The sequence below is a fragment of the Tenrec ecaudatus genome, chromosome 16 (assembly GCF_050624435.1).
Source record: "Tenrec ecaudatus isolate mTenEca1 chromosome 16, mTenEca1.hap1, whole genome shotgun sequence".
In the NCBI taxonomy this organism is placed as follows: domain Eukaryota; kingdom Metazoa; phylum Chordata; class Mammalia; order Afrosoricida; family Tenrecidae; genus Tenrec; species Tenrec ecaudatus.
The window spans coordinates 4086238-4157349 of NC_134545.1; the positions used below are offsets into that span (position 1 = coordinate 4086238).

Genomic DNA, 71112 nt, shown 5'->3' on the forward strand with positions numbered 1-71112 from the left:
CAGAACCACTAAACCCAAACACTGCCGTTTACTTGAGCCCGGCTCCTAGCGGCCCTGTGTGGAGACTCCGAGGCTTTGTCAGTCTTTCCAGGAGCAGCTTTCTCTTTCTCCTGTGGGGTAAATGGTGGCTTGAACCCCAGACCTTGAGGCTTGCAGTCCTATGTTGACCGAGATAGGTTCAGACCCGCCTGTGGGTTCAAATCCAAGCACTGAGCCATTGCCCCACCAGGGCTCCTTAATTTTATGTGTAAGGCTCAAGATTTTGTAGATGCAAGCAGGTTAAGTTGAAAAATATTCCTACTAAAGTTCCCATTTATATATGCATATGCAAATTAATATGCTGAAACCGGTAATCCTCCCAGTAATGCACTTGTCTTGGTCTTATTAGAGGGCCATCCAAAAAAGGTTCCTTCAAAAAGAGGTGCCAAGGGGATATGTTGGGCCGTTTATAATTAAGGCATAGAGGTTATGGCGGCTGTTGTGAGGGAGATTCCAAAGCGATAATCTCATAGATTTTCTCAAAAGATATAGTGGGACTATATAGGGTTTATGAGAAAGACGTTTTTGAAAAATGGAAAAGTACGCTGGTGAGAAAAAGGCCAGGAAAGTTGTTTATTCAATTTATTTTATTACAAAAACGTACCTGCTCACTCTTGGAAAGTGGTTGAGGTAGTTTATTGTGCCAACCTGGCCGATAAACACATGTGGGATTAATTGAAAGGTGGAAAGATAAATGGCTCGGTGACCCTCGCCTTTCTTGTCTCTTGCTCTTTGATCATCAGACCAGTGTGCGGCTGTCTTGCTTGTTCTGTGAATCAATTTGCAAGCTATGCTACCTGTGGGACACCTAACCTGTGGACTGTGTCACTGTAATTTGAGGTTCCTTCAAGACCTGATTCGCCACACAATTGGAATTTACATCTCTTGAGCTGGGGACTGTCGGACCCTGTCATCTGGCTGACTGTTGGGGACCTGCCTTGCTGTTTGCTGCCTGTACCCAGATAGCCTGAATTGCTCTACAGCGGACCACCGGGCGGCCCTCAAGACTTAAAGGACTGCCAGTATCTCACAGCTGTCTCACAGGAGTGAGTTGCACTGAGCCATTTGTACTGCTTTACAATTTAATTAACTGTTTATTTCTTATGTTATATATCTAGCTATCTGTATAAATATATATATATATATATATATATATATATATATCATTAGTAGTATTCTGGTTTTGTTTCTCTATAGAACCCTGTCTAACACTGGTAAAGGCTGTCCTACGAGAGTATCTTTGGGAAACCTTATACCATTCCATCTTTTTTTTCACAATAGAATATTTTTCATTCTTAATAAGAACTGCAGTTCTGATACATGCTGCAACATGAATGAACCTTGATAACATTGTGTTGACCATTCCATCTTACAGCCCTGATCTTGCCCTTCCAGGCTTCCTTTGTTCCCCAAACTCAAAGGACATTGAAAAGGAATAAGATTTGAGTCCCTTAAGAAGGCCAAAACTACCTCTGAGACGTAGTGCCGAATCAAAAAACATAGAAGTCTTTGGGTGGGGGAGGGCCAGAGGGTTGGAAACACCCCCTTCAGAAGGGTGTAGAGCTAGCTGAAGGCTATGTCCACAAATAATAACTTCTCACTTTGATACTTTTGTTTAATGAAAGGATGCCATGATTTCTGTAGCAATACTTCCCAACCAACCCTCATCTCTAAATCAAGTAACCAACACTTGGAATAAGATCTGTGGTGTTTCCTGCACCCCCCAAAAGACCAGCTCATGGGCATCAGTGTGCTGGGAAGTCCGCTGTGGGGCTAGGGTGGAGGCCCAGGCCCTAACCTTTTGTGGCGCTCTCTCTGGGAAGGCTGGCTAACTGCCAACCTAAAAATAGACCGTGGGTCTGAAGATGGAATATTAACAATCACATTGCCACCTTGACAGAGTGGCTAATAGCACCAGGCAGGCAAGAACCTATCCATCACGGATGGCTGGCCTTCTGTTGAGAGCGAAGAAGGTGCCAACACGAACTTCAGAGGAGTGCAGCTCGGGGCACTTCAAGCAAATGTCCTGCTGGGCAGACCCATACCCAAAAATCACAGCCTGCCCTTTCCTAGACCTCTCCCCAAACTGGGAGCGTGGAAGTCAGCAGCCAGGCAGAAGGGCTAACCTCTCAGAATTCAATTTGCAAGGTCAATCATGCAAGAGCCAGAGCCTAATAGAATTGTCACATCTGCGTCCCGGCCATTTACAACACACTTTCGCCGAGTCTGAACATGAAAGCAATTATGTGATACATACTTTGGCAAGGACCCGAGGTTCTCACCAAGGGGGAAAGAGACACTGCCGAATCTGGTTAATTTTTTAAAGGAGGGAGGAAAAAGCCACAGAAACACATTCATTATGAAAATTTGAAAATTTCCAATTCCTTAGAAATTGCATATGAAGACTTTAGAGTCAAAATCCTTTTGAAAGCTCCATTGTCTTAACGAATATAAATAGCATCTTTTCAAAAGCCCAGGATTTCAATCAAGCTAAGAAGAATGGGAAGTACCATTCACAGAACATACTCTTTTACAATTCCATGACACATGAATTGATTCTCACTCCAAACCTAATCAGAGGCTCTGGCATAGGGGAAGGTTTGTGCCGGGGTCACTGTGACTTGGAAAAGGTACATGGCAATTGATCTTTTCCACTATTTGTGTGATTCTTTTTTTTTTTTTCCTTTTAATTGATCTTGACATTCAGGAATTTACCCAAAAAGGATCACCAAGCAAAATTTAGCCAAATAGGATTCTCCACTCTTCTCGATAGCTCTGGCCATCCGGTTGTCTTATATGGTCGCTGCAGGAATCGACCCGGTGGCTATCATTGTCATGTGGCTAAGCCCTGTGCCCACCAATGTGCCCGCATGCAGCTTCTGATGCCACAGCCCTCAACCTCCAAAGCAGCCTGGGGGAGAGGAGCCTGTTGGCCTCGGCAACAGGCACCCATGCATGCTGTCAGTGCACCTAGGGTATTGGGCAGTTATTATAAACCCTGCTTTCTGTGTGTGCCCTCCACCAGTACCCACAGCCCAAGCTGGGTAGGAATGAGCACCCAGAACCATTCTTCCCACAGGGGCTCTCTAGCACTGCTGGGGGCAGGCTGAGGTGGTAGCTCAGACCACTTGGGGCTTCATTCCTACCTGGGGCCACCCAGGAAATGGCTGAGAGAGCGGCTACCGGTGAGGCCAGAGGTGGCATTGCATCCTGCTCAGGAACCTGGCTGTGCACACAGTGCACGCTTCCGGGGTCCACCGCCTACCCACAGGATGATGTCAGGCACATTTCTGCACCTGGAGTGCTGCGAAAACAGAAAACAAAAGCCACTTGTTGCTGGGAGAGTGGCTCAGTGGGTCAGTGCTGCTCCCCAGCTCCCTGTCCCATGGGGGTCTGAACACTGGTGTGAGCGGGCAGTCCAATGAGGTGGAAAAGTGACTTTCTGGGCTCTCGCCGCACAGGGGCTCATTTTAAACAAGACCAAATTCACAGACTTGGTTTCCTCGTGGCTGGGAATCCTCAGGAGCATACACCGAGAACCAAGGCCACTGCCATTGAGTCAATTCTGACCTAGAGTGACCCCCATATAGGGTTCTCGAGACTGTTCATTTTATGGGATCAAACAGCCTCCATTGTCTCCTGAGGAGTGGCTAGTGGGTTTGAACCACTGACCTTGCAAGGTTCACAGCCCAGCACTTAGCCCACAGCGCTGCCAGAGCTCCTAGAGATGAGTTGAAGGGCTGCATCAATGAGTGAAGTCCTGAGCAGCTGGTGGAACAGCAGCAGAGGATCCTCTATTTGGAGGGTAAGGGTCAGGGATTGAGGGTCAGGGGTTGAGCTCTTTCGTCTGGTTCATAGCCCTCTCTGTTCATCATTTGTTTCATTTTACAGATGGGAAAGTGGGGGCCCAGGTGCTTCTGAAACTTGCATGGTATGACCCAGATGATTGAGACAGCACTTGAAGCCAGACTGTTGTCTCCAGAGTCAGTGCCTCCCACTAAAGGCCCCCAACCACCTTGAGCCCAAGCAGTCCCCTACAGGTCCCAACTTTCCATTGGCCGCTCCCCACCTTCCCCTTGTATTTTCCTCACCAGCTTGAAAGCAGCCCTGTTCTAACTCCCCTTGATATATAACTACCCACAGACGCGCAGACTGCAAAAGCCTTTTACCATCTCTTGCGGGTTCGGTGGGCCGGGAATTCAGGCAGGCTGCCACCGAGAGGTTCTTCTGTTCCATGTGGTGTCTGCTGAGGTCTCACAGTGACACTTGGCAGATGGCTGGTCTGGAGGGTCAAAGATGGCTTTTCCTGTAAGCCTCGGCTCTGCTGGAGCTTGGGATCAGAATCACTCCCCGTGACACAGGGCAGACCTCAGCGATATCAACGGATGGCTGCCCGCCGACTGCAATCACGTGCGTATCCCAGTGAAGGGGCCACGGGACTCTTGGTTTCGCAGTGCCTAGAAAAGTAATGTTGACCCTTGAGCTGTGCAAGATGAAAATGTCTGAAAAGTCGGGAGAACCACCCCATGGAACACTGGGACACAAAGCCAGCACCCGCTGCTGGAGGAGGGGCACCCAGAGACCTGCTGGTCACAAGGCTGCCCCTGCCAGTTTGTATAAAAAGCGCCCAAGAGTGACGTGTGGTTAAACGGGGTGTGTTACAGTTTCGTCTCTTAAAAGGGGGCTGACTTTCACAGAAAGGCGCCCCCCTCCCCATCTCCAAGCTGCAGGCTTCAGAGGCAAGGGGGGAGGAGGTACAGACCAACAGCACCATCCCCCATTGGGGTTAAAACAGGGCTGCCGTGTCGGGGGGAAGGGGAGCTGATACCAATGATGACTGTATAATCCCACTTGAGGGGAGCAGATACCAGAATTGTAGGTGAATGGAGATAATGGATGGTGTACGACACGGGAAATAATAACAATATATAACAACAATAAGGGTTCCTGGGGGGGAGGACAGGGGAAGGAGGGGACAAAGGGAAGCTGATATCAAGGAGTTCAAAAAGCAAGAAAATGTTTTGAACCTGATGGCGGCAGCAATTGTATATCGCTGCTTGATCTCATTGAATTTTGAATCGTTGCAACACCTGTAGGAGCTCCTAATGGAATTATTAATTTTTTAAAGGCGCAGCCATCTTTTTAGCCGCCACACCCCGAGGCCCAGAGCTGGCATTTTCCTAAGAAGGATTGAGCCCCGTGTGGTGTCATTTCTCCCTACTTGGTGGCCGGCCTCCCTTGACATCAGCCAAGTCTCAAAACCCAATTCTTGTGTTGACTGGTTGTGCCTACGAGTCTCGTTTTTTTCCTGACACTCGAATATTCCAGAGTAAAAAGATAGATATAGATATATTCTTATATATATTCTTTTATTATATTTTTTTAAGCAAAAGGGAAGAAATTTATTGGAGCCCATACAGGAAACCCTAGGGGGGCCCAGCATAACCTACTGTGTAGGCATGCCCAGCAGAGTCATACCATTCACTGTACCCCCATGTCCCAAAGGGACTCCCCTTGAGCCAAGCCCCAAAGCCCCAGGACTGGCTGGGGGTGGGGACATTTTTTTTTATATTCTTATATATATTCTTTTTTTATATCCATATATAGCTATTCTTAAATGGACATCTTTTTTTACTTCGGAATATTTTAATCTACTTACGTCTATATATGGATTTATATGCATAAAGGAAGATATCTATACCTCCAGACTTCTCTTCAGGAGCGCGCCGTTCAAGGCTGGAGCGGCCTTTAATTCTCTTGAGCCCAGTCGGGTGAGGTGGTGAAGCTGAGCACGAGGCTCAAACTCCAGCGGCCGGTTTTCTGCGGCATCCTCGGCCCTTTTCAGTCACTGGGCCGGTGGAACTGGTGTCCGTGCGGCATCCAGCTCCCCGCCGAGCGTCAACACCCCAATTCTCCTGCGTCAACACCCCAATTCTCCTCAGCAGCTCCTCGCGGCGCGGCGAGGCTCGGCAGCTGTGGTCAGCAGACGCCACATTCCAAAGGCGGGATAGCCACGTGACCCCGGCGTGCCCAATCAGAACACGCCTCTACCCGCTGGGGCGCTGATTGGCTCAGAGGAGGGCACATGACTCAAGTTGGGCCAATGAGATTTTCCCCAGGCCTTTTAAGCATTCCGCAGCCAATTGCAACTTAAACCCGCCTGCAACGCTCGGAGGGAGTCCATTTGCTGATCGAATGGGGACTTTTATGCCCTGAGGAACTTGAAGCGTCAGCAGCTCCAGGGCTGAAGAGCGAAACTGGCCATGGAGTGGAATGGAGTCTGGTCCGAGCGAGGGGCAGGCCATGTGAAGTGAGGAGTTGATAAGCCATGACTTCAGAGGGAGGGGAAACTGGGGTCAAGCCTGGCGTGGATTCCCATCTCCAGGAGACCCTGGGCAGCCTCCCGGACATCCAGTCCGCTTGCGAGTTAGCCAAGACTGAGGAAGAAAGACGTGCGCGGGAAAACAGGGAGGGTGCCACAAGATGGAAAAGCTTGGAGATGTTCCAGGGCATAATGAATTGACTCACAACTGCTACTCCCCTGGACGCCGGCTAATGAAGCGATTAGGCCTGCCACTGACTGTCGGGTGGCCGAGAGCGCTTCCCAGCATGATGAACCACGACAGCCGAGCGAGAGCTGTATTCCAAGCGTTCCCCATAACGGGGCCTGACTTATTTGCTCTCGGCAGTCTTGAGCCTTTTAGAATTCGTTTCCGTTAATGTGAAAAGCAGTCGTGGCTCAGGGAGAGAGGTCCGCAGTCCATCACAGCCAACCCTAATCAGAAGGCCCCCTAATCCTCTTTGCTGTATGTTCAACACCTATTTGCTTGATGGACCGGAACCACCTTGTATTTTCTGCACAAACGGTGCTTGGGGTTACAGTGAGAGGAGAGAGAAGGGAGGGAGGATGGTGGGAAGCTGGCATCAATGGCGTCTTCCACCCTCCCAAGGACCCCATTGCTGCTGCCCCTAGAAGCAACCCTTGGAGTACGACCCTCAGAGGACAGTCCAGTGCTCCCTGCTACACTGCACCTGCCTCTCCCAAGCTGCTCTCCTTCCAGGAGCCTTTGCTCTGGCTCTTTCCCCTGCCCGGCTACTTGGCTGCTTCTCATGGAGTATCTCACCTGTTAGGCTATGCCTTCAGGGTCACCTCTTGGCTTTCATGGCCACCCATCTGTATTCATTTCCTGTGGCAGCAAATCCGGGGGCTTAAAACAACAGACAGGTTCATTCACTGTCTGGAAGCCAGAAGTCTGAGTGCATGGTGTTGGCGGGGCCCACTCTCTCAAAATGTTCTTGGAGCCCAACTTCCCTTGCCTCTAGCTCCTTCCTCAGCCTGTGGCAGCATCATGTGGCCCTGCCTCCATCTTCATGCTTCATGTGGCCATTTCTCTGTGTGTGTGTGTGTGTGTGTGTGTGTGTGTGTGTGTGTAGGACACTAGTCATACTGGACCAGTGTTGTGTGTGTGTGTGTATACACTAGTCATACTGGACCAGTATCCTACTCGCATATGCCTTACACTAATTCCATTTATTTTCAAATAAGGTCACCTTCACCGGTGTGTGGAGGGGGGGGAGGCTACCTCATCAGTATGTTTGGAGGGACTGTTCAACCCATTGTTATTCACTGTGAACTCTAATTTGTGGCAACCTTTATATCAAGGAAGGAAACGTTGCCTGGTCCTGCTCCCTCTTCACCGTCCCTGTGCTGTCGTGTCAGTCCACCTCCTTGAAGATTTCGCTCTCTTCTGCTGACCCCTCCACTTTCCCAAGGAGCAAAACATCATAATCATTTCCCCTGAATACATTATCTCCTCAGGTTCTTGTTGACCACCAGTCTTTACACACCAATACCTGCTGTGATGCCCTCTGGTCCTAGGGGACAGGATCAGTGTGTGTGTGTCCCTTGAGTGAATGAGTTAGACTGATTCCCTAACTCTTCTGACACCTAAGAAAACCACTTGGTGTGATCACACAGAGAGCTGTCTCCCACCCCAGGGAAACGGTCAGGGGTACAGTTGGAGTGGGTTTGTTGAGTCAGGGCAATAGCCCTGTGGGTGGTGCACGGTGGGCAGAGGGACCTGGTCACGAGAGGTGGCCGGATCCCTGAACCTTTGGGTGGGTTGGAGCCACCAACATTTAGCTAGGAGCCAAGCTCTCCACTACCCGTGCCACACCTGGTGACTCCTATACCAGTGACAGGAATGATGGGGGGGGGGGGTCTCCTTCCTCCACACCATCCTATCTCCACCCACATGACCACTCAACAGGAGAGAATTCGTCCCAGCTGCCCGTGCATCCATGTGATAACATTCAAACCCATGGGACGTGAGCAGATGGAGGGGACAATGCCTGTGTCCCTCGCTCATGGGGCAGGAATGGGAACACGAGCCAGCCTCAGTCAAGCCACATGACACTGAAGCAGCCAGATGGAGACCTGAGCCTTTGGATGATGTGAAAGCCACCAAACCACTGCCACCCACTGCTTCCTTCACCCAGGGCTGCTACAGTGTAGAGAGGGGAAAAAACCCTTTCCTACTGAGCTGCTAGATGGAGGAGGGTCTCTGTTACAGCAATCTAATCCTGTACCCTAATGGTTAAAATTTACGCCATACACCTGTGATGTCCCCTCTATAGACCTGAAACCTGATAGGGCTGATAAGAGAACATGGTCTGGTCCTTAATAGTAAATTTGGTTCAACCCACCCAAAAGATGTGTTCAAGTGAAGCCCTAGCTCCCAGAGGTGCAACGGGACCTTGTTTGGAATTGGGCTCTATGCAGATGTATTCTCAGTAAGGGAAACTCAGGTTGGCTGAGGGTGGATCCAATTCCACTATCTTTATAAAAGTGACACACAGGGACAACCTGAGCAATCTTTCGGGTGGTTGGGGCAAAGAGAAGGGAGGGAACCTGGGGCTGGGAATGTGGTGAGGGCGAGAGAAACAGAGAGGGTGTGGGCGCACAGGAGGGTGGCCGAGGAGCCGGAAATGCGGGGTGAGGCTGCACAGGCAGGAAGGGCTCGGTGACGTTGGCCAGGAGCCTCAGTGCAAGGAGGTTCCTGGAGGTGACCCCAGCAGGTCATGGAGCTGAGCAAGAGCCTAGCATGCTGGCTGCCACCAGGCTGTCAGCTCCTGCACCCAGTGGGAGCTGTGGCCCTTGGCTACCCCAGCCCTGGTGGTGGGATAGTGGTGGGAACACATGCTGCTCAGCCAGGGCCCGGCCAGCACAGCCCGCGCTGCGTGAGTGAAAGTCTGCTGTTCCGGACCATCTGCCGCTCATTAATGAAGTGGCTCATTAATAAGGAAGGACGCGTGAGCTCGCCAGCTCGGGACATCTTGGTGGAACGAAAGGGCGCTGCGTTGAAGCCACATGGCTCCCTGCCATAAGGCGACAGGAAGGCGGTCTTTTGAGCACCGGATGGAGGACTGGCTGTCTTGCAGGTGCCGGGTTTGACTTGAGTTTGGAGAGGAGCAGGAGCCGGGCAGGTGGTCACACAGCTGAGGCTGGGGAGGAGTCCAGGTCGGAGCAGTGGACAGTGGCGGTCTCCCCACTCCGGCCACATGCTGGCTGGCTGACTTCCCAGGAGCCATCCCCCCTCTTCCTCACGTGTCTGCAGAGCATGGCCCACATACTCGCCCATAGCTGAGGGGAACTGTGCAGAAGGGATGAAGCTCAGTATCTCAGCTCAGACAGGGAGATGGCCCCGCTGTCATCACAAAAATCCTTGTAAGAGGGACTCTGGGTGGTCAGCGTGGTGTGATGTGAGTGAACTCAACTAGCCACAGCTGGCTCTGAAGACAGAAGACGGGCCCTACCAGCCAAGCAGTAGGACTGCTTCCCCCTCCCCCGCCGCACCGTGACCAGCCTTCTGAGGCCTCTTTCTACTGTTGTTGCCCTCCAGAGCTCAAGAGTTCCTGCTTGTCTGTTGTTTTCAGCCGCTCAATAAACCATCACTAGTTCCAGCAGCCACAGGGAACTTGACAAGTAACTCAGAGCCTAGATTCTCTTGCAGCTAGAATGTCCATGTACGCAGGGACAGACAGTTGTCCAGTGGACAGGCTGTTCACCAAACAGCCACTGTGTTCCCGCCAAGAAGCACAGGTCTCGGGAGGCATAGGTTCTTTGCCTCCGCCTTCCTGTCTGGAACACAAGGAGACGGATGGCTGGAGGTGGGGACGGACACTCAGTGGGCAAGAAAAGTCACACTGCGGATGGCTTAGTAAGGGAAGACAGGAGAGCATGTGGCCTTCCCCTAAGCTATTAAGTGCAAAAATAACCTGGAGGTGACTATGCCTGGACTCGGTGATGGGAGGACAGACTAGGAAAGTCCACAAAGCACCAGGTCTAAGCCTGGGTGAGCCCAGAGTAGAGGCTGTGGGGTAAAGGCAAAGCTGTGCCCAGGAAGCCCGGGGACTGCTGTGATGTGAATCCCAGGAGAGGGCCCAGGAGTCATGACCAAAAGACTCCTCTCAGCTGGCAAGTCTCGCGTGGCCACCCCCACACCCACAGAGCCACCACCACCTGCCGCTGGGAAAGCACACAGGCCTGTGGACAGCTGTGTGCAGAGATGCGTCCACCTATCATGTGATCACCTGCCTCATGGAGCTCACCCTTCCAGTTCTACACTGCAGAACTAAGAGGGATTGAGCAGGATGTTGTTGTGCTCTATCTGTTCAAACACACACACACACACAATACAGAATTTGATGATGATACTGAACAGAGGCTGCACAGACCATCTGTGACCAGGACTCTCTGTGTAGATGCTCCTCCCCCACCCCCTCAGAGGTGGGGCTACCAGGGTGCCCTCCGCTGGGCACCTCCCACCCCAGGACAGACAAGACAGACACAACCAGTTCTGAGGACACAGATCAGCCAATTAACATTAACATTTAATTAACATTAACAAAAACATTTTAAAAAGAACCACAGCCCTTGAATAACGAGATCGTATGAAATAGTGCTTCCAGGCTGTGGTGGGCGGGAGTGGCACTGGTCTACCAGGAAGTGCTTCCCACCAGTGATGTGTCCAGAACGTCAGAGCGACAGCTCCTGTGGACGGGTAGAGTATGTCCCTGCACACAAGGAAGCTGACGACAACAGGGCTGCGAAGTTCAGAGCAGATCGCCCACCAGCCGCACCCCTGATCAGACTGAGCCTGTCCACTTGGGCGGCACCCAAACTTTGGGGCTACTGAATAGCCAACAGGCCTGCTGCACCTCTGAAGGCCAGCGCCCTGCCCAGCAAGCAGACGGCTCGGTACCAGGTGGCCAGCAGCAGGAAACAGAAGCCACCTCCCCCGGCCTAGAGAACTTGGTGAAAATGTCTTTAGAGGAGCCAGAGACACCTAGGTGATGACCCAGACAGAGGAAACAAGGGGCGTGCAGGTGCAGTGGGTGTGGGCCAGGCCGCCGGCTCAGAAGCCCTGGAGCTCAGGAATGTCTCGGTACAGATCCAGGGTCTCAGGGTTGGAGAAGGCCCCTCGGTGCTCCACCGACTTCCCAGCAATGACCTGCTTCACAGCCACCTCCACCTTCTTGCCATTGAGTGTGTACTGCAGGGGGAAAGGGAAAGCAAAGTGTGTCAACTCAGGAGGGAGTGTCCCAGCATGGCTGCCAGGCACATCCAGCCCAGGGAACACCCGGCCCCAGTGGGGTGCTGAGGGTAGAGGACGATGCTCCAGTTTGTGTGAAAGCGTATGCCCACACGCCTAGACAGACTAGTGTCCCCTCCTTGTTTGGGAGGAAGATGGCACTGCTGAAAATCATGTTCAAGTCCAGCACTTAGAGCAGACCCTGAGCCTGCTCCACCTCAACCCATGCGCCCAGCAGCTGTCTAGAAGCAGGCCATCTCATGGAGGCTAGGAGGCGGGCCTGCCCTAAGGACCAGCTACTCTGTTGTCTCAAGAGGAGGCTGCTTCTCTGCTCGCTGTCACTAAGCTGCCACTGACCTGCACCTGAAAGCAGGCCTCCTCCTTCAGAAGTGCCCCACCCCACCCCAAGTGCCAACTCCAAGCCAAGCACATCCCAGACTTCCCACACACCCCCTGAAATGCCTGGCACATTCGCGTCATCTTTATTCCACATGGGGTCTCTGTGGTAGTCTGAGTTCAGGGGCTAGGAAACTTCCAGAGCTCAGAGCCCAATGTAGCTGCCAGTACCACACACTGGCTGTTTAAAAAAAAAAAACCTGTGAAGTAATTATAATGCACTTGTTAGGAAAGTCAGTGTGTGCGCTAATTAAGGATCTAAGTGGAAACTCCCCAGGGGCAGCCAGTCATTTCACATGGCATCACCGCCTCTCCCACCTTGAAAGGCAAGCGTCTCGTAGGCTAGACGAGTGTCCAAGCTACTCACAGAGCCCCAGGTGCGGCTCTGGGGGCACACTGGCCGGCCAGCAGGGTAATGTGTAAGGTGGCCCCCTAAGAGGCCTGCAGCTCTCCCCTGGGGAGCGTAGGGTGGGCAGACATCTTCATTCCATCAAGCACAGCTGGAGTGGACTGGGGTCACTGCAGTGCCCAGGGCCTGCTTCCCTCAGCAGACAGAACTCCATTTTGGTTGCTAGCTATCCCTTCCTTGGGCAGCTCAGCACCCTCATGTGTAAGATGATGGACATAAAAGACAGGCTTGACCCACCTCAGCAGGTGTCTGGAGGACACCCACCCACTCGCTCACTCGCCCATCCATTCACTCACTCGCCTATCCACCCACTCAACTCACTCTCTCAACTCACCCACCCACTTGCTCACTCACCCGCCCACCCACTCACTCACTTGCCCACCCACTCATTCACTCAACTCACCACCCACCCACCCACTCACAGCTCACTGAACTGGCTGAAGTCTGAGGAGAGGACCACCCACAGGAGTGGGTTTGATTCTCAAACTTCCTAATGCCGCTGACCCTTTGATACAGTTCCTCATGTGGTGGTGTCCCCCAACCATAACATTGTTGCTACTTCATCACTGTCATTTTGCTACTGTTATGAATCAGGCAACCCCTGTGAAAGGGTCATTCCATCCCCCCTAAAGGGGTCGCGACCCCCAGGTTAAGAACTGTTGCTCAAGACCAGGGGTCCTCAAACTATGGCCTGTGGGCCACATGTGGTCCGCCGAAGACATTTATCCGGTCCTCCGGGTGTTTTTGCCCATTTTGTTTTTTCACTTCAAAATAAGATATGTGCGGTGGGGTCGGTGCACTCGGAGCTGTCGGAGTGTGAGAGTGGGACGGGAACCTGGTAGCACTATGTCTTTCTGCAGCTTCTCCGGGGGCGAGGTTTTCCAGAATCACTTTGAACCTGCTGTCTACGTGTGTGCCAAGTGCGGCTGTGAGCTGTTCTCTGGCCGCTCCAAGTACAAGCACTCATCGCCATGGCCGGCCTTCACGGAGACCATCCACGATGATAGCGTGGCCAAGCAGCCCAAGCGCAATCAGCCTGGTGCCTTAAGGTGTCCTGCGGTAAATGCGGCCACGGGCTTGGCCACGAGTTCCTCAGTGATGGCCCCAAGCGGGGGCAGTCCCACGTCTGAATATTCAACAGCTCCCTGAAGTTTATCCCTAAAGGCAACACATCTGCCTCCCAGGGGAAGTAAGCAGGCAAGCCCAACCCCAAGCAGCCACAGGCATTGGTCACCCCCCTTTAGAACTACAGCCTACTGACCTTCAGGCAGGGAGGGCTGGAGGGAGGGGGGGATTTTTCCTGACGACCCTACCCACTAGGATGAGGCCGAGGGCTGGTTCATCTTGGCCTCCGAGGTTCAAGGCTGGGACTCTGGTCTTAGGGTGTCTGTGTCTTGAAAGACATAATACCCTTGGCTTCTCTCGTCAGCCTGGCAGCCCCTCCCTGCCTATCCAGTCTCACTCCTATGAACCCCAATCCCCAAAGGGGCTCCAGCCCTCACCAGGGCCCATGCTGACCCCCTAAGTTGTATGAGCAGATGCAACCACTACAAGGCCATGTCCCAGTCGGCGGCTCCAGCCCAGTCACTGCATGAATCACTCTGGTCAAATCCTTCCAGGCTTACTCACCAGAGCACTGATGGTCTGTGACCTGCTGGGGAATGCAGACCCATGGCACAACCCCTGAGTCCCAGGTCTCCATCTGTGTGGGAGAGCAGCCATGGTCTTCCTACCAGCCCCAGTGGGGTCTGTACCTGCCAAGCCTGCCCCGGGAGAGTACATCCAGAGCTCCTGGTAGCGGCCTCACCCTCTCCAACTTTCTAAAGTGATCAGCTGGAACTAATAAAGCAAGGAGACCCAGCAGGCCGCTGTGTCCATGACTGGGTCTGTTTCCACCCTTTAAAAAAAATGTGAAGTGTGCATAGGAATTTGTTCATAGTTTATTTTTGTTTTTTTTAAAACTATAGTCCGGCCCTCCAACGGTCTGAGGGACAGTGAACTGGGCCTCTGTTTAAAAAGTTTGAAGACCCCTGCTCTAGACAGACCCAAGACAGATGAGAAACAGCAGCTGGGGGTTAGCCAGTGATGAACAGTACCACGGAAGTCCAGCAGAGGGTGGGGAGACAGCGGTAGACAGATGCTGCGTGCTCCGCCGCCCAGCAGCCAGGCCTCGGAGGAGGTACGCTACAACAGAGCTCAGGATGGCACCAGGGCCCTCCCTCCCCACCCCGGTGCTGCTGAGGACACTGGCCCCTCAGAAACTACACAGGAAGGCTGCCAGCCCAACCTAGAGCCTCCGTCCCCCACCACCCCTCTCTGAGCCTGACTGACCTCTCCCTTCCCATAGCGTAGGAGTCCGGCTCAAGCCCAAGGGGCAGGGCTGGACATGGCCCCATACACACATGCTAGGTACCTTCCTGGGGGGCTTCAAAGAGACTCCCCAAGTCCTAGGGCAGCATCGGCTGGCTCCCCGGGTAAGGGAGGGATGTGTCAGATGGACACCCTCTATTTCAGCCAATTCCTCTGGTGGGGGGGAGGCCCTCCATCCCTGCTCCCTGGAGATCCTGAGGTGGCTCGGGCTCCCAGTGAGCAGGGCCTATAGAGCTCAGCTGTGCTCCTTCCCACTGGGCCCAGCTGCCTCAGGTGACACCATGCACCCGGTGCCAGGGCGGGGGCGTCTGAAGCACAAAGGCACTACATGAGGAAGTCCTTCACCCTCAGACACTTCACCAACCAGTACCAGGCAGGAAAGAGTCCATGAGTGTGACAGGGCAAGGGAACTCATGATCACCTTCCTTTTCCCAGTGAATACTCCTCAGTCTTGGGGTCACCCGAGTCTAAAAAGATCCACTTCTGAGGGCAAAGGGCACAGGTTCCTTTTTAAAAGTAAACCAGAGCACTGGGCCTCCACTCAAGTACTCCCTCAGTGCAAGAACACTTTGTTCTCTTAAACTGGCATTCCATGATGGTCACCTTCCCGACATGATTGCTGAAGACAAAGTGGGTGCATAAGCAAATGTAGTGAAGAAAGCAGGTGGTGCCCGGCTATCAAAAGGTATAGCATCTGGGGTCTTAAAGGCAAACAAAAGGCCATCTAGCTCAGAAGCAACAAAGCCCACATGGAAGAAGCACACCAGCCTGTGTGAGCACGAGGTGTCGAAGAGATCAGGTATGAGGAATCAAAGAACAAAAATCCATATCACTGTGAATGAGGAGGGGTGCGGTGTGGGGACTCAAAGCCATCTGTTGGCAACTGGACATCCCTTTACAGAAGGGTCTCAGGGAGGAGACACGTCAGTCAGTGTGCAGTGTAGCAACAATGAAACATACAACTTTCCTCTAGTTCTTTAGTGCTTCTCCCCCCACTATCATGACCCCAATTCTACCTTACAAATCTGGCTAGACCAGAGGATGTACACTGGTACATAAAAAAGCTGGAAACAGGGAATCCAGCACGATAAACTCCTCAGGACCAACAATGAGAGTTGCCACACTAGAGAGGAAGAGGAAGCAGAGGGGGTGGGGGGAGGAACTGATCATAATGATCTACCTATGACCCCCTCCCTGAAGGACAAACAACAAAAAGTGGGTGAAAGGAGACATGGTCAGTGTAAGACATGAAAAAAATAATAATAATTTATAAATTATCAAGGGTTCATGAGGGAGGGAGTATGGGGGAGGGAGGGGGGAAATGAGGAGCTGATACCAAGGGCTCAAGTAGAAAGATGATGTTTTGAGAATGATGATGGCAACAAATGTACAAATGTGCTTGACACTATGGATGGATGGATTGTGACAAGAGTTGTATGAGCCCCCAATAAAATGATTTTTTTTTAAAAAAGGAAACCAAAGTGGAACCCAGCCCCTCACATGCTAGAGATACTGACATGAGAGTGCCCCAGACCCTCCTGAGGGGACAGCAAAGGCCAATGATCTGATATAAAGTGTCTCCACAGAGGACCACCCTCCACAGGGCAGGCAGTGGCAAGCCTAAGTCCTGCTCAAGATTACAGGCACCTCAAGAGAGAGCCCAGCAAAAATAAAAAAGAGAGAGCCCAGCGAGGGCTGGGAGAAGAGGAGCAGGTGTCCCGGGGGGTGGCAGGGAGCGGAGAAATTGGCCCTCCGGGATGACCAGGTACACGCATAGGACACACACACCCTCTGCATTCTACGCAACTAACATGCAAACCACGACAGCCCTTGCCCACTCTCTTAAACAGGAGTGTGTTATTTACGTGGGTGCATCTCAGGTGAAACCCTGTTTCCAGATGAGTTCCGTGTCACTGGGGTTGCCTGTGTCAGTACTTGCCAGGGACCTCTGCTCACAATGGGCCTGCTACCCAAGCCACTGCTCCCCCAGTCTGCTCCTGAGTGAGCAAAGCCGTGGGGACGGAAAGCCTGGCTGCCAGCAGCCTGTGTGTGTAGTGTTGTGTGCATGTGTGCACACACAGGCATGCACACACAGCGGTGGGCCCTCTCAGCTCCCCGAGCACCTGCTTGGTGAGCTGCGTAAACTCCAGCTAGGCTCAGATGTCTGCACTGAAAAGCTAATAAACAAAGGCTAAGAGGGGGAACAGCTCCCTGAAGACACGCCTGCCTCTAAATAGATTCTCATCTCATTCCCACAGACTGAACTTAAAATTAAAAGGCAAGGGCGACCGCATCCCAGCAGCCCTATAAAAGTTAAAGTGAATTTTCTCATCAATGTACTTGAGACCACACCAGGACTGCATCTGGGCGGGCCGGTGAGCCCTGGGGTCAGGCCTACTCCACCCTCCAGAAGAGGTATTTAGGACGTTGCTTTTAGCAGCCAGAGGGGCAGAGAGACAGCAGAGGAGGAAGGATGCTGTCGCTAGGCAACCTGGACCACTATATATAACCGCGAGCAAGCCTCCAGTGATGTGGGGAGGGGATGCCGGCTGTCCTGTGAGTATCATCGGCTGACATACCGGGATGCCCTGGGTCTCCAAGATGAGGCTGGGGACATGCCGCGCAGACAGGCCTGAGCGGATGGCGTCACAGATCCTGCGCACCAGGTCTGGCCGGAAGGAGTGGCCAGACACCATCTTCAGAAAGAGGATCACCCGCTCCTCACCATCCTGGCTGTACTGGGGAACACACAGGCTGTCCATCACCTCCTCAAAAGCCTCCACTGCAGGGAAACAGAAAGCTGGTCACAGCAGGTCCGACACAGCCAGTGGCTCCCAAGCCCACTGCTGAGAGGGCATGAGGCCGACCACCAAGCCTACCTGGGAAGGACTTTCAGGACTTGCTCTAAGGGAGCGAGTAACAAGTGGCAGGAAGGACCCAATCACCTCTCTCTGGGCCCACAGTGGGGATTACCGACTTCCCTTCAGTTGAGTAAAAGGAAGAGAAGCAGGTGGTCGCGTCGGGGCCTCCACCAGTGGAAGGAACAGAGGTGGGGCTGGGTCTCTGCAGCCTGGCTGACACAGAGCCACTTGTGGCTGCCACAGGACACCCCAGAAAGGCTGTGGGTGGGGAAGGCCCTGGGGCTGCCAGGCAGCCTGGCTATCGGCAACCCCTCTGTGCCTGTCGGTCACCTGTGAGGGTCCACACATCCCACCCACCAGAGGGAGGACTCATGCCCAGAGTCCCGAGAGCCCATGTGTGGAGGGGTGTTCTGGAAGGGACACTTCATGAATCCCTCTCCCCTTGAGGACAAGTGAGCCCATAATTCCACGAGGGCTGGGAGTGAGCAGGCCTCCGGGAGTGGCCCCTCCTGGGCGGCAGAGGACATACCAATGTTGTAGATCTCCGAGCTGCCAAACCGCACTCCGTTGGGATTGAGTGTGCCATCACTGCAAGGGACGAGGTGGAGAGCGTGACCATCCAGCAGTGGGTCCCTTGGCTCCTCCCAACCCCACCCCCAACGTGCCTCCTGATCCAGGTCCCTGCCCCCACTGCCAGGCCACATGCTGGGCCACCCACCAGTACCTGCCCACTGCCAGCCCCAGCCCTGAAGGGCGAATGACTGCCCTTGGGCACTGGCCGCACCTTTTGCTGAGCCCCCACAATACCGTCAGCCAGGCCAACCCCTCCCTGAGGAAGCTGCACACAGCAACATCCTACTGCAGTGAGACATAACAGGCCTGTGGGTGCTAACAGCCCTGCCGGGGACACCACCCCACCCCAGAGGGTCTCAACCACAGAGAGGTGCAGAGGCTCAAGAGGGGAGGCTGCACCCAGGGACAGAAGATGGGGCCTGGACACCAGGCAGAAGCCAGCTTCACTGGGGGTTGGGGCCGCCCAGGCGAGGTCACACGCACACTACAAGCCACACACTGTGCACACACTGTAGATGGGGGTGGGGGCCCCACCCTGTGCTTCCTCCTCACCTCCGGCCCAGCATGACAATGCCCCCAGTCTTGGGGTTGATCCTGCAGTAATCCCCATGCGCCCACACACCTGTGGGGGTCAGAGAAGCAGTCACCGAGGGGACACACAGGCAAGAATATAGTGAGGCCAGGGTACAGGACATGAATGAGGTGGCCCCCACCCCACTTCTGACACTGGACAAACCTGAGACCAGCCTCTGGAGGTGTGGAGGGGCTGCAGTAGGAGTGGGGGGAGCAGGTCTTGGAGGAGGGGCTGGGCCATGTGTGGAAAGGAGGGTGGGGAGCAGGCGGGAGACAGCAGGTCCAGTCACCTGGCCTCAGCTGAGCAACAGCCTGGGGCCAAGAGTGCAGGCAAGCCCAGGAGATGCTGGTCATGGAAACTCGACTACAGGAGACGAAGTGCCCAGAGGGTCAGAGACATCTTCCTGAAAAGCTTAATGGCCTCTCACTCCATCCCACACTGGGGACATTACTGTGTCCCCTCCTTCCCGCCTGGGTCTGTCCCCGGCTACACACTGGCAGGGCCCAGGAAGCACGAATTTAAGGGCATCCTCTGGCCACTCAGCAGGGAAGGCACAAGGTCAGGAGGTGGCATATGCGCGTGACACTGACATGCTTGTAGGAGCAGAGCGGGTGCCCGTGGCAAGTCCTGCCCACCCACGGACCCCTTAGTGCCCTGCTCTCCTCATGTGGCTCCTGTAGAATCACCTTCTAGGGACTGCAGGAAGCAAGCACTCAGTGTAAAGACCCGGAACGGAGGCCGGCTGAACTAGGAATGGCAGCGCAGCGGGAGCTCGAGGTGCTGAAGAGCAGGAGGCGGCAAGGACTTGAGCTTTAAACAAGGGTCCCTGAGACGGAACACGGTCCATCACAGAGAGGGAGGGATCAGTCCCAGAAGGCAGGCTGGCTGTAGGTCAGCATGTAGGACGGCCATGATGACTGGGGAGTGGTGGGAGGCAGAGGGCAAAACCCCAGCCAGAAGCCTCCTGGCTGCCCACACCCCGCAGACAGAAACAGGCTCGCCCTGCCCCCACAGCAGGCCCAGGCCCAGGGTTCCCGGCACAACAGGGGGATGAGAATAAGCTAAACAGACGACAGCTTCAAGCTTAGGTGGCCAGACATGGGTCATCATTCACAATTAGCTGTCCGTGGCAAAATGAGCTCTGAGCAGCTCGGCAAGCGGGGGTGGGGACACGCAGGACGAGACAGGGAGCCCAGCCCGGGCGGTCCAAGGCTCCACCTACCCGGGAACTTGGAGAAGTAGGCCTTCCTGTACTTGCTGCCGTTCTCGTCATTCCAGAAGTGCGTGGGCTGGCAGGGCATGGGCTTGGTGCACACCAGCTCCCCGCTCATCCCCCAGACGGCCTTTCCTGGTGGGAGTGGGCAGAACATGAGCTAAGTACCCCTAGTGCCTGAGCCTGGAGTGATGGCCGCTGTGGCACCCAGTGACCCACCAGCCTGGCCTTGCTCGGCGCTAGGGACCCACACGGCTCAGCTGCTTTCCTGAAGGGCTGCCTGCAGGCTGGTGACCAGCAGAGCAGCATGCAGGCCAAGTCGAGATCCCCTGGGGCCCTCTCCAAGGCTGGGGCATGGGGAGGTGGGGACGAGAGAAAGGCAGAGTAGCCACCATCACCGAATCATCCACCTGCCCCCTCCTGTCTGGTTGGGTCCCTGGCATACAGGGAGCTCTAGGGGAGCAGCCATGGGAGGCCAGGACACTGCACAGCAAGTGGAAAGGGGGGGTCCCTCTCCAACTGGGCACAGCTTTGGAGAAGATGCCAGGGGCTTCCGAGTCAGGACTCCCGCGAGGTCAGAAGGGCTCACCATCCTCGTCCCAGGCCTCCACCGCCATGCCCAGGTTCCGGGCCTGGATCTCCCCTTTGTACACAGGGACTGAGGGGTTTTGGCCCATGAAGCAGGAGACGATGTCGGTGCCACCTGCAAGCAGCAGCAAGAGGCAACTCAGCATGCAGCACGCAGAGCACATTCTCCCAAGCACACACAAACAAGGCAGAGCACGCAGGACAAACACCTACTCCTGCCTTGGGCCCCAGGAGGAAAGGCCTGGACAGCAGGGCTTCTTTCTGGGGAAAAGGAGAGGTGACTCAGAAACACTGTCCGGTGTCCTTGAGGGGTGTTTCACCCCATCTCCCAGCAGGAAGGAGACCAGAGGATGCTACCGGCCAAGCTCAACTTCAAGGTTCGGGCTCTCAGGGTTCAGGCTTGTTGGCAGTGTGACCGTCACAACAGCATGATCTTGGAAGGTGTTTTTTCTTGGACAGTGCTCTGTGTACATTACCTGGCCTCGACTCTACAGAAACCCCACTTCTTCCCTCAGCAAGGCGCAGGGAGTTTCCTTCCACCCCAAGTCACAGCCTGGGAGGAGTTGGAGAAACAATGTTCACCTCCGAGTTCCTCCAAAGCATGACGAGAGGAGGTCAGGCACAAGGCAAGGCACGGCTTTGAGCTACTCAGAGGCAGGGCCCAGCAAAAGGGCAGGGGCAGGGGGACAGCAGAGTGCGGCAGAAATGCTGACAGACAGCACACTAGTGTGGACGGACACATGCCATCAGTCTGCTCCACACCTTACAATTCTCCAGTCTGCTTCTCCCGCTCAATGGCATGATGTCCACCTTGAAATGTTCACAAGCAGATTTCTAGCTGTTGAAAGCTCCCATCACCCTTCACGTCCACGTGCATGCACAGCGTGCCTAAGGGGTCCGAGTCATCCTCTTCTGCTGGTCATGGGGTGTCACATCAGTTCCCAGCACAGGGCCCCACGGACCACAGAGAGAAACAATGTCGGGGCAACCCTCTTGACAAACACGAGGGCCTCCTCTAGGACCGCCCCCTTCCTGCTGACACATCCTAAGTGCCTGAGACACAAAATCTACTGCCATCCTCGCTTCTACGGTGCATTCTGACAGGTCCGGTCAGGTTTCTAGAAGCCTATAATATAGCCTCCATTCTTCACCAATGCCCTATTTCAAAGGCACCGGTTCCACGCTGGTCTTCTGATCTAGTCTGGTTTTCACATGGATATGGGGTGACTGACTGACTGGCATGGGTCAGTCCCTTTAAGGACTTTGCCTTTAAGACTAAAAATACCTTTTGAAGCTTATTTGTCCATGGATATTGACTGTGCATCCAAGGAAAACTAAATCCTTGGCTACTTCTACCTTTTGTCCCTTAATGATGATGTTGCTCAATGGTCCAGTGGTGAGAAGTGGCGTTCTCTCTATGTTGAGGTGTCATCCATAATGAAGGCCATAGTCTTTGGTCTTCATTAGCAAGTGCTTCCAGTCCTCCAGTGTCTGCACGCAAGGCTCTGCCATGCAATCCAGCGGACAGCGGGTGTGCACACATGTTCTATGCATGCCTGGAGCTTGGAACAGGGCTCGGGGACATCACTGTCCTTGGCCATACCCACCCCATTCCAGACCCTCATATGCGATACATTCAAGGAAGGGAACGTGGCTGCCAGTGGGTGAGCCGGCTCAGGGGGCCAGCCTGGCTTCAGCAGACCCTCCACGCACGCAGCAAGCAGGGCATACCTGAGATGGAGCCCAGGAGCACATTGCTCTTGATGTGCCTGTAGACGTACTCATAGCTCTGGGCTTTCAGCGGGGAGCCTGTAGACAGGATGGTGTGCAGTGTCTGCAGGCTGTGCGTTTCCACTGGAAGGCAGAATCACCAAAAAGTTAAAACTCAGTACAGGGCCTTAAGCCCCACTCGCATGCAGGCAAGATCTAATACAATGGGCTTAATCCCCTTGCCTTGTGATTCAAGCGACAGAAGCCTAAGAGGTGTATTTACCTGGTTTCAGGTTTTTCTCTTCAAGCACAGAGAGCCACTTGGCGCCGGTCCCCAGGATGGTGATGCTAAGGACCACAAAGGTGCCAACAGGAAGGAAAAATACAGACACCGTTCAGGGCTCTTGTGGGCGACACACGCCAGGGCTTCCCATAACTAGTGCTTTACTGCTGGCATGTTCGCACGCACCGAGACACCTCGGTCCCCGGGGCCCATTCCCTCCACTCCTCCACGCAGACTTGTGCCACTCTGCCTCTGGGAAGCAGAGGCGATAGGGCTGAGGACCTGGTCCTTCTGGATACTTGGTACCAAGAGCACTCACCCGAGCCCACACACACCATGTCCCACCTGCAGGGCAGCTTCTCTCCAGACGCAAACCAACCCAGGTCCAGCAAGCACTCATAGAGATCCCGACAGCCTCCTCTCTCTCCTGAGGCAGGAGCCCCTCACAGGCCCACCTTCCGGTGAAGGAGGTGCTTCATTCACATAGCAGGACCTTGACTTCTCAGTACAACCCCTTCCACTAAATATGCTCACATTTCATGAAGCTTAAAAAGAGCAGTTCTTCTCACTCCGTTAGGATTTAGAGCTGGGTGGTGCTCCTGCGTCTGTGCACAGAGAACACCGTGCTAACCGCCTCGCAGTGTGCTCAGGGGCTGTAATGACCCCATGGTCCTCCTGGACTTTCCTGCCACCAATCCCCTCTGCTCATCCACTGGCAGCCCTGCCACCTGGCACCATCCCACAGCAGCACGCCCTCTCACAAAACAGACAATTTGGCCATCAATGCTTGCTGAAGTACATGCTATACCAGGAGGAAAGACCTGGGGTCCCGGCTCCAAGCCTGGTGCCCATGGCCCCTCCCCATAAGGGAGAAGACAAAGAGTCTTTATAAAAGAATCCAACATAAGAGATGCTGTTCCTGAACTATCAGAAACTACAATGAAGAGGCAGAGGTGGCCCGGGAGGACCCTGCCCTATCAAGTCTGATGTCATTCTTCTTGCCACAAACCACAGAGGTGGGGTGTGGGGCGTATCATTTATTTAACTCTCAAGGTGCACCCGCTGATTCCTTCCATTGGCGTGGCAGTCACCGTGAGGGCTTGAACCTGTCTGAGGAGCCTCACCCATAGTATCTGCTGCTGTGAGATCCCACTCTCGCAGCCATGGTCCCAGACCCAACCCTGTCACTGCCCACAGGCACACAGCAGCCCAGGGCCCAGTGGACAGCAGGTGTGCACAGATGCTCTATGTAGAGCCCAACCACCCAGCACAGCCACATGGACACACACATTCATACATACACCCACACTCATGTACTTACATGATTCACACACTCACACATTCACATTGTATACTTACGCATGCGTTCATTCATACACTGGCAGTTACACACACACACACAGACAACAGGGCTCTCTCCTGGAGCCTGGCTTAATGGAGTGAAGAGGAAGACCTGCAGCCATTTCAGTTCCCGGGGGCTTTAGTAACCTCTCTCTGGAAACAATCTCATTAGGAAGCAACCTCCCTTCCAATCTGATGAACCAAAGCTAGGATTCAACTACATCACAGGCCAGGCACCAGTATATTGAAAATATTAAAGGCTGTGCTTCAAGCCATTCCCGACTTCTGTCTCCCCACTCTCTCTCCAGGAGGCTGCCTGCAGGCAGAGTGCACCACGAAGTCCAAATGCGTCCACCCCGACGCGGAGGCCGCTGCACACGGCAGTTAGGCCCAGAGGCCCCGTGGGCTGAGCCTTCACTACTCGGGAGTTCACAGGCCCTCTGGGAAACTCACTTTCAGGCAGTGCTCCTGGACTGCTCTGTGTGGGTCAGTCTGTATCAGTGCCTGCCCCTGGCCCCATCACTTTCAGGCAGTGCTCCTGGACTGCTCTGTGTGGGTCAGTCTGTATCAGTGCCTGCCCCTGGCCCCCACCACCCTCACCCTCCCTGAAGTGGGATGTCTGTCATAGGATAGCCCCAGAGGCCACCTGTGATCCTGTTGGATGATGAGGGACCTGTGCTGGCAATGACCTACCCTATCCTGTCCACCAGGTCCCAGAGCACGTTGGCCGTCGGAACCAGCGGGGAGCCATCATACAAGACCAGGGCCGCACCTGTGGCGAGGGCCGACACTACCCAGTTCCACATCATCCAGCCGACCTGAGGAAGCAGAGGACCAAGGGGTAAACTCTCCCATTCTCCCAGACAAGAGCCTAAAACGGAGTCCACACAGGAAGCAGCAAGGCCACCTCTAGGGACTGGCCCGCAGACACCCCCGCCAACATGTGGACCAAGATGTGCTCAAGTCCTTTCATTGTGCCCTCGCTGGGGCGCCACTCATGGTGCAGACACCAATGGGCACTGTGCACTGCGCACAGAACACTCGGACCGAGCCCTTCACAGGCAGCCACTGCCGAGGACATGGGCTCAGGCAGAGCCGCCTCTACACTGCTGTTGGGGGGGAGGGGGTGAAGCACAGCAGGGTACGTGCTGGGGAAACAGCAAACCCTCCTCAGCCCGTAGACCTGCACAGGCATTGGCCAGCACTGTGCAGGCTCGCCCAGGGCCTGGAGACGCCAGCCTCTCTCCCTGCACCCTATCTGAGCTGCCGGAGGTGCTTGCCACTCAAGGTCAGGAGAGCTCTTGAGTTCTCCTTGTTTCAATCCAAAAATGTAGGCAGGCACAGACCCACCCACAGCGCCACTTCCCTTCTCCCCGGGGAGAACCTGTGGGTGGTTCTGGCCCTGAACTCACACCGACTTTGGTGCTGGGGCCTTACCGTGGTGTAGTACATGATGACGTCGCTGCTGTCCATGTTGCCGTGCAAGATATGTTCCTTCAGGTGTTGGATCAGGGTGCCCTGCGGGGTGGGGCCAGGCATAAGGTGTGCTGTCCATCTTGACAGAAACACACAGCCACACTTTTCTCCCACAGAGGGACTGGTGGATTCAAACCACCACCCTCATGGTTAGCAGCCCAGCGGTAACCCATTGTGCCAGGGGCTCCAGTGAAAATTACTGCCCAGGGAACCTATGCGACAGTTCCACTATCACTTGGCATCACCAGACGTCAAAATGGACAAGGCAGCACTCAGCAACAACAGCCCGTGGAGATGGAATCCAAGCTTCCTGAAGTTTTCACTCTCTGAACACACCAGCACAGCAATTTTTATGACCCAACTATGTTATACTGAATACAATATTATGTTCCTCTTTGTAAAAATAAAAGTATGATAGTCATTACATAAAAATATACATAAAAGAGCTGAGCATTTTCAGAAACCTTGATGGTTTGGGCAGGGAGCTGGCAGAAGGAACAGGCATTTTAGGAAACCCCAAAACATGAAACTGGACCAGCGCCTCCTACCAAGGGTCAGGTCGCCTCTGCCCCTCTGTGTCTGCGCAGCCTGTTCTATATTCTCTTCCCACGGGAACGTCCTGCCTCTGCTGTGCTAGCAGGAGGGAAACTGGGAAACCAAACCCTCAGGGCTGCAAGGCCTGTGGTCATCTCAGAACCAGAGCCACAGGTGGGCAGGCCCTCAAGGACCATAGTTTCTCAGGCCAGCCCAGTCGGAAGGAAGTAACCGAAGTCAGAAAGAAGCTTCTCACCAAGAGACCTCCCTGCCACCAGAAAGCACAGCTGGGAGCCGAGCACGTCCTTCAGCCCCAGGGCCCCTGTGCTGAGAACCTCCTAAACCCAGGGGAAGACTGGCGCCAAGACACATGGGGATCTCCAAGGACCACTAGGCCCATGGTACTGAAAGGAGACAAGGACCTTCCTCCAGAGCCAGCACCCTGAACTCCAACCTCCAGCCTGGTGAACTGAGAAGATAAATGTGTTTGTTAGTCTCTCAGAGGAAAGAGCAGCTTGTCACCAAGCGCAGGGGCAGAGCAGCACCAGACGAGGTGAGAGGGAAGAGAAAGGTTAACTTCAGAAGCACGGCCTGACGGAAGCGCTGTAGCGCCGAGCTGGCATCGTGGGCCTCCTACGCAAGGACTGAGGAGGACACAGGTCTGTCGGCACCACCTGGAGCTTGTCATGAGGAAGCGCCACACAGAGCCAAGTGCCTGCCCTGGAAGCGCTGGGCCCAGGGCGTCAACACTACCAATGCCACGGCAGACAGAGACTGTGGACATGTGACAATTGAGGGCACTGCTGCCTGAACGCCATGAAGGGAACAACTGGGACACTGGCCAGAGCTGTCAGTGAGATGGCCCCCAAGCTGGAGGGGCCTATTATGGTGAGGAAAGAGGGCGTGCTTGTTGTGGGAGCCACCTGCTCAAGCTCACTCCCAAATGGCTCTGCCAAAAGGAGCAGCCCAAGACAAGGCAATGTCGACGTGGAGAGAACGTGACACAAAAGCGACAGAAGGTTGGCAAGGGGCCGATCTAGCCCGGGGAGGCGTGGGGCCTTCCTGCTACGCTTGCCCCGCTTCTCCAGGCCCACCTGTGTGCAGCACAAATAGGAAGCGAATGGTTAGGAGTACGCCATTCGGTCAGGGGTTCCGGCAGTCCCGTTTGAGGACAGCAGCAGGTGAGTGGCCAGGCTGGCCGAACACTGGATGACGGGCCCCAAGGTGGTCTCTGGTTCACCACAGTCTGGGTGGCCATCCTTTCACAAGACAGACACCACCACCACCACCACCACCACCACCACCCCCGACATCCCTGAGGAAACGCTACCACCCAAGGTTCTGGGAACTGAACCATAGGGGTTTTGAGACCTTCTCTGTTGTCCTTCACTGTCCTGCCCACAACATGGACATCTCTGCTGCTGACCATACTGCACAACCCCTGGGAACGGGGCCAACACCCACCGTACAGCAACTCTTCCTGGCCCCAAGTTAGAGATCCTGGTTCAGCCCGCCATGTTAGGGGGCTGCAGACTGAACCCCCAGGGGTGAGGGACAGGTGATGATGTCATAGAACAGGAACAGGGGCGGGGAGGGCATCGTCCCTGGCTGAGACCTACCCCAGCCGAGTGCACCATGCACTTGGGCGAGCCGGTCGTGCCAGACGAGAACATGATGAAGAGCGGGTGGCTGAAGGGCAGCTGTTCAAACTCCAGCTGCGGCGCTTGCTCACCTTTCCCGGCGCCAAGAAAGTCATCCAGGAACACACTGTGGGCAGAAACAGGGGACACAGCCTGAGCACTCGTCCCTCCCGAGGCGGGCAACCCTGTAAGGGGCTGCACCATGCCCGAGAAGAGGAAGTCTCAAGCCCTCCACTGCCCTTCCAGCCGTGCCCTCGGGATCAACGCGAGAGGGGTTTACTCAGGTGAAGTCTGAGAACAAGAGCAGAAGCCGGCATTCTGAGAGGGAGCCCAGTGGGAGGCAGAGTGGGAGCAAACTGCAGAGCCGAACTCAACACCACCCAAAGCAGACTGGGCAAGTAAGAGCTGGGCAGACTGGGCAAGTAAGAGCTGGTGGACGCCCTGGGACTAGGGCCCGTGGGCGCCCTTTAATCCTCTAAACACCACCAAGGCTCAACTTTCAGTCAAACAACAGACGGCCTTCAAGGTGAGCAATCACCAGGGAATGTGCACTCGCCCACAGAGCACCAGCTACCCAAGACCAACAGGCAGCATTTGCCAAGGAGACTGCACAAAGCAGGCCAGAAAGGAAAATGGGAACACGGAGGGAGGGAGGGAGGGAGGGAGGGAGGGAGGGAGGGAGGGAGGGAGGGAGGGAAGGAGGGAGGGAGGGAGGGGAGGAAGTGGGAAGCAGTCAATGTCATGAAACCAAATGTATACAAATTGTGGAACAAGAAACTAATTCACTCTCCAGGCAGTCCTTCCCATCACAATAAAAAGTTAAAACGCAACTACAGCAAAACTGCCAGAGGCACCACACACGCGGAAGACGGCTGCCAGGGAGCACGGCTGCCAGGGAGCAGGGCTACTAGGGAGCACGGCTGCCAGGGAGCACGGCTGCCGGCAGCTTGTGGAAGCTGATATGGACCTCCCTGAGCCACCCGGAATCTGGGGGCCAGTCAAGTGTTTCCCAAAGTGGGCAGTACACCTCCTCGGGAGGGCTGGAACAATCCAGAAGGACTGCAAAAGCAGAAACCTACATTTTATTCTGATTGGGAGATATAATGCAAACGTTTTACATTGCTGGGAAGGGACTGGGGAGCGAGGGGTGGTTGACACTGAGTAGTTTCGTTTCTGAAAGAGGGCAATAGAACAGGAAAGTTTGGGAAGCTGTGATTCCACAGTGAAGTGTGAGCCAAGAGTTCTGCTCCTTAGAGCACCCCGATATGTTTGTTCCAAAGTCCTGTAAGTTTCCTGGACTGAAACTCTGTGGGAGTAGAATCTCATCTTTCTCCCAGGCCAGTATCACAGGTCATTACTGACTGACTCAATCCTGGGGTTTGTAACAGCACAATGCAAGAACCTACAAAGAGTCCCAACTCTGACCTCACATGAGCAGTCTCCTGGCCTTACCCCCACACCGCTAGAAAGCTTCCTTGTGGTGGGAACACCCTGAAAAGAGGCACCGCCGCCAGATTTGTTTTTTGAACCGGTAGCCAGACCGGAGACACCCAAAGCCTTCTTAGGGGCATACTTTCAGTCGTGAGAAGAAAATGACTGGTTTTGGACAAATGGAATGTTCTTTCTTTCTTGTTGCTGTTAACAGCTGTCCAGTCAGTCCAACTTGCACAATTCCACGTAGTACTGAACAAACACCCTGGGGTCCTGTGCCACCCCAAGGTTCAGTGGGCATCAGACCATGTGACCCACTCACTGGGTTCTCACTGGCTGATTTTCAGCAGATCACCAGGCCTCTCTGCCTAGCACTCCACCGAAAGAGCACCATGCCAGCCGCCCTCAAAGGCAGGGTGGAAGTTGGGCCTGAGGTGCTGTGGCTGAGAATCAATCGATGCCAGGTCTCCTACTACTGGACCACCATAGCCCTCTTTGTTTTAACAAGAAATGTTGTCGTGGAGTTGGTGCTGATTCGTGTCGATCAGCTAAACTTGGCTTTGGGCAATTTGTGAAGGAGGATCTTTAGTGAGAAAGAACAATGCACACATCGCAGAGGGAGGCTGTGACAGGGGACCGGCCATGTGGTAGGCTTCCGCGGCGCAATGACAAGCAGTGGTTAGAAAGGGCACCTTATTCACCTCTGAGCAGTAAACCTCAATGGCTGCTCAGCAGCCAACTCCTTGTGGAGCCTGGCAGCCCCAGGTTGCTGCCCTCACCTCCAACCCAGCCCTGGGAAGGGCCGACCTCACTGGGTGCTTCCAGAGAAAATCTCAACTCTCAGAGGGTTGGTCAGTCACAGTGTAAAACGATCACTTTTGTTGCTCCCAAAGAAATGGAGAGTACAGAGGGCCCAGCCCACTTTCCTCGGCTCATGCCGTGGGAGTTTCTAGCTAGTGGGGTGTCCAGCTGCCAAGGGGGAGGCTCATCTTCCTGAACTTCAATTCACTGCAGGTCTGCGGCCGCCCTGTGCCGAGCAGGTCCTGTGAATGCAGGTACTCACTTGGTGCCAACACTTCAAGCCTTTTCAGCGTGCTGTGGCACACTCGACAAATGACAGTCTAGGTAGGACATCAGTCCCCAAACTTCTGGGCCTAACACCCCTTTTCCTCTAAAAAAAAAAATTTGCTCAGTGCTCCCGGACAGTTCAAAGATTTTAGACTATGGCTTATCCAGGACACAGTGCAGGGCTACCGACAACACTGGGTCATTCCATCACTGCCCCTGGGGGCCGTCTTGCCCACCCTGGGAGACACTGCTCTAGTGGCTGAGCACGAGGAAACCCACGCCTTGGTTTCCGGCACTCTCCACTGTATTGCTGTGGTCTGGAACAGAATCTGCAGTGTCCAAGGTCCGCCTGCATTCGTATGCACACATTATACACTATATGTACATGTGCATACGTACACACACAAACAGAGGCTCCAATGCACAAGCCAGTGGCCAATGCCAGGAGCAGAGTCCAGGCCCCACCATGCCCACTGCCAGGGAGAGTGAGGGCTGTCTGCCTGCCTTGCTGACACTGATAACCTCTATGGCCTCGGAGGCATGACTGGGGACCTCAGGAGTCCCGTCCACAGAACAGTGATTCTATGGGAACCCCTCTGCTCCTCAAGCTGGAGTCAGAGCCCCAGACAGCAGCAGGGCCGGCCTACCAGTTTGGGATCTTGGAGATGTCGATCTTCTCCCTGGAGGAGATGTATGGAATCAGCACGACCTTTTCCAAGTCCGGCAGACCTGCACCGAGAGGAGACGCACAGGTTACAGGGTGCAAGGCCTGGAGCTTCTGATTCTTTATGAAAATGTCACACAGTTCAAATCCGAGAACCAGACAGCTGCCAGGGAGCCCGCTCCAACAGTGGCGCCCCAGGGTCTCACAGCCGGCTGTGCCCCACAGGACTCCAGGCAGACTCTCTGGAAGTGGACCCCAGGCCTTTCTCTGGGGAATCTCGAACCTCCAGTCAGTTAACCATTGCCACCACCCAGGGACTCAACTCAGGGGATGCAGGGTTCTTATGGTGCTTATGGCTAACGAATGTCCCCTGTACCCCAGGAAGGCCCCTGACCTCCACAGCTCCCATGTCCCCCAGGTTAAGGCCCTGTCCTCATAGCCCCCATGTCCCCTTAGAAGACCCCAAACTACACAACCTGTATCCCCTGGAGAAAGCCTCTGACTTCCCAGGCCACGTGTCCCCTAGGTAAGTGGTCCCCGACCTCGCAGCCCCGTGTCCCCAGGGAGGCCTCGCACCTTTAACGACCTTCTGCAGCTTGTCCAAGTGGATGTGCTCCTTGCCGTTGTACACGACAGCCTCCACGGAGAAGATGAGCTTGGGCTGCACCTGCGAGAAGCGGTCCAGCACGCCCTGGAAGCCGAGGGCAGACAGTGCCACAGGTGGGCAGAGGGCACCAGCCTCTGCTGCCCACAGGGATGCTTCACATCAGGGGAGAGGGCACGAGTTACATGCTGCTCATACCCCGCACCACCCAGGGAAACCAATCAAAACGGCAGGGTGCCCTGGTCCCCAGTGATGAAGCACTCAGCTACAAACCCACAGGCCAGCAGAGGGAACCCCCAAGCCAATCAGAGGGGGACAGGTGAGGGTGTCTGCACCTCCCAAGATTACAGCTGCCTCGGAAGAGCCTGGGAGCTGTTCTGCTCTGTCCGTGGGGTCGATCAGAGCTGGAAAGACTTGAAGGCAGTGGTGAGGTTGATGTGGGATGGAAATGGGATGGTGCAGTCAGATGGAGAAGCCCCATCTGAGCGTATCTCTAAGGCAACAATGCTGTCTGTCCTGTGAGGCTGGGCACCCAAATGTGGCCCCTGGATGAGCTGTCCCAGCCCCCACCTGGACCCAGGCCCAGCAAAGCAGGCGCTTGGTCTTTCACAAGCCAACTGGTAACCCTGCTGCAGCTCAAGTGCGGGAACCGCAGGGCTGAAGATGCAGAGTCTGCGGTCCAAGGTTGTCATTTTCCTAACCAGACACGGACACACAGAGCCGACTCCAAGGATGGAGGCTAGGAGATTATCTCTCCAAGCTCCTGTGGGCCCAGTCCCAGGCCAGGGAACAAGCCAGCCCAGCCTTCTTTGTGTGTGTGCACATTAGCATGGCTACCGACAACAACCGCCTCCTATGGGCAGTGAGAAAGAACCTCAGGCGTGGTCTCTGACATCTCAGATGATGTCGCTGGCTCAGTGGTGGCCAGGAAAACCAGAGGGTGAGAAACACACACTCTGAGAGGCTTGGGGATAGGAGAGGGAGGAGCCCAAAGCCCACCCCCAGCCTGCTGCCGCACCCAGGCCTACTGCATCCTCCAGTGCCCACACACTGGCAAACAAGCTGTCCACTGGCTGCCTCACTTAGTAAGCGCCCATGGCTAATCACGGGCATGCCAGCCTGTCCCCAGAGGACAGAGTGGGGTCTCCGTACCAGAACACAGAGGAAGAGGTGCACTTCTTCCAAGATAGATGGTCAGAGTGAGGCATCTTAGAAAAGCATGCAGCCCTGTCCCGAGACTCGCAGACATGGGCATGGCCTGTACCATGGAGATGCCCTTCAGAGCCCTGGATGCAGTGGGAGCCGAGGCGTGCTACCATCTAGAGCACACTTATGCCCAAGCAGCTGTCCCAGCACTGCCATTCCAGAAAGGCCTGGACCGCAACCACACAGGAGCCACACAGAGTGGACGTAAGTCGACGAGAATGACTTCTATGGTGGTGGCAAGACAGGAAAATGATGCCAATCATCCAGCAAGACTAGGTGGCAGGAGAACACTCTCGGGCACCAAGAATGTGGCGAGTAACCCCCTACACCAATCCCCACCATGGCCTTAGGTCTCTCACTTCACAGCTGGGGGTCCCTGGGCCTGGGATGTGTCCAGGAGCCACTGCCTGGGAAGTCTTCAGCCCAATCAGGGGCTGAATTCTAGCATGGGTAGCCAGGATGACACCTCATGGGGGCTCACTGCAGAGGCCGCAACGCCCAGACCCTCAGGGCAAAGCCGGAGCCCTCACTTACGTTCACCCCGAAGTCTGGGGACGTGGAGCTCCAGATGGCGCCGATGCTAGAGGCCGCCAGCATGGCCTGCACTGCGTGCGCACTGTTGGGTAAGTAGCCTGCAGGGGGCACAGGGCAAGGCAAAGGTCTGACTCCTGAGGTCACTTCAAGAGGCAGGCAGTGGTGGGGAGTGGGCGAGCCCGGCCCTGCACACCCAAGCTCCTGCCTTCATACCCCTCGCCAACCAGCAGACTCATCACTTACCACTCTCACCCCTGCAACCCAGCCCCAGGCCCCACTCAAAGCAACTCAAAGCCCCTGCCCTCATTGCCAGCCTCTCTTCCCTCTACTCTCAGCCTCCTTCATTCAGCTGTCCAGTTACTCTCTATTCCTCCTGCCCCAGAGCCTGTGCACACGGTGAACGCACACTCAGACACTTCCATACCCCCACCTTTCCTCCTCCATCAGCTCTCAAATCCGACAAGCCCTCCTGAGAAAAGTCATCTCCAAGGCCAGCCTGCCCTCCACCACTCAAACTCGGGCCCACCTCAGAGCACATGCTCTCTCCACCACAGAACTCATCACACTGCAAGAGAGGAAGCCAGGTAACGGGCAGTGTCCGCTCTGCGTCTCAGTCAGGGCAAAGACTCTGACTTCCATCAATCAAACAGATCTCCTAAAGGATCAGAGGGCAAGGCCCGACAAGCGGGTCAGGGAGCAGAGAACAGGACCGAGGCCTCCCCTGAGCAGTAGTGTGGCACCCAAGTGATGGCAGAGGCCCTGCTCAGCTCCAACCTTCAGCCTCTCCTCTGACCTGTCTACCTAAACCTCCGCAACTGCAGCTGTGTGTCCTTGGAGCTCACAGTGGGCCAGGAGCACCCCGAGGGGTAGGTGGTGTGTGCTCTGCCCAGCGCCTGGCATATGGCAGATGTGAGGATGTTTGCTGAGCTGGCTGTGAGCGTAAACAACAGACTCTCGGTAGGGCCATTACCCAAGGGCAGGGCAGAACTCCCTGCTCCAGGAGGCTGAGGGATGAAGCTGACTTCGTGTGGCAGAGACATGGCCAGACAGCCAGCACTTCTGCAGCAGCCAAGACAGCAGCCTTGGGGACCACTTCCCAGACAACCGAAAACCAAGCCAAGAGGCCCTGAACGGTGATAGCATTCAGCCCTCCTCTTGAATCATCCCCTAGAGTCCCTGTGGGGGAAGCACGCAGTCCTAGCTCTAACAACTGGTCGGGGCATGCTAAGACACACCAAGGGGGTTGTTAGGTTCCAACCCACAGCAACCCTGCACACAACAGAACACAACCCGGCCCAGTCCTATGCTATCCTCACAATGGCACCCCTGCTTGAGCCCGCTGTGGCAGCCATGGTGTCAATCCAGCTGCGCCTTGAGGGCCTTCCTCTTTGTCACTGCCTCTCTACTTCATCGAGCACGATGTCCTTCTCCAGGGACTGGTCTCTCCTCACATGTCCAAAGTACCTGAGATGCCGTCTCACCATCCTTGCCCCTAAGGAGCACTCTGGCTGCGTTTCTTCCAAGACGCTCTGCTTGTCCACTTAGCAGCCCACGGTGCTTTCCATCTTCTTTGTCAGCACCGCCTTCTGTTTCTATTCGGGTCTTTGAGGCAAGTAAAATACCATGGAGCTTGGGTCAATAGCACCTTAGTCTTTGAGGTAGTTAGTTTATTGTGCCAACCTGGCCGATAAACACAAGTGGGTTTAACTGAAGGGCGGAGAGATATATGGCTCGGTGAGCCTCGCCTTTCGAGTTCTCAGGTCTCTTGCTTTCTGATGGGCTCACTTCCTGCAAGACATCCCCGAAAAAAAGCGCATGGACCTACCCGGATGCAGCCCTGGGTGCTGGGTGGAGCCCCCTGCCAGCGCTGAGATGCTTACACATTCACTGATTCAGCTTTCCTCCTACAGTTGGCATCATTGCGTGTGTTTTGTGAGATGGAGGAGGGCTTTGTGTCAGACATGTGGCTAATGTTGGACTTGTGGGCTTGGGCAGCACTGGGCTGGGATGTTTTCTTGATGTGCACTTACCCTTTACATAAAACAATTATACATGCTTCTGGGGATTTGTTTCGCTAATGTACCCAGACTAGCACAGTCCTCAAAATAACATCCCAGCTTTTCAATCCTCTAAAGAGGTTGTATGCAGATTTACCTTATGCAACTCATCTTTTGATCTTCTGACTGCTAATTCCAGGAGCACTGACTGTGGATACAAGCAAGTCAAAATCCTTGACAACGTCAACCTTTTATAGCTGTTGGTCCAGTTGTGAGGGTTTTGACTTTCTTTCTATTGAGCTTGCGTTAGGCCAGGTTGACTAGAGAAACAAACCCAGGGACACTGACGTATGTGCAAGTGTGAGCTTTAAATCAAGAAGAAATTACATGTCAAACATCTCAGCCCAGTTCACGTCAAGTCCGTAAGTCAGTTCTACTCCCTGAGTCCAGACGAGTCCACAAGTCCCTCTTCAGACGCACACAGCCACACTCACTGATGCAGGGTGCAGTAAGAGCACGGGCCCGTGAGTGCACAGTCTTGTAGATCCAATGGTGGGGCTGCTCTGGCCGCCAATCAGTGTGGCTCGAAGCAGCTCTTCAACAGGAAGGTGAAGCAGAGAGAGAGAGTGGCCTGCTTCCTGGGAGCCATTTATCTCAGTTTCCCTTCCATCAAGCTGAGACGTGATTAACAAGCTAAACTCTGCCCGCATGTTCTTAGGAGAACAATGTTGGCACAAAAAGCCTATCACAGAGCAGGGCTCTACATTGACGGCTGCAGTCATGGTCTCCAGCAGCAAGGGCTGCAAGTCCTCCTCACTTTCACAAGCAAGACTGTGTCATCTGGACCGGGGAACAAGGTCACGAGCAGGAACTGCTACCGCCATTTCTTCTGTGGTCCCTCTCTGCGAGGAGTTTCGCGGAGCCTCCAACAGCGCCATGTTGGGGCAGAGCGTGCGGAGCTTCACCACCTCTGTGGTCCGGAGGAGCCACTATGAGGAGGGCCCTGAGAAAAATTTGCCATTTTCTGTGGAAAACAAGTGGCGGTTACTGGTTATGATGACCATGTACTTTGGGTCTGGATTTGCTGCATCTTTCTTTATAGTAAGACACCAACTGCTTAAGAAATAAGGATGCTTAAATGATCTATGAAACAGATGAGAAGAGCATTGTATGAAGTCCAACCTCTGAAAATTGGATCAAGCTCTGTTGAACTTAATAGCATACTGGTTATGTTTGTAAATAAACTTAATACATGAAAAAAAAAAAAAGACTGTGTCATCTGAGTATGGCAGACTGTTAATGAGCCTTCTTCCGATCTTGATGCCGCACTCTTCTTCAGATAGGCCAGCTTCTCTGGTGATTTGCTCGGCACACAGGTTGACTGAGCACTGTAACAGGATACAACCCTGTCCTACACCTCTCCTGATTTTAAACCATGCAGTACATGGTTGTTCTGTTGGCACAACTGCCCCTGGATCCATGTACAAGTTCCTCATGAGCACAATGAAGTGTTCTGGGATTCCCGTTCTCCAAGTTATCTGTAGTTTGTTATGATTCGCACAGTCGAATGCCTGTGCATAGGCAATAAACCATAAATAAACATCTTTCTGGAATTCTCTGCTTTCATCAAGATTCCTCTGACATCGGCAATGATCACCCTTGTTCGATGTCCTCTTTTGAGTCTACCTGAACTTCTGACAGCTCTCTGTCAATGTACTGCTACAACCGTTGGTGGATGATCTTCAGCAAAACTTTATTTACATGTGTGATCAGTGATAGTGTTCTCTAGTTTGAGCATTCTGCTGGGTCACCTTTCTTTGGAATAGGTACAGATATAGACCTTTTCCATCAGTTGGTCAAGTAGCTGTCTTCCAAATTTCCTGGCACAGATGAGTGAGTGCTTCCAGTGCTTCATCCGCTTGTTCCGACATTTCAATTGGTGTCCCATCAACTCCTGGAGCCTTTTTTTTTTTTTGGTTAATGCCTCTTCCTCCAAAGTAGGGAGCCAAGTCCTCTTTTGTTGTCTGTTCTTAGTCTGGAAGCTCTGCTGAAATCTGCTCACTCTGGGGGACTCTGCTGGCATTTGGGGTAACTGGCATGGCTTCCAGCATCGCAGCAACACACAAGCCACCCGGTACATCAAACCACAAGATAAGTGGTGGCCCAAACAAGTCGGAGCCTGATTTGAAGGAGTGTCAGCCATCATATACCCAAGTCACGGTCTCTTCAATCACCTGCTATGCAAGCAGAAGCTGGACAACAAGGGGAACCAAAGAAGAATTGATGTCTTTGATTTATGGTATTGGTCAGGAGTATTAAATATACTGTGTGCTAACAACAGAACAAACAGATCAGTACTGGAAGAGAGGCAGCCTTAGAAGATGGCAGGACTTCATCTCATGTACTTTGGACATGTGATCGGGGGCTTGGTGTCTGGTGAAGTAGATGAGGCAGCGGAAAAGAAGAAACCCATCTCCATGAGACTGGTGACACAGGGGCTGCGACAATGGGCTCGGGCACGGCAACGATTGTGAGGGTGGTGCAAGGCCGAGCGGGGCCCCGATGTTCCTGAGTCACTGTGCACTGGAGCGGATACCAAGGGCTCAAGTCGAAAGAGCTTGTTTTGAAAATGATGAGGGCAACCTATGTACAAGTGTGCTTGATATCACTGATTTATGAATTGTATAAAATCTGTAAGACCCTCAGGACCAATAATGAAAGTAACAATACCAGGAGGGTAAGGAGAAAGGGGGGGAGAAAGGGGGAACCAATTATAAGGATCTACATATAACCCCCTCCCTGGGAGATGGACAATAGAAAAGTGGATGAAGGGAAACACCGGACAGTGTAAGACATGACAAAAAAATAATTTATAAATTATCAAAGGTTCAGGAGGGGGGGAGGGTCAGGGAGGGAGAATGAAAAATGAGGAGCTAATACCAAGGGCTCAAGTAGAAAGAAAATGTTTTGAGAATGATGATAGCAACAATTGTACAAGTGTTCTTGACACAATGGATGGATGGATGGATGGATGGATGGATGGATGGATGGATGGATGGATGGATAGATTGTGATAAGAGCTGTACGAGCCTCCAATAAAATGATTAATAAAATGTTTAAGTCTGCTTCAAAAGATTTTCAAAAATGTAATTGGTCATAGTTAGAACTGGTGCAGAACATTTTACATTATTTTCTGAGACCCTAAAAGAGTACAGATTAAACTGGACCACGAAAAACCCATGCGAACTGGGGTCTCAGCTGTGAAACCGTCTGCTCTGCTCATCGGTCCAGCTCCACGGTCATTTCTTTAGAGCAGCTACATGCCAGGAACTGTTCACAGACTGAGACACGGCAGCGAGCAGAAGCAGAAGCCTCTCGTCATGTCATTTCAGGAGAGAGGGAACACAAGAATAAATCGTGAAAAAAACAAGCAAGGGAGAGGGAGAGGGACTGAGTGAGGGGAGGCCCCCCTAGGGTAAGGAGGAAGGGAACGTCCGAGCAGAGGCCAGCATGGACCAACCCCGTGACAGGTGCAGGAAGGGCATCCCAGGAGAGCCCACAGCAACAGGGGACTCGGGTTCCTCCTAAAGAGTCCTTTCAATCGGATTTCTTTCCAGCCAGCAAACATGTGCTGAACCCCAAGTCCCACAGTCAGTTCTGTTCTGAGAGAGCCTCTGGCAGCCCTCTGTAAACACCCACAGAACACCCACCAGCAGTAAGGCTCCTTGGGAGGGCCACATCCAGCCACACAGTCCAAGGCCCGGAGGCTTCTCCTGCAACCAACACTGGCCTGTGGTCTTGTCCCAGTACCATGAGGTGGTGGGAGTGGTGAGTGTCAAGAATCCTGACGACCAGGGCCCCATGGAAAGATAAATTACCTTCATCTTTACCCACTCACTGGGGTGCACACACCTACCAGCTTCTAAATTAAATAAAGTTCCTTTGGGGCTGAGAGCAGGCCTCTTTCCAAGGCTTTCTGTTTTTTTCAGAAATCAAGAGGCAGGGAAAGCAGGCGACAAGAAAAGCATCTCAGCGGACGGAGCGGGAAACCATGACTCGCTGCCCAGGGGAGCCAGAGGAGACATGTGTCTTGCTCCCAAGGTGAAGACTCCCACCTGCCTCAGTTTCCCATCTGCTAAGAGGAGAGGAGGTGGCGTTTCAGGCTCCTCAGGGATCTAGTCCTCTGGGGTCCCTGAGCAAGAGGCAACCGGATGAGACATCTCTGCTAGTTACAGCCCTGCTGAGACTTCTAGGATTAGAGGCTGCCATCTGGTCAGCGCTGATGGTGACACTCAGAGCAGAAAGTCTACCCTTGAAAGCACCTTGCTGGGAACAGGTGTGCCACTTCTCAGGACCTGCTGCAGCCGGTCCCCATCCCCTCAACCACCAGAAGGGACCTCTCTTACTTTCATCAAGCCCCTGGAAGAATCCAGGGCGGAGTGAAAAAGAACAGCGGGTGTGGGCTGAGAGGGCAGGCTGGCCAGGTGCAGAACCGGGAGCCATCAAGTAGGTTCAGGTTCATGGCAACCCTGTAAAACTACACCCTCCCAGCCTAGTGCCATTCTCTCCACCATTGCTACGTTTGAGCCCATTGCTGGAGCCACTGTGTCTGTCAATCTCCGTGACGGCCTTCCCTTTCTTACTGACCCCCAACTTGACCAAGCATGATATCCGTCTCCAGGAACTGGGCCCTCCTTATAGCATGGCCAAAGGGCCTGATGAGGCGGCATCTCATCATCCTCACTTCTAAGAAACGCTTCTGCGGCACTTCTTCCAGCAGATTCGGTCATCTTCCGGCAGTGCCGCAAGGCACTCTTCTCCAACCCAGTAGGTCACAGGCTCTCGTTGGTGGGCAGTGGAACACAGGGCACTGAGCACTCCTTTAGAACCACGGAGTTGTGCAGCCCAAGGCCTGGGCCTGATGTGAACTGTGGGCTTTGCCGAATGTTATGGTGTCGGTACCCATCACCCCACGGGCTCCGAGGTCATTAACAAGCCAAAGGTACGAGGTCCTTAGTGCCCAAGTCCACTTCCTTGCTCACAGTAGTGGCCAGTGGGATGCCCCGTGTGTGCACACGCACACACACACACACACACACACACGACATTCATGCTTGTTTTCTGTTGAGCGCATGTAGGCAGAGTCCTGGGAAGTTCACCTTATTCATAAAAACCCTCACCTCTTGACTAGCCCAGCACTGAACTCCCCGCACCCCCCCCCCCCAGCTTTCAGCCGCACAGCAGGCAGGCCTGCAGGGGAAACAATCAAACCCCAGAGGCACAGGAGATTTTCTGAAAGGCTGGGAGCTCAGGAGGAAGGGACCAGGAGAAGGAGGAAGGGTGCACTCACACTGGGGAGAAGGCCACCAAGTCAGCGACTCTTGATGTATGTGAGGGCTTTTGGAAAACCAGTGTGCTCTCTAAGCTCTTACTCACGTTCAACCTTCCCAGCTACCGGTCTCAGTTTCCCCTGGCCCCCAGCCACCACAGCCACCAGAAAAGAAAGACTTACCGACGACACGGTCCCCTGCTTTTACCCCCATCTTCCTCATGGCTGCTGCAAACAACGCCACTTGCTGCCTCAACTCTTCAAAGGTCACCTTCACAATGTCTTCTTTGCCTTCCCCTGGGAAGAGAGAAGGGTGTATGACACATGTGACCTCTGGGGACCAAGGCTGGGCTGGAAACGCGAGCCAGGAAGCCCTGATGGCTTAAGGAGGCCAAGGCGATGGTCTTGAACCTTACTCTCAGGGGGCCGCTGAAAGACTTATTTTTTTTTTTTAGTTTTAAGATATTTTGTTTTTCTTTTTTTGTAATGAATATGTATTTATTATTCTATACATCATATTATCATATGTATATATCACATAGCATAGATTTTTTTAAATTTACTCTTCGGTATTTAAACGGTAAAGTATGGCCATTTTGAATAGTAACAATTTCTCAATGAACTTTTACTCAGCGACCTAGCTAATATGTTATCGCAGGACATCCCACCAAGGAACATTTCACGGATGCAGTGAAAAGCACTGTGCAGCCTACACCGTTCCTGAACGTGGCAGCCCAGCGCTTCTGACTTAGGGAACGACGCTGAGACTCAGGCTCACATAAGTCTTGGTATAGGATTCGTTCATTTTTTCTTTTTCATATGGTTACTGGGATTTTTTTTATTAAATCATTTTACTGGGGGCTTGTACAACGTACAACTCATCACAGTCCACACACACATCCATTGTGTCAAGCACTTTTGTATATTGGTTTCCCTCATCATTCTCAAAACATTTGCTTTCTACTTGAGCCTGATACTCCTCATTCTTCCCCTCCCTCTCCACTCCTCCCCCCCCCAGGAACCCTCGATAAATTATTATTATTTTGTCATATCTTACACCGCCCAACATCTCCCTTCACCCACTTCTCTGTTCTGTCCCCCAGGGAGGAGGTTATATGTAGATCCTTGTAATCAGTTCCCCCTTTCTCCCTCACCTTCCCTCCACCCTCCCAGAAGGGACAGACTTCTTACTAAAAGAAGAACCCTTTGGGTTTAGGTGGTGCTATTAGCTTTTTATTTTGAAATAACGACATGGGAAGGGGGGTTGCAGAGACAGCACAGAGCAGTCCTGGCACCCTTCACCCCGGTTCCCTCAGAGGTGTACCTTGCTGCTAGGCTGGGCACCTCCACTCAATGATCCCATGTGACAGAGCAGCATGGCCCCAGAGGCTTTTCTGGGCTGCAATCTTCATGGGAGTTCACCAAGTCTTTCTCCCAATAGCCAGTGAGTGGGTGCAAACTGCCAACCTGTCAGCTAGCAGTCAAGTGCTGAACCAAAGCTGGTGCCACCAAAGTGCCTCCATGCCAGCTGACAGAACTGAACTACAGTATTGCAGCTGGGACACGGGAACTGCACACTAAAATGCCCAGGGTTGGATTATGTAGAGAGACAGTAACTGGATTCACGGTTCCTTGGGAAAACAGGAAGCTAATAATGAGTGTAAGGTCAAAGACATTGTTTTAAAATTGGCTGTGATTTAGGCTGGAGAGAGAAACCTAACAGCTGTAGTAATGATAGTGCAACTCTTCCTTATGTGAATGGATGACTGACTTGACTTGTACAATATGGGAATAAAACTGTTTAAAAAAGAAATATGGATCTCTCTCTCTTTGTCAGGCAGGGTTCAAGCAAGCAAAAAAAAAAAAAGAAAAATGTTTTGAAACTGTGAGAGGCTACGCTGCACCTAGCGGATTGGTTCAAACTGGTCAATGACGGTATAGAAGCTGGAGTCCATGGTGGCTCCCGGTGATCCTGCCTCCTGGTACTCGCGCCCCCAAGTGGTCCCTCCTACCCTGAACAGGGATGCCCCGGAGAAGCAGCAGGCACTGTGGGAACGGTGGAGTGCCTTCTGAACCTCGGTCATGCAAGTCAGCAGATCTTCCATGTGGCTCACTCTAGAGGAAACCGGCCACCATGTCTGCAGGGCCTTCGAGCAACACAGTGGAGAAGCCTGTGTGGTAAGGACCTGAGGCCTCCTGCCACCGTAGAGTACACCATGTTGGGGATGGGTCGTCCAGCCCCAGGCAGGCCTTCAGTCTTGCTGTGGGGGGGAGGTCAGATGCTCACAGGCATCCTCCCTGATGGCCATCAGTTGCCAGACTATATGGCAGGCACCACTCCCTGCTGTTAAAGACACTGGACGCCTGCCGTCATCCATTTGGTTCCAGTAGGTGGGGTTTACACCCTACTGATAATGGTTCCTATGGAGATCTAAGGAATAGGTCAAATTTAAACCGCCATCCTAAACCTAGGATCTGCCCATATTGTCACATATATACCCCCAATCCCTCTTCCTATTGCATATATGTCCCTAGACCACCCCTTCTGATTACTGAATTACCTATAGTACAGCCCCTTCATGTGATGTATGTCCTCACCTGTAATTAGGGGGCTTGCATGTCCCCAGAGAATATAAAAAGCTTGGGCTAGCATTAAAGAGCTCGCTCTCTCTCCCTCCACGGGAACCATCATGCGGGGCAGAGGTGAGCATGCTACCATGAATCGTGACTGACTCCATTTATTTCAATACTCCACTTCTATCTCTCATGGTCTCTACAACTTTACTATGATCTTTACTTATTATCACTGTACAATTGCGCCTACCGGACCCATAATGATGTGTTAGGGGCTGGCTTCCCCTGACACTTGGCCACGTCTTGACCACCACCTCACCAGAGAGCTCCACGGCATACCCCCACCCAGTTGAGTCACATCCAACGTGTCACCCACAGAAACTGTGAGGCCATGACTGTTTTATTTTAAGCCGTTATTTGGGGATAAATTCTCTTATCAACAGATAGCTATTACTAGTGGTAAGACTGAATATTTGAAGACACAGAAAAACTCTGAACCTCTGAAAGATTTCAATCCTTTGACTGCCATCTTGGTGGGCAAATGATGTAAATGTTTTGTTCTTGACAGCTGCTTGCTTCTCATTTCTCCTACATGAAGCATCTTTTTTCTAAAGTGAATCAGCATCCCCATTTGCCTTTGGTGTGAATCTGGATTGTCCTTTATCAAACAAATATCCTATAAAAATACCCAGCCACCTGACACGCACTGTTCTAGGCAAAATGTGCTGACCGTGAGCACACAGTGATGCGCACTGTTTGTGCTCCACTCACTGGAGCATAAAGGCTGCAAGGCAGACACTTGCTTGTCTCTGGGCTCCCTCAGCCCTGGGTAACACGGAGAAGGATTAACTCTACTGAGAACACAACGTCCAGCAGAGCCCCATGAGTACCTGCACCAGTGGGAGAGACAGGACCAATCAGGGAAACACGTGGAGACCAAAACGCAGGGATGCTTGAGTTCCCAAAGTCAATACAGTCAATTCTCTGGCATAACAGAGACTGTGGGATTATAGAGACTTTTCCCCAGCTTTGTCTCCTCCAAAGATATGTCAAACATTAGAGTCTACTTGTCAGCATATGGGGGGAGGTCAGATGCTTTAGAGCAGGGATCCTCAGATTTTTTAAACAAAGGCAAAAACACCCAGTGGGCAGGATAAATGTCCTCAGCAGGCCATAGTTCGAGGACGCCTGCTTTAGAGACCTCCTGAAGGCAGCTGGTCCCTGCTGTTAAGGACGATGGGCTACTTCTTCCTAAAGGCCTGCAGCCATCAGTCTGGTCCCTGTGAGTGGGGTTTACACCCTACTGATAATGGTTTCTATGGAGATCCAGAGAACAAGTCAAACTTGCTCAGTGACATCCAAAGTAAGGCTGCCATCCTGAATCTAGAATCCGCCCCTTGTCACATGTGTGCCCCCAATCCCTCCTCTTCCTATTATGTGTATACTCCTAGATTGTCCCCTCTCATTGCTCTATAACCTATAGTGCAACCCCTTCCTGTGACGTGTGTCCTTACCTGTAATTAGCGGGCTAGCACTTTCCTCAAAGGCATATAGAGCTGGGTTAGCAAAAAAAAAAAATCCTCTTGGTCTCTTGTTGGTTCCCCCTCTCCTCTCTGGTTCTCTCTCCCGTTCCCTTTCCCCTTGTCCTCCTTCCCCTCCCCCTCTCTCCTGCCCTCAGGCCTCCCTCCACATGGACCACCAAGTGAGGCTGAGGTGAGCATGCTACCATGAAATATGTCTGACTCCATTATTTCAATCTCTCGTCTATCTCTCACGCTCTCTATGACTTTATTATAATCTTTATGTATCTGTCAACCATACAATTGCACCTATTGAACCCACGATTAGTTGTGAGGGGCTGGCCTTTTCCCCCCACAAGAGACCACAAAGACAATACAGTGGCAAACAGTGACTGGTATCTTAGAAGTTCATGAGAGGCTCAAGGGCAACTATCGGTCTCTCTCTGGCCGAAGGAAAAAGGAGCCTGAAAATTCAGAAATGCGAGGAAACCACTAGGCCAGTAGACTAATGAACCACATGAATGTCAGGCTCCACAAGCCTGAGAGCAGTGTCCCAGGCGTGACCCACCTACCACTACCAACAGCTCTGAAAGAGCTCCCATGAGAAGGGGCTGAGAGCGGGGAGGGTACTGTGGGACCACACTCAAAATCGCTTCTAGAAAAACCAGGCTCACTTGACTGACAGGGACTGGTGGAACCCCCAAGACTAAGGGCCTTCGCCCCTCTTCAAGTCTGGAAGTGACCTGGTCGTCCATGATTCAATTTTCAGCCAAACAACAGACAAGCCTCTAAGGGGGACAATGACACTAGGGAGGTGTACACACCTTAGAACAACTAATCACGTGCACTCAAAGGGCAGCATTTACCCCAGACAAAGCTCAGAGGGGTTCAGCGTAGGAAGAAACACGGAGGAAATGGAATGTCAGGTTACATTGTGAAGATTGCAATTAATGAGGTAAAACAAAATGCGTACGAACCAATGGATGGAAAATCAATCTGCTCTGCAAACTTTCCACCAATTCACATTTTTTTAAAAAAAGACAGTCGGCTGAGGACCCTGCTTACAAGAGGTCCCCACTTAGTAGACTACATGTGATCCCCGGCATGACGAGGACATTGCCGATGTGGGGACAAGAGGTGCGGGCACACTGAGAACAGGGGCTGAGGTACTTCAAAGCGAAGGGATGGTCAGAGAGGAGGAAGTGGGAAACTGACAGCGAACCACAAGCCCCCCCCTGATCCCCTTCCCATGTGGGAAGGCATCCTGCTGCGTCTGGGCAAGCTGCAGCTGGCAGCAAGCACAGCACGGTGGCAGTGCCTGAGGAGGCTCTGAAGGATGAACAGGATGTGCGACAGCCATATCACGGCATGTCGGGGACCACAGAGAGGAGGACACGGATCTGCAAGGTCAGCACTGAAACCACCAGCTGCTCCTCAGTGGGAGCAAGACACGGCTGCCTTCCTACCAGTGGCCCTGGGAGTGGAGTCCAACCAGCAGCCCTAGTTAGCAGGCAGCCCTCATGCCACACACACTACCCAGAGACTCCAACCCTGAAGGAGATCATTATTACTGGCGTGTCAATTTCTCCTATCAAACCTAGACCATAGAGAGCCCCTCAATATTAACTCAATAGATGAGCTAATGAGCCACAAAAAAGACACACAGGAAACCTAAGTGCGTACTGAGTGTGCCAAAAGCCCAGCTGAAAAGGCTACATACTGTGGTGTCCTTCCAAACTATGGAGACTGTGGACACAGTGGTGGCTACCAGGGACGAGGGACATGCAAGTGCAGTCCTGTATGATACTGTCCTGTATGATACTGTCTTGGCAGACACATAGGTAAACAAGCGGCCATCTAGATAAGAAGCAACAAAGCCCACATGGAAAAAGCACACCAGCCTGCGTGATAATGAGGTGTCAAAGGGACCAGGTATTAGGCATCAAAGAACAAAAAATCATATCGTGTGTGCTCACCTCCCCAACATGATCGCTGAAGACAAATGGGTGCATAAGAAAATGTGGTGAAGAAAGCTGATGTTGCCCAGCTATCAAAAGAAATAGCATCTGGGGTCTTAAAGGCTTGAAGGTAAACAAGCGGCCATCTAGCTCAGAAGCAACAAAGCCCACATGGAAAAAGCACACCAGCCTGTGTGATCACAAGTTGTCGAAGGGATCACATATCAGTCATCGAAGAACAAAAAAAATCATATCATTGTGAATGAGGGGGAGTGCGGAGTGAGAACTCAAAGCCCATCTGTAGGCCACTGGACATCCCCTTATAGAAGGGTCACAAGGAGGAGACGAGCAAGTCAGAGTGACATGCAGCAATGATGAAACAGACAATTTTCCTCTAGTTCCTAAATGCTTCCTCCCCTCCCCCCAACTATCATGATCCAATTCTACCTTACAAATCTCACTAGACCAGAGGATGTACACTGGTACAGAAAGGAACTGGAAACACAGGGAATCCAGGACAGATGATCCCTTCAGGACCAGTGGTGAGAGTGGCGATACCAGGAGGGTGGAGGGAGGATGGGATGGAAAGGGATAACCGATTACAGGGATCTACATATAACCCCCTTCCTGAGGGACGGAGAACAAAAGTGGCTGAAGGGAAATGTTGGACAGTGTAAGATATGACAAAATAATAATTTATAAATTATCAAAGGTTCATGAGGGAGGGGGGAGCTGGGAGGGAGGAGAAAAATGAGGAGCTGGTACCAAGGGTTTAAGTTGAGAGCAAATGTTTTGAGAATTATGATGGCAACAAATGTACAAATGTGCTTTACACGATTGATGTATGTATGGATTGTGGTAAGTTGTATGAGCTCCCAATAAAATGTTTAAAAAAACAATTACACCATTGTGAAAACCTGTAAGACTACACCACCAAGAATTAACCCAATGCGCACAGTGGACTTTAGTTAAGACAGTAAACTGCTGAGCCCATCCATTTGGTGAGTAAGAGGGGAGACTGTCAATGGGAAAGAGGCTCAAGGAGAACGCTCTATGCCTTCTGCTACCTTTGTCTCTAAACCTCAAAATGCTCCCCGAAATGTGGCAGCCCCTGCAAGCCAGTGAACCAATCATGACCCCACACACAGGGAGACCAGGCCACTGTGAGCCATTCGGCTTTGACTGGCTGCATTTCACAAGCAGCCAGGCAGACCTTTCTTCCCAGTCCACCGTGGTCTGGAAGCTCTGCGGAAACCTGCTCAGCGTCAGAGCAGCGGAGGCCGCACGAGGACAGTGGAGAAACTCTCATCGTGGAAGAGTGTGTTAACTCTTTTAGGAAGTCAGTGGTGTCTAATCGCGTCAGAAACGGGCCAAGGTACTACGTAAGTATCACCCAGTGACGGTTCTGGGTCCTCCAGAGCCCCGGGAAACATGTGGCGCTGCAGCTAGGACAGGAGCCCGAGAAAGCCCACGCCACCGCTGTCAAGACTCACTTGCAACGTACAGGGCGACCCGGTCGTTGTCTTTGTGCCGCAGAAGGTTCTCAGCGTAGTTCAGGCGGCTGCCTCTGAACCACTCAGGCACTTCCGAGATTGCCTTCGACGTGTCCACGACCTGAAGAGAACACCAAACCAAGACACACAGGTGAGCAATGAAGGTCACAAAGAAACACAACCCACCCTGCTTCTCAGAGAGCCTGCTCACTCGCTAGCCCAATGCAGTTCCTGTGGGTGGAATTCTGGCTCAGTCCCAAGGCTTGAAATGAAGAGAAGACCAAGGAGGGAAGACACCGAAGGCATTCATCTACTTTCAGCAAATGTATATTAAGTACCTACTTGATAAGAGATGCTAGAGACAAGAGTAAACAAGGCAGATGTGGTCCTGCCCAGCACCTATGAGACAAAGGTCCAGGATAACCGGGAGGGAAGGGGGCCTCCCACAAGGGTTTTCCAATGTGTTCTCCCCGGGATTCTTTCTGATGTTGAGCGAAAGGAATTGTAACCTTCTCTAAATTCCACATCAAAAAAAGCAAAACTACTTGTAGTTTTGAGATACATATAGTATTTCTACCAAAATATGTCTGAATTGTGGAAAGCAAAACTAGGACCCGCTCTGTACCCCTTCACCTAATCCACAATAAAAAAGCTTGTTTTAAAAAAAAACTAAAAACACCAGACTTAGCCCAACAGACTGTGGAGCCCTGGATACTGTGAGCTTGGATAGGGACCACCCTTAGAGATCACCTCTCAGCCAGACGACAGGCAGGCCTCTAAAGTGGACAGTCAAACCCGTGCGGGAACATGTTCCGCAGAACCACCAATCGTGCAAGACTACGAGGAGAGCCTTTGATCAAAAGCAATGCTCAGCAGGCAGGAAAGGGCTAAGGAGATGGGTGGATGGAATTGGGGGTCCCAAGGAGGAAACGGGAAGAGAGTAATCACACTGAGGGGGTAACAACGTCACCAAACAAAACATGTATGAATTGTTAAGTAAATAACCAGTCTGCTCTATAATCTTTCCACAAAATGACAATAAGGTATATTTTAAAAAAAACAATGACCTACTCTTAAGGGCTGATCAGGTTTCAGAACTGGGTGGCTGGCCCAGGGTACAGACTCACAGGGTCTCCAACATAATCCAATGCTGATTCTCTAAGGCAATGATTTTTTTTGCCCCGTGGATGTGATATTTTGAAAGGAGACATGATTCAGGATGTCCCCAACATGACATTTCTTTTGAAGCACAACCATTAAAAGATGAAGCGTTGGCAAAACTTCTACTCACCTCATCATACATGCGGGAGAAGACAATGCCACTGAACTTCCAGAACTCTGCCCAGAAGTCCGAGTATGACTTCACTGACCAATGGTATAAGTCATCATAGTTTTCTAAAAAAACAAAAAAACAAAAGGACATGGAGCTCAGATACACCTGTGCTGTTGTCACCTGCTGTCCAGCTGACTGCGACTCCCTGCCACCCCCATGACGGGGTAGCACTGCCCCATGGTTCTGTCTGGCTGTCGTCTGTGAGAGCAAATAACCAGAACCTCAGGCTCGGTTAGAAACACTTATCTTTTGGTTAGTCATCAAGAGTCGTTAACAAGTGTGCCCCCAGGACTCCTTAGATCAGGGGTCCTCAAACTTTTTAAACAGGGGGCCAGTTCACTGTCCCTTAGACCTGTTGGAGGGCCAGACTATAGTTTAAAAAAAAAACACCTATGAACAAATTCCTATGCACACTACACGTATCTTATTTTGAAGTCAAAAACCAAAAGGGGCAAAAACACCCGGCGGGCCAGATAAATGTACTCGGAGGGCCGCATGTGGCCGGCGGGCCGTAGTTTGAGGACACCCACACTCACTGCCACCTAGTGGATTCCAAAACAGAGCAACTCTACGAAGGGCTTCAGAGGCTATGCGACTCTCCCGGAGAACACCGCCTGATCCTTCTCCTCCAGAGTGGCTGGTCGGGTGAGCAGCCACAGCGCCGCCAGGGCTCCACTGGCACGTGTGTTTGAGTGGCTCAGAGATCATGGGTGAAGAGTCATCCTGCTAAGGGCAGGGGGTGTAAACTGATCCTAACTTGCACTGAAGCAAGCCTACCACCACGACCAGAGCCAAGACACAGAAAGAACAAAAGCCACAGGGCAGTGGCTTCACACTTCACCCACTCTGCCTCGGGCCTGGACTCGGGAGCCAGCACACCTGCAGTTGTTTACTAACTGTATGACCTCAGGCTCACGCTCACTGTGTCTCAGTTTCCCCATCTGGAAAATGGGAGGGGATGAACAGCAGCCCCTCCACAGGGCTGTGGTGATGACTTAAATGAACACGTGTATAAAGTGCTTAGAACAGGGCCTTGCACAAAACTGATCTTAGAGTCTACAACTACTAGACCACAGAAGCTTACAAAACCAGCAATTCAACAGCTTCCAAAAGGCAGAGGTTACAATGGGAAGGTTTCTGGTGGCCTGCTTGTGCTGTTTGAAACTACAACTAAGCCTGGATTTTTAGCAGAAAATTGAAAGCAGCCTAAGGATCCTAAGAGAGCATTCTGATGAAATCAACTGTGCGTTCATATTGTGGAGCACCATGTGGTTGTTAAAATAGAGAAGCAGGATTTCCTGTCCAATGGCTACTAAAGGAGAGCCGTGGGTGAGGCGCATGGGCTTGCTCTGCTCTGGCCTTTCTCACAATACTCTCCTAACTCCCACTAAAAGACTCAGTGGAAACTTGCAAATATGGTGCTACGGCCTACCAAGGGGATTGGGCAGTTTGCTAATGAAGCAATGAGTATGGCCCTCTTGGGATGGCGCATGCAAATCCAGTGTAAGAAACTCTAAGGAGGGCACTGGTCAGTTTTTCCATGCTGCCTGGCTCAACGGGAGCCATCCCAGAGGCAGAAAGGGGCAACTCACTATCACCAAGAAAGAAGATCCAGATAGCAAGGGGCAAGCCAGATGGCATCTCCTGGATAATGGTGCCAAAAACCGAACATGACTCACGGCTGCCCTGCATGTCACAGAGATCGACTTGTCTGCAACCACTTCCAGAAGCCGACAGGCAGCCTGCTTTTCCTTGGTGCTGCACCACCAGGGGGCCTCTCCGGAGCACTGACTGAGCAAAGCTGGCAGAGCGCTCAGAACGGTGAGAGGCACAGGGAAAGCCACCCTTGTTCTGCTGAGCCTGAGCTGACCCATCCACAGAAACACCCACGAAAGCAATAATGACTGGGTGGTGCCAGTAGTGCGCCTCCCTCCCGGATCTGCCCCTGGGAGGGTGCGCTGGTCAAACAGGCCCCACCGCTCCCCACTCCCACTGCGGGTCTGATCTCTTTAGTCTCCGTTCAGTCACCTGGCCTTACCCAGAAGCACACCCACCCAGAGCGCCAGAGCGCAGGACCAGGCTCTGGGGCGACAATGGACAGCAACGTTGTGTGCGGGCACAGGGCTTTCTCTGCAAGGTAGGACCCTGTGGCTGAATGAAATCCAGGACTGGTGGCCTTCCCTGCCACCAGCTTCCCAGAGGTCTACCTCCTGTGCCCCCAGGGAGCCTCCCCTCCACTGGGCAGCCTTCTCTACCCCGAGCAAAGCTAACCTGGGTCACCAATAAGATACTGTGCAATGACTGAGTGTACCCACCCCCCCCATCCCCAGGTTGGGTCTTAAAAGACACTGCTGCAGGTTTCTCCAAAAGCTGAACAAAAGCATCACCTCTCTCAGTCACCCAGAGCTGCTCAAACAGAAACACCACCCAACAAACACAAGCATGCGTCCTCAGCTTCCAAACAACGGAACTCATGGCCACCCAGCCCGTTACAAGGGCAGGGAGAACTGCTCTTACGGGTTTCCAAGACCAGAACTCTTTACGGGGCTAGACAGCCCGTCTTCTCCCACTCTCACAGTGTGGGGGGCCAGAAATGTGAACTCTCGGTACAGGCTCAAGGGGAAGGCTTTCTCTGTGGGCTCTAGAGGAAGGCCCTTGTCTCTTCTGAGTGTCATGTGCCCTGACATCTCTCTTCCCCCATCTCTGCTTCTTTGACCTCCTTTGTATCCCAAAAGAGATTAACTCAAGACACCAACTAAAACCAAACCCACTGCACTCAAGTTGATTCCGACTCATAGCGACCCTCTAAGACAAGAATAGAACTCTGCCCCACGGGGTTTCCAAGGCTGCCAATCTGTACAGAAGCAAATCCCTCTTTCTCCCTCGGAGCAGCCAATAGGTTCACATCACACACCCCTTGGTTAGCAGCTGAGTACTTAACCTCTGTGTCACTGCAGTGCCAGGCACACCCTATACAAACCCTGCCTCAGAAACATAACAAAGACAGCCCATTCCAAATGGGACTGTGACCACAGGCTCTGGGGAGATGATTCAGCCCATTAGCCCCTAGGACCCAGCAGGCCCACTGCCAGGTCAGCATCCAGAGGAGGCAATGGCAAGAACACAAGTAGACAGCCATGCACCAGAGCTGGAATATGACAGCCACGCAGAGAGATGAGATGACCTTGCCATGCAGGGCACAATGTGGATGGACCTTGGCAAAATCCGTCACGAATTGGACAGGCACGCGTTATCTCACTATCCAGAATAAACAAATGTGTAGAAACCAAAGATTATTAATGATTTCAGGGATGGAATATAGGCAAAAAAGAGGAAGTGGGGGAAATGAGTTTATGTTCGTGGTGGCAGAACATTTTGGCATTAAAAAAAAAACACCCTCATTGTCAATTTCAACTGATGGTACAGGGCAGAGCTGAACGGTCACATAGGATTTCTAAGGCTGCAAAACTTATGGAAGCAGACGACCACATCTTCATCCCATGAAGCAGCTGCTGGATTCGAATCAAGAACCTTTCAGACAACAGCCAAGCACTTGATCACTGTGCCACCTTAGAAGGCTCCTTAGAAGTATCTGTGCTGTTGGTAGTTGCTGTCCAGTCAATTCCACCTCAGAGCTACTGTGTACAACAGAACGAAACACTGCCCAGTCTCATACTATTATTCTATAAGAGAGCCCATCTTAATCTACAGCCACTGTGTAAAGCCGTCTCACTGAAATCGTCCTCTTTTTCGATGATGTCACCAAGCATAATGTACTACTTGTCCAGGGACCGGTCTCTCCTGATACGTCCAAAAGATGTGAGACCAAGTCTCACCGACCTCAATTCTAAGGAGCAATCTGACTGCACTTCTTCCAGGACAGATTTGTTTGTTCCTCTGGTAGTCTGTTATCTATTCAATTGTGTTCACCAACACCATCATTCAAATGTAGCGATTCTGCTTGTTTTCCTTAGACATTATTCAGTTTTTACAGTGTATGAGGTGGTTGAAAATACTGGGTCAGTCACACCTTAATCTTCAAAGTGACAGCTTTGCTTTTTACCACTTTAAAAATTAAAATAAAATAAATCAAAAACAGTCTTGTATAGCAGATTTTCCCTATGCAGCCTGTTGCTTGAATCTTCTGGTGCTGCAAATACACCCATGTAGACACAAGCGCATATACTTACTGAAGACACCAATGTGGTTGGATACGCCTCTGACACAGCCAAACCCCTTCCAATGTTGATTTCTGAGTTTGAAGGCTTATGACCAGAGCCTCCTGGGATTCAATCGATTAGCATTACGTAGTTCACAAAAATCCTGATCAGCACTCCTAGTGAGTGGAGTATCGTCTGAGGTCTCCGGCTTTTAAGTAACCATCTGAGACACATCTCCAGGGCCGGGACAATTAGAAGGCAGCCAGAAGCAAAGAGAAGAAACAAGTCTATAAGAGCCACAACCCAGAGACCCAAAGAACTAGATGGTGCCACCCCAGAGCCTTCTAGCCAAGGCTACAGTCATTGGTTCAAAATAGAATGGAAGAAAAATATGGAGGCGTCAAATCTAATTTTAAAAAAGAAAAGAGGCAGGCAAACTGGTAGAGAATGGACAACTCCCTGAGGTGCCCACCCTGAGGCCATCTTTAGACCCAGAACGTGCCTGTGCCCGAGCTTCCTTCTAGCGATACAGCAGCGTGGCACACAAAACAAAGGGCACTTCCCTGTAAGATCTGTGTCCTATCTAGAAAGCACGAGTGTGAGAGCTCCAAGACAATAACTAGTCCAAGCTGAGAGGCGATGATAAGGGAGCTGGGACACTGGACTACTGGAATAGAACAAACAAGTAGAAAGGATGAGGACACAATGTGTCGAATATAACTAATGTCACCATGTCACATGGGAACTTAACTTGCTAGGCAGATGACCAAAAATTCACTCTAATTGTTTTTTTAAATAATCCATATACTAAAATAGAGGTTAAGGAGTAAGAGGAGCAGGCCCGCTTTCTTTGGTCTGGTTTGGCACAGAGGAACGGCGGAGCCCTCACAACCTGGACTCACACAATGGCTCCAGCAACGGACTCAAATATACCGGGGGTCAGGAGGATGGCACAGGATCAGACGTTTGGGGTCACAGTGAGCCCAAAGTGACCATCACCAACACCAGTGCTGCCTTCAAATCTCACAAAAGACATGGCCTCCTGGCGCAGACCAGACCGCGCATAGTCCTCAGGAGCCACCGCTCTGCCACACACAACTGGCACCTTCTGCCAGCATAGCATCTACCATCTCTGCCTGTGCTTCCCTCCCTCCCTGCCCACACTCCATGGCCCCCCTGCCCTCCCCTGTCCCTCCCTCTCCCTCTTTGTTTGCTGTCAACTTCTGTGGGAGCAGCTGCTCGCACTCACAGGTGACGTGCAACTTGGGGTTGACACTTGGTACCATCTTCAAAAACAGCACATCCACCCTGTTCCGATGAAGCAGCACCTCCTCCAGGCCTCAGCCGTGCCCATGGGCTGGGGGGCCCAGGGTCCATCCTAATGGAAGCTCTGCTCATGGAACAGAGTTCAGGCCGTGTTTACCCTCTCCACTGATGCTACACAAGGCAGGCGCTGGACGTCCTGCACTCAGCAAGTCTATCGAAGCCCCTCTTCCAACACCAGGGGCTCACTTCACGTCTGTGGGCCCCACCTTGCCATTCCCACCATACGGCAGACTTTTTCATGCTGCTGCCCATATCAGAGACTGCAGTCTGGGAAACACCCAAATCCGTCTGGAACTGAGCATCAGACATCATCCAGGTCCACCAAGGCCCCTCATGACTCACAAACAGAAAGACCTCCCAACGGAGTGTGTGGGCAAGCGGGGCCAGGCTGTGCTACCAAGGCCACCCTGCATCACTAAGGTGCCTGTCCTGCCCACACTGGGTAAAAGCTAGGTGCTGGGCACCAGAAGGGCGTGAATCTTCACAAATACAGGAAGAGCCCCAAGGGGAAGGGAGAGTGAAGGAGATACCTGGGGGAGAAGGCAGGCTTCGAGCTGGGTCAGTGTTGAGTACAGGTACCCTGCAGCCAGGCCTGCTTGCACAAGAGACAGAAGCAGTGGGTTCTTACAGCTGGCAGGGGCCCCGAAGTTTTCACAAGAAGCTGGAAACCCAACTGTCCACTTGTGTTCTCCCAGCTTTTAAACCCAGGCAGTTATTACCATGAAGCCTAGTACAGAGTCTGCGGATGGAATCTGGCCCAGGATGGAACAGAGCGGGGTGGTGGGGGGAGCTGGGAGTGACCAGTATTCCCCAACATTTACTGAGCAGCCCCATGCCTCCCCCAGCAAGGTGTAGAGCTGAGCATGGGTGCAGTTCACCCCGGCACCCTCCCACCCAGGAGTCCACCCCTGTGTCCTGACCACACAGCTGCGAAGGGGGAGCGGGGGTCAGGCTACAGGTCATCAGGCTCCAGCTGCCACCACCATGGCAGAGGGAGGTGTCCCCCTCCTACCCAAGCTGCCCTTCACTAAAACTATTTCACAAGGCAGCAGCCGAGGCTGGTACTGGACATGTCACCGTTCCAGAGGAACACCAGATGGAATTGAGGTGACTTTAGGCCACACCCCCTGCCAGTCTCCCAGCTCCTCCAGGATCAAACTTGTTCTCCCCCAACCTAGAACACTGACCACTTTCCTTCCCAAGTGTTTGGGAGCCCGGGGTTGAAGCATTCAGCTGCTAGCCAGCAGGCAATCCTCAGGGGGGTCTCAGTTCTACTTGGAACCGGCTCAGTGGCAGTGGGTTTAGTTTGTTTCCTCCTATCTACTACTTGGTGAGGGGTTTCCCAGAGGCCACTCAGAGCCACTGCGCACGGAGCCTGTTTGTCCCTGGCATTCACATTCTACTGGGCGTGACACTGTGCTGCCCTGCAAGGCAGTGGAGGGCCTCAGGGGCTGCCACGCAGCACTGTTTGCAATCCTGGGGCCAACAAGGAACCATTGAGAGCCTCTGAGCAGGGGAGTGATGACATCATACCTGTGCTTCCAAATTATCCTGGCCAAGCATGACAGGTGTACTGAAGGGGAAGGAGGGAGGCGGGAAGCCAGAAAGCCAGTCAGAAGCTGGGACCAGTGTGCAGGGAGCTAGGCATGAGGACGAGGAACTAGGGGTGGGGTGAGGCATTCACCCAGGGAGACACCCTGACAAATCAGCAACTCCAGTCTCCATCTGCAGTGACTAAGGATGGTGATGTAGCCATGAGGATGGAAGAGGCCACCAAGACTTCAAGGCCCCTGAGGATCCCTATGGGGTGAGGCAGCCCACCAAGCAATGGGACAGGTCCATGAGAGCTTGGAAAGGCCAGCTCGGGAGTGCTTCTGCCCAGCAAGGGGCTCTCCTCTGCCCAAGACCCTGAGTCTGTGGTATCAAGGTCAAGGGGCCTAGAAGGAGGCTGTATCTGGGGGCTGGGAGTTTATCTATTGGGGGGAAAGTCTCCCCAAACCCAAGAGAAGATTCCTACCTGGCTATCCTTCTCATAGGATGGGGAAACCAGACTTGCCTTCTAGAAAGATCCTCCTAGGTATGGAATGCACAGTACATGTTTCTGGGAGCTGGCAAGTGGCAGGGGTGGAAGTGCAAGCTGGAAACAGTCTATGGGTAGGAGGAAGCGCCGGCAGGCTGGCCAGGAAGGAAGGGAAGGGAAGACCCCATGGTCAATGGGGTGGGAAGCCCACACACGCGGAGTGACCTCCTCCGAAGGCACCCTCTGGGGCAGGCGACACTGGGACCAGGAGGAAGCCAACAAGGCAAACAGGTTAACCAATTCAAAAGAACCCCCGTGGGTGTAATTGACTCTGCCAACCCCGGGGATCAACTGGAAGTCGGGAGTCCAGCCCCCACTAGTAGGGTACTCACTGACAGAGGGGTGACCCCCGTCATCTCAGAGCAGACAGAAGCGTCCCTGGCCCCGGGGACCTCAAGCTCACGAGCAACTCCCCAGCGGGAACCGACCCCCAGACCCCCACCGCCCTGGCCACCGCCCAAGAGACCCTAAGCACAGGTCCAGCTCCCCATCGAGAGAGGCGCCTCCCGCCACCCCAAGGGGACCCCGACGCAGAAGCAGTGCCTCCATGAGGAGCCCCTCAGACCACCTCCGGGGGGGGTGTGAAGCACAGGAGAACCGCCACAGTCGGGAGAGGGACCCTGGGCCACCTCGAGAGCCCGAGCGCAGGACCAGACCCCCGGGCACTCACGCAACGCCAGGCCGCAGGCGGCGCCCACGGCCTTCCGGAAGCGGTCCATCTGCGTGTTCTTCTTGCTGTCCGGCTCCCACATCACCTGGCACTCCATGATCTCCTCCTGGCCGGCGTGCGGCTCCTTGGACATGGCTGCAACGCGGGGGCCGCGGGAGCGCGAGGGCTCCGCGGTCAGGGCAGGGGCCCGGGCCGGGGCCGGGTGCGGCGGTGGCTGCGGGGGGCGGCGGGGCAAGCGCGGCGCGACGCTGACAGGCGCTGACTGAGGCGGCCGGCCGCCCCTCGCGGGACATTCGCGCGCCCGCCCCGGAGCCCCGCCCCCGAGACGCGCCCTCGGCGTCCCTCCCGCCCGCCAGCTGTAACCCTCCGCCGCGCGCTCGCCGCGCAAAGGAGTGCGGCTCGTGCGCACGCGCGCTAGCTGCGCGCTAGCTGCGCGCTGAGCCACGGGGGCGCCGAGGGGCCAAAACACCGCGGGACCGCCGGCTTCCGTCAGGTGCTGCTCCATCCGGTAGTTGCCTGGCACTGTGCGTCTCGGCTCGGAGGGGAACCGCAGTGAATGCTGCAAAAGCCCTGCCCTCCGGTGGGTAGGTCAGAAAGTGGCTCCACGTGGGCGACTCCAGGGTACCCTTCCACGGGAAAATCCAGTGGGATCACGCATAATTCTAATACAGCCCCTAATGTACCGACTCGCCCAGTGGCTATCAGAATCCGCCAAGTTCAGTCATGCATGTCTATCACACGGCGTATTTAATATCGTAAATTAGGTCTTCTGCGCGCCATAGTTTTTACATTACGTTATGGGTAATATGAGGGGGGCTTCGGAAGCTTCATGGGAAAGTGGAATTCAAAGGTCATGGAATCTTCTTACAAAGTTTTTGAAGCCGTCTCGTAATCATAGGAGTTCTCACAGATGTTTAGTGTCAATTTGTCCAGTCGATTTTGACTCCTACCAACCCGTGTGCGCCTGAAGGAAAACCTGCCCGCCCGCATTAGAGTCCCTTGTCCACTGTGTCAGCCCACCTGGAACCTTGTCTCCCATGGTGTCTTCCTCAGGAGGGGGAGTGGGCCCTCCACAGAATGTCATTTGTATATTGAATTTGTATATTGTGGAAAGAAGCGCAATGAAAGGGGGACCAAAGCTAAGGAAGAGACTTTAATGGGGCTATTAGCCAAGGTCTCCTCTGAGGTGACATCTAATGACTGGACAGAGGGGATGAAGTGATGGGTGTCAGGCTCTGGGGAAGAGCTCCAGGCTGAGCGATCACCCAGTGCTAAGGCCCTGTGGCTAGAGAGGGTTAGGCAAGCGAGAGCACCATAGCGAGGTGTGAGTCTTCACTGGCATTTACTCTCTCCAAAACAGCAAAACTCTGCCATAGAGTTGATTCCATCTCAAAGAGGCCCTATAGAACAGGGTAGAGCTGCTTTTGTGGGCTTCCGAGGCTGTTTGGCTTACTGAAGCAGAAAGCCCCACTTTGCTCCTGAGGAGCAGCCAGGGGCCTTACAGTTGGCAGTCCAACCAGTCACCCACAATCCCACCAGGACTCCCTTGGCTTTTGCCCCTGGTAAAAGGAGTGGAGGTGTTGAAGCACAGGCAGCACCTGATCTGACAGCCTCTGGACTAGGATCTCTGCGGAGTTCAGTGTCCACTGACCAACGACTGCAGCCAGGCCGGGAGACTACTTAGGGCAATGTACAAGAGTAGTTGGGAGGATGTTGCAGGTGGTGACAGAGGCTGGACCAGAGTGGCATTTGTGAAAACAGAAAGAATGGGATTGGGATGTACTTTGAAGTTTTCTTTATTCCCAGCCTCTGGGTCCACAGCCAGGCGCTGCCATCGAGCCAATACTGACTGATCGCAACCCTGTAGAATAGCTAGTGGGGAACTGTTCTCTAGGTAATAGACAGCCTCATCCCACCCGCCCCCGCCAACCTTGCAGTTAGCAGCCCAACGGGTAACCCACAGTGCAATCCACAGCCCCACCAGGGCCCCGTATTTCCATATCCATTGGCGTAAATTATCCCCACAGCTAACCCCCAAACTGGCTTGGTTTTGCTTGTTCTGTTTGTCCAGAGATAGAGTACTACAAAGTAGCCTCTCACCTCACCACTTAACCCTGAACAGTTTCCATTTCACAGTAACGACAAATACACAGATTGTACCTTAAAACGGGTTTTTCTTGTGTAGAGACATAGCATCCAGGCCAGCCTCCTCACCTGGCCTACCGGTTCTGGGGCCACTTTTTCTCCAAGTGAATTTCCTTGACCCCTGACCCAGGTGCATCGTTAGGTCCGTTTCATTAACACTGAGACGCTCCTTCTGCAGTAGCACAATCCTTGACTCACTCATTCCCCCTCCCTGTCTCCCTACCTAGTATGGTATGTTTCATCAGCCTGTTTCCTTCTCCCAGAATATGTTGGAAGGCATTTCAAGCGAAAGGCATGGCTATTAGGAAATAGCAGAGTTCATAGGAAACACAACAACAACAATCAAAAGATCAATACCAGTGGTTTGAAAGAGGAGTGCTACTCCAGTTGATGTCGAAACAGAGCTTGCGCTGAGGTGAGGCCATGTGTGCTTGGGACAATGTGAATTTCACCTTCACCCTCTCTTGTCAAAGCATGGGATTTCTCAGCCCTCAGACTGCTGAGATGCAGCTGGTAAACCCTAACCAGTTTATCTTCGGGGAAGATAGAGGAAGAAAAGCCCCTGGCAGTCCTCGTGATGGCTGCCTACCCAGCAGGAATGCCAGCTCGGAATCTCTGCAGGAGGATTGTGCTCAACTTTGCGGAATGGATCCCCGTTCTGACGTTCAAAACCCCCCGTGTCCAGTGAACTGGATGTAAGTCACTGCCATCGAATCGATTCCGACTCATACAGAGACCTGTCCTCCCAGGTAGAGCTACCCCTGTGGGCCTCCGAGAATGGGGCCCTCCACAAAAATAGAAAGCCTTGTCTTTCTCCCCAACTGAACGGAAAAGAAGCATAATGGGCCCTTTCAGAGCATGAACGATGATGATTGGCTGGAGCTGCAACTAATATGCCCGGCATGACTGAGCAGAATACATTGCCCATCCACCTTTCTACGTAACGACCCACACCTGACATGAAAGAAGGCACGGTACGTGAGAACTCGCTTGGAGGCGCCGCACCATGCACCTTGAGAACTTTATGCGTATTGATACACACTGCCGTCACGGTGACAAGAATCAGTGTCAGTACATTTCAGTGCTTTGGTTGTCCTGGAGTCAGACCACTTGAACAGAGCTTGAAGCAAAGCATCTCCCCAAAGGAGGCATGGCCGGATTAATCCACACAGGTGGTTCAGAGAGCCTCGGCCCCCATCCGGGACCTGGGATGGGTTCTGAGGGAACCGTTTTTCTGGATAAGTGAACATAGGGCGTAGTGTACATAGATACTTTATCTGGCAATTTTTAAAATGGGCACATGTGGCATCCTTATTGTCAGGTGGCGCTGAGTGGATTCGAACTCATAGCAATGACCCCACCTCCATCTAAAGAAAACACTGTCCGGTCCTGCACCATCCTCACCAGCATTGCTACACTTGAGCCCATTACTGCGGCAACTGTCGTTCCATCTACTGAGGGTTTTCCCATTGTTCACTGACCTACATCCTCCAGGGCCAGGGCCTCCCTGACCATGTGTCCAAAGTGCTTGAGACAAAGTCATGCCTTCCTCTCTTCCAAGAAGCATTCTGATTGTCTGTCTCTCCCAAGACAGATTTGTTTGTTCTTCGGGCAGTCTATAGTACTGGCAATGTTCTTCACCAACACTACAAATAGGAAGTTGAGGGTCTGTAGAAAAACTCATTTCAAAAACTGTCTGTCCAAAATCCTTGGGAAGTCTCTGTAGCTCCCTAGGAATATGTGGAAAACACACACCACTACTCCACCCCAATTCCATCTCCATCCAAGCCCCCCAGGTCTCAAACGGCCCTTTCACATGGGTCGCCCGATTCATCACAGTAGCAAAATTATAGTTACGAAAAAAAATGTTATGGGTGGGGAGTCACCACCACATGAGGAACTGTATTAAAGAGTTATGGTATTTGAAATCTTGAGAATCACTGATCTAAGCCAATCAGAACACCCCATTTTATCATGCTTTTCTAGTGATAGGCTAGGTAGTTGACATGTTACCAAATGCTGGGCAATGAAGCAAAGTCTTGCCTTGAACAAGCTGCACATTGAGGGCGCCCCCCCCACACACACACACACACACTGTGTTAGGGTAGAACTGTGCTCCACAGGGAAGGGGTGGGGGGGTGTTAAGGGCTGATTTCCAGGAAGTAAAACCCCAGACCTTCCTTCCAAGCTGCCTGTGCAACTATTACCATCAAGTCAGCCCTTTGGCTCTCTGAGACTTCAATCCTTGCAGAAAGAGAACTGCAGCAGCTATTGAGTTTGACTGCCCATCTTGTGGTCAGCAGCCCAATGTGTAGTCCACCACAGGGCCAGCACTCCTTGAGCTGCCCCTGGGCAGACTTGAACTTCCAACCTTTGGCTTAGCAGCCAAGCACCTAGCCCATTGCACCACCCAGGAATTCCCAATGAACCCAAAGAGAATCTAATAGAAGCCTCCAGAAAACAGACTTTTCTCCCTGGAGAGTGAGGTTGCCGAAAGCCCTTAAGCAGAGGACCGGGATAAGGGTGGCACTAGGGGCACCAGCGCCGGCTGTAACTGCCATTAGCACTCCACTGGGAGTGGGGTGTCGGAACTGGCCATGGTCCCCATGGCCCATGAACCACACACAATCTGGGCAGCCCGTCACAGCAGGAGGCCAGCATCAGACAGCCACACTTCAGGGTTGGCCCCTGAGCCAGGGCTTCTACTCCAGCCCCTGTGTCTCAGGGTGCCGTGAGCACCTGCCAGGTCAGACCAGAAGTTTCTCCGCCACCCAAGCCAAGTGAGGCAAGAAGAAAAGAACGGGAACCACAAACGGAAAATCTAAACCATGCCTGAGGACGGTCCCAAGCCAGGGAATGCTGCCGTCTCGGGAGTGTTGGTGGTTTATTTTTTTTAATCCCGATTATTAAAAATTAATACACATATTTTTCTGTCTGACTGACTTAATGTTGAAATAATGAGCTTTCACTCTGAAATCTGACTTTGTGTGGAAATGTGGGTGTTCTGGCAATATGTGGCCTGAAATGGCTTGGACTCAGGAGAGGCGCCCACTCCTAGCAAGGAGCAAGTCTGCAGCCTTCCTTTGCCCCGGTCCTCACCGACCATGCACGTCTCAGACGCTTCCTGACGCTCCTTTTGCAATCTGTGGCCCTACCTGGTGCTTTCCCTGTGACTCCTCTTTGTTTCCGAAAATGTAGAGGGACATGAAAGGCCAGCGATTTGAAGAGGTGAAGAAAACAAGGGAGGTGCTGTCAGCCATCCAAACAGATGAGTTGGGAAAACATTTCCAAGAATGGAATCGCAGATTTGACAAATGGATTAAATGTCATGGAGAGTGCTTTGAAGGTGAGAAGGTTGTTAAGTAAAGATTTTAAATACATCGCTTTGAGGATTTTTTTCTGGTGTTTTGGGGGCACTGTCCCCTGGTATATGTGTATGTTGTCGTGAGGTACCATCAAGGTGGTTCCGACGCCTCACGGCCCTGTGTACAACACTAGGAGATACCGCCCGGTGCTGCGCCAGTCTCAACATCGTTGCTCTATTTGACCTCATCGTTGCAGCCACTGTATCCATCCACCTTGTCAAGGGTCTTCCTCTCTTTCGCTGACCTCCAGTTTACCAGGCATGATGCCCTTCTCCATAGGACGGGTCTCTCCTAACAACGTGTTCAAAGTACGTGAGATGAATTCTGGCCATCCTTTCCTCTAAGGAACATTCTGCCTGTACTTCTTCTGAGATGGATTTGTTTGTTCTTTTGACAGTCCATGGTGATCTGAATATTATTCTCCAGCACCATGATTCAAACACATGGATCTTTCTTCAGTCTTCCTTATTCAATGTCCAACTTTCATATGCATAGGAGGCAATTAAAAATGCCATGGCTTGGGCCAGGTATACCTTAGTCCTCAAAGTTACCTGTCTGTGCTCTTCACCACTCTGAAGAAGTCCTGTACAGCAGATATATCCAATCAATGTATCGTGTAATCTCCTGACTCTTGCTTCCAGAAGCACCAATTGTAGATCCAAGCAAGATGAAATCCTTGACAACTTTATATTCACCATGATGAAACCTATTGGTTCAGTTGTGAGAATGTTGGTCTTCTTTACATTGAATTATAATCCATACCGAAGGCTGCAATCCTTGATCTTGATCAGCAAGTATTTCAACTCCTCCATACTTTAAGTAAGCAAAATTATATCATCTGCATATTTATGTTTTTAGTGAGTCTTCCTCCAACCTTTTTCATATAATACAGTTCTCTGATTATTTGCTCAGCATTGAGTAAGTGTGGTTAGAAGATACAACCTTAGGGGAGTGCAGAGTGGGGACCCAAGACCCATCTGGAGGCAGCTGGACATCTCCTTACAGAAGGGTCGCAGGGAGGAGACGAGCCAGTCAGGGTGCAGTGTAGCAATGATGAAACATACAACTTTCCTCTAGTTCTTAAATGCTTCCTCCCACCCACTATCATGATCCCAATTCTACCTTACAAACCAGAGGATGTACACTGGTACAGAAAGGAACTGGAAACACAGGGAATCCAGGACAGATGATCCCTTTAGGACCAGTGGTGATACCAGGAGGGTGGAGGGAAGGTGGGGTGCAAAGGTGGTACAAGGATCTACATATAACCTCCTCCTTGGGGAACAGACAACAGAAAACTGGGTGAAGGGAGACGTCGCACAGTGTAAGATATGACAAAATAATAATTTATAAATTATCAAGGGTTCATGAGGGAGGGGGTAGTGGAGAGGGAGGGGGAAAATGAGCTGATACCAAGGACTTAGGTGGAGAGCAAATGTTTTGAGAATGTTGAGGGCAACGAATGTACAAATGTGCTTGACAAAATTGATGTATGTATGGATTGTGATAAGAGTTGTATGAGCCCCAATAAAATGATTTCTTTTAAAAAAAGAAGATACAACCCTGACACACACATCTCCTGATGCAGAATTGCCTTGTCCTGTTCGCATAATTGCCTCTTGATCCATGTATAAGTCTTCGAGAGCACTATGAAGGGTTCTGGAATTGCCATTTGTCTTAAGGCCATCCATAGTTTGCTATGGTCCACACAGTCCAATGTTTTTGCATAGTCAGTAAAACACAAGTATCTCTCTGGTATTCTCTGCTCTCAGCCAAAATCCATCTGACACCTGCAATGATACTCTTCTTTGGTCCGCGTCCTCCTCTGAATCCAGCTTGAATTTCCCATAGCTCCCTGTTGGATGATCTCCAGCAAAAATTCACTTGCCTGTATCATTAACGATACTGATAATTTCCACATTCTGTTGGGTCACCCTTATTTGGCATCAGCACAAATATTGATCTCTTCCAATAATTGGCCCAGTAGCTCTCTTCCAGATTTCCTGGCATAGACTAGCGAGTACTCCCAGTGCTTGATCAGCTTGTTGGAACATTTCCATTGGTAACTCATCAATTCTGGGAGCCCGGTTTTTTGGCTAATTCCTTCAGGACAGCTTCAGCTTCCTCCCTCAGTCCCGTCAGTTCTTGATCATAGACTACCTCTTGACATGGCCTACCAGCCTGACCGTCTTATCAGGTTTCCAGCAACTCAGCTCTCAGAAGTAGACTGCCTACTCTGTACTTGTCTGTTGTTAGTCTGGAAGCTCCACTGAAACCGTTCACCTTGGGTGACTGTTAGTATTTTACATATTGGTGGCATAGCTTCCAGCATGACAGCAACACAAGCCACCACAGTGCGGCACACTGACAGATTTAAGTGGTGGAGCCACTAGGTCGTAAACTATAAAAAAGGTTTAGACAGTACTGATCCTTCTTAGCCTGGTTCTCAGAATAGAACAAGCAGGCCTCTTGCAAGGAGAGGTGTGGGGGGAGGCCAGATGCTCAGACATTCTCCCAGAGCGGGATCAGTTGCCAGACTATATGGCAGGCCCCACTCCCTGCTGTTAAAGACAATGGACGCCTGCAGTCATCTATTTGGTTCCAGTAGGTGGTTTTACACCTTACTGATAATGGTTCCTATGGAGATCTAGTGAATAGGTCAAAGTTAAGCCCACCATCCTAAACCTAGGATCTGCCCATCTTGTCACATGTATAACCCCAATCCCTCCCCTTCCTATTGCGTGTATATCCCTAGAACACCCCCCTCTCATTACTGTATTATCTATAGGATAGCCCCTTCCAGTGACGTATGTCCTCACCTGTAATTAGTGGGCTTGCATGTCCCCAGAGAATATAAAAGGGGCCTGGGCTAGCATTAAATCTCTCTCTGTGTCTCTCTCTCTCTCCACGTGGACCATCTAGCGGGGCAGAGGTGAGCATGCTACTATGAATTGTGTCTGACTCCATTTATTTCAATATTTCTATCTCTCATGCTCTCCATAACTTTACTATGATCTTTATTTATTATCGCTGTACAATTGTGCCTACCAGGCCCGTAATGATGTGTTAGGGGGTGGCTTTCCATGACAGAGAGGTCCCATTTAATCCTAAAGCAATGTAAATCAGTGGCCATGACATCAGAGGTCCCCCGAGGCCTGCAGGAGTCTCCTCCAAGTCTTATATGTAACAAGGGGAGAACAGGTAACCCTCCACCCACTGGTTTCATTTCACTTCTCCATTTTTGCAAGGTTCTCAAGTCCTGTTTTTAAGAAAGAGGCTTCTAGAAAAGAGGTTGTGGGCAACAGTCTCCTGTGTATTCCGTGGGAGCATGAAATATGGCAGTGATACAGTAAGATGAGATATGGCGGTGATGCAGTACGCCGCTCTCTCTGCAAACTCACGCACTTTTCTTTCTTCCCCAACACCCCTCCCCACCCCCAGATAGTAAAAGACCTGGAGAAGGGTCCCCTGTTTGGAAAGCTTCCCTACCCCACCCCTTGTCATAACATTCGGTCTCAGTTCAAAACAACACCCAGATGTACTGCCCATCACCCTCTAACCAGTGCCACTTGTCACCACCTGAAACTGTCTGTTAAGTGTCTGAGCACCAGGGTCTCTATCTGGTGTCTGTTAGCTGCCTTTTCCCCAGTGCCTAACCCCAAGTCAGGGACACATAGCAGCTGTTCCCCAGGGTCTGTGCACCAGAATAAGCCCTCATAACTGGACCAGTGAGCAGCATCATGCTAAATAGATTTTAAAAATCGAAGTTGTCAAGGATTTCATTTTACTTGGGTCCATAATGAACCCTTCAAGGGAAGCAGCAGTCAAGAATACCAAATGGCTTACTGCATGGGGCAAACCTGCTGCCCAAGAACTCTTGAAAGTCTTGAAGAGCAAAGTTATCCTTTTGAGAACTAAGTGCACCTTAGAGGCCAGAATGGTGACATTCCATCTCACATACTTTGGGCATGTTATCAGGAGAGGCCAACCCCGGCAAAGGACATGCTTGGTAAAGTACAGGGTCTGCCATAAAAGAGGAAACCCCTGGATGAGATGGATGGACACGGTGACTGTGTGCTGGCGCTGGCGGGCCCATCCATACTAATGGTGGTGATGGAGCGGGCCAGACAGTGTTTTGTTCCGTGTTCGTGGGGTGGCTCTGATTTAACAGCACCTGACCACAGCAAGCTGAGTCAGAGCAGTGGGTTCGGTTTCACTTAGGTTATAAAACTAACATGTTAAGAGTTGTAAGGGCCCCCTGTAAAATGACTTATATATAAAGAAAACAAAACACGGGGGGAAATGACATGGGCCTTTCTTTGGGACACCAAGGGCAATGTTGTTTTCATTTGATTTGAATTGCTGTTGATTCCCGTGAAGTGAACTCTAACTCACCTTGACGCTATAAAACAGAGTATACTGCTCTCCCTCCTTCCCTCCCTCCCGAGGGTTTCCAATGCACTTTTTTGTTTTAAAGCACTTTCTGATGACGAGATCAAGGACTACAACTTCCAGTGCGGACTACTATTCAGAGTAAAGAAAACCAATATCCTCCCTACTGGGCAGCATGCTAGAGAAGAATGGACCCACCACACTCAGGGCAGCTGCCGTGAAGACATCAAATCACGATGTCACCAGGCAAATCCACTGCAAAACAAAACCCCATCGACGATGCTGGGAGAGTGGAGGGTGAGTGGGTTGGAAAGGGGGAACTGATTACAAGGATCCACATGTGACCTCTTCCCTGGGAGAGGGACAGCAGAGAAGTGGGGAAGGGAGACTCCGGATAGGGCAAGATATGACAAAATAACGATGTATAAATTACCAAGGGCACATGAGGGAGGGGGGAAAGGGGAGGGAGGGGAAAAAAAAGAGGACCTGATGCAAGGGGCTTAAGTGGAGAGCAAATGCCTTGAGAATGATTGGAGCAGGGAATGTATGGATGTGCTTTATACAATTGATGTATGTATATGTATGGATTGTGATAAGAGTTGTATGAGGCCCTAATAAAATGTAAAAAAAGAAAAAAAAACCCATCGCGGTTCCAGCAAGGCTCCCTGTGGCTGTTAGCTTCCATCAGGTTCAATCTGACTCATCACCACCCTGTACTCTTCACAGAAGCAGTCTTTTGCGGCACTGCCAGGTGCATTCAACCTGCCAACATTTTGCCTGGTATTGGCGAGTAAAACTTTTGCACAGACCCTCCCGCCCCCACCCCGCCCCTAGAGACCTTGAAATTGTTCCATGTTGCTTAATGCTCGTTTAATTTAAATTTATAGTTTATTTACATTTTTAATCTGGCATGCCCCATTTAAAATTTTTATTACGTCGCCTTAGGTCATTCAAGAGTTTGAATGTGCGGGGAGTCCCAAGCAAAATAAAAGCACCCTCTAAACCGGTTGACCCACTCCAGCGACCGTGGGCACCCCGCCCACTCCTCCAGGGAAAACCGAACCGGACCTCCCCGGCGGAGGAATCCTGCGCGCGAGCACTCACCACAGTCAGCTTGCGCGCTGATTGGCTGGCAAAGCTCTGGCCTCACATCAGCCCAGGCGCTCACCGCCGGGAGGGCTGGTCCTATAGGCAGCCAATCGCAAGGCTCTCCGGCGCGGGCGTGTCTCTCAGCCAATCTAAAAAGGGAGCGGTAAGAGGCGTGCCCAATCAGAGCAGGGCAGGGGGCGTGGTCACCCGTGTCCTCAAAGACCCGGGTGCTGTCACCTTGACAACCGAGGGAGTCCCTGGAGGAAATAAACCCTGAGCAGACCCTCATTTCCTGAAATAGTCATCCTTGGCACCAACCGAGGCGCAAGCCGGATCCTGAAGCAAAAGCGGAGCTTAGGGCCGTCTTGCCCGGCCAGTGCGCCCGCCGAGCAGACGACCCAGAAGCGAAGGTGTCTCGCCACGTGGGCTCTTCCAGGGTCGCCGCTAGGAAGAAAGGGGTTCAGCAGCTCCGGCTGGCGGCCGGGCTCAGACGTGTGGACGTTTCCCAGGCAGCTGCAGGTCTGAAACAGTTTTGTCTGCAGAATGCTCAACATGACCCCCTGCTGACAGGAACATCTTCAAGTACAAATCCCTTTAGACCCCAGAAAGTCTGTTCATTTTTGTAGTAAGATGCATCTTTCAAAGGTTCCCTAAGCCACTTTTCATGAACCAGTGAATATTCAAGGAGAGCTGGATTTGAAGCTCGTACAAAAGCTTGTCTTCACAGTTACATATGCCGTCTACTTTCGTCAGCCCTTACCATCTACCTCTCTGAATTTTCATGAATTTATTTCACAAGGGTTATTTTATATACACTGGCATCTGCATATAATAAAATACATAGTGCCCAAAAAACGGAGCTTGGAATCTCTGAAAGTGTTTGGAGAATGTTTATTCTTTCATCTAGGACGGGGTTTCAAAAAATGTGTAGAAAATTAATTTTTTAAAATATATTTTTCATTAGTTCCTCGAACACCCCCCCCCCCCCGCCTACTCCCCCCGTATTTGTCCATCATGGTTGAGTGGATTCCAGCTCATCGTGATCCCACACCACAAAGTAGAACTGCCCCTAGGGTTTCTTTACTGGAAAGGACCAGGGCTTTCTCCTGCGGAGCTCACTGAGCAGGTTCAAACCACCGACCTCTGTTAGCTACCTTGTGCTTAATCACTGCACCACCCAAACCAAGCTTAATCCACTGCCGTCGAGTAGATTCCAATGCAGCCGATTCCGACCCAGTAGGACAGATGAGGATATATATATATATATATATATATATATATATATATATATATATATATATATATATATATATATATATATATATATATATATATATATATAATAGTCCCTGACACTATATCTCTCACAGGAATAGACAGCTTCATCTTTCTTTCTTAGAGGAACTGGTGGGACTAAACTGCTGTCCTCACAGTTAGCAGCCCAATGTATCACCAACAAAACAAACCCAAACTCACTGCCATCAAGTTGATCACGACTCCGAGTGACCCCGTGGGACAGGAAAGAACTGCCCCTGTGGGTTTCCAAAACTAACTCTTTATAAGAATAGAAAGCCTCCTCTTTCCGCCATGGTTTGGCTGGTGGTTTTGAACAGCTGACCTGGCAGCTGGCAACCCAACAGTGCCCACTACCAGGGCTCCTTTAATAATAAATATCAATCACATTGTCATTCAGTCGATGCGCCCTGATTTCAGGCCTGTAATTACCACAGAATTCTGACTGAAGCAGATTTTCCAGGTTTTTTTCAATAACTAACCTGCCAGTTAGCCACCCAGTGTTTTTAACCACTGCACGAGCACGGCCCCTAACGTACAGGATAAAGAACACTGTAGACCGGAGGAAGAAAGGTTCCTGACTGTAATTTCACAGCTAGATGAGGCCTTCTCACCCCAGGCTCCTCGCTCCAGCTCTGGATCCGCACCCTTCCCTGTTCTCCCCAGTTCTTCCTTGACAGGCGTTTCTATATTTCAACTCTCAAATCGTTCTTTAGAAACATACTGGCATTTATATCTAAACCACACTGGGAGACAGAGACCTGCACACATCAAACCACTCACATGCTTGAGACCGCTGAAGAAGAATCTCAGCACAGAAAAATAAATCTGAGAAGTGATCGTGGCAGGGCAGATTGTAGGCACTCGGCATATGTTTATGCGCAGGTACAATTTTACCCACTAACCCTGACAGGAGGGGGAAGAGTCAAGATGGCATCCACGTAGAATTCTTAGGTTCCCAGAGTGGGTTATACTTCGGTCCTTTCCTCCCCACGCTGAAAGAATTCATGCCGAAAGTGGGCATTTATAGAGGTCTAAATACAGGCATGTAGATATGTAAATATATTTATATACAACGATAGGGAAATAGATCTATGTACATATATTTATGCTAAATACTAAGGTAGAAGATGGACATTGGAGGGGGCGATGAACAGTCAGTGCCACAGATTAACATGTATGTGGATTGTTGGGCAAACCTTCACTCAATAAGAAGTCTCCACATGTATATATATATACACACATACATATATGTGCCTAACAAATGGACCAGCCTTTTA

At 52.1% G+C, this 71112-nt stretch overlaps 1 protein-coding gene and 3 pseudogenes across 1 annotated transcript; 3 read left to right on the top strand and 1 right to left on the bottom strand.

The window, feature by feature from the left end:
* Nucleotides 1-10914: 10914 nt before the first annotated feature.
* Nucleotides 10915-57909, bottom strand: AACS (acetoacetyl-CoA synthetase). The gene is made up of 18 exons (XM_075534031.1): nucleotides 57549-57909; nucleotides 49271-49374; nucleotides 47980-48100; nucleotides 40618-40731; nucleotides 33109-33206; nucleotides 31341-31455; nucleotides 30748-30829; nucleotides 27581-27728; nucleotides 25389-25469; nucleotides 24645-24769; nucleotides 22611-22675; nucleotides 22349-22471; nucleotides 20619-20732; nucleotides 20039-20164; nucleotides 18795-18864; nucleotides 18199-18257; nucleotides 17388-17590; nucleotides 10915-11594 (listed from the first exon to the last, which is right to left on the bottom strand). Exons 1-18 carry the CDS (start codon nucleotides 57679-57681, stop codon nucleotides 11457-11459), a joined length of 2019 nt encoding a protein of 672 aa, XP_075390146.1. The 5' UTR covers nucleotides 57682-57909; the 3' UTR covers nucleotides 10915-11456.
* LOC142429053 (methionine-R-sulfoxide reductase B1 pseudogene) lies at nucleotides 13285-13631 on the top strand (annotated as a pseudogene).
* LOC142429249 (cytochrome c oxidase subunit 7C, mitochondrial pseudogene) lies at nucleotides 35956-36366 on the top strand (annotated as a pseudogene).
* Nucleotides 57910-67729: 9820 nt separating the features above from the next.
* Nucleotides 67730-69165, top strand: LOC142429579 (guanine nucleotide-binding protein G(I)/G(S)/G(O) subunit gamma-5 pseudogene; annotated as a pseudogene).
* The last annotated feature ends 1947 nt before the right edge of the window (nucleotides 69166-71112 follow it).

Excerpts from the sequence above, each read along its gene's own strand:
- AACS (XM_075534031.1), bottom strand. The coding sequence starts at position 57,681 with ATGTCCAAGGAGCCGCACGCCGGCCAGGAGGAGATCATGGAGTGCCAG. Across the intron at positions 22,676-24,644 it reads GACCTGGTGGACAGGATAGG|CATCACCATCCTGGGGACCG; the intron begins GTAGGTCATTGC and ends TGTGGTCCTTAG. Across the intron at positions 18,258-18,794 it reads ATTGTCATGCTGGGCCGGAG|TGATGGCACACTCAATCCCA; the intron begins GTGAGGAGGAAG and ends CGTCCCTTGCAG.